We start from the raw sequence: 72,089 nt of genomic DNA, 5'->3' as shown, positions 1-72,089 counted from the left end.
AGACCTGGGGGAACGCTGGGTGGGAGGAAATTTGTGTGAGCCCAGTGATGCCACGCTTTCCCATGCAAAAAAGTGTGAAAAAACGGATTTTTTTTAGCTAACATTGAGGTTTGCAAGGGATTCTGGGTAAAGGAACGTTGGAGGATCCACGCAAGCCATGCCTCCTTGGAAGCCCCCGGGTGTCTACTTTTCAGAAATGTATGGGTTTGGTAGGTTTCCCTAGATGGCCGTCTAGCACGGGGCCAAAAACCCAGGTAACCCCTCTTGCAAAAGCTAGTTGTATTGAATGTCAATACCGCCAGCTTTTGCAAGAGGGGTTACCTGGGTTTTTGGTCCCGTGCTAGACGGCCATCTAGGAAAACCTACCAAACCCATACATTTCTATAAAGTAGACACCCGGGGGCTTCCAAGGAGGTATGGCTTGCGTGGATCCTCCAACGTTCCTTTACCCAGAATCCCTTGCAAACCTCAATTTTTGCTGGAAAAATCAGTTTTTTCACACTTTTTATGCGTGGGAAAGCGTGGCGTCACTGGGCTCACACAAATTTCCTCCCACCCAGCGTTCCCCCAGGTCTCCCGATAAAAATGGTACCTCACTTGCGTGGGTAGGCATAGTGGCTGCAAAAGGAAACGGTCCAAATCGTACGGTGGAGAAATTACAATAACCAATAGCAACATTACCTTCTTTTTTGGGGGGTAGGATTGAGTTTTTGGACCGGGGCTCGGCGGGCATCTTTGGAAACTACCAAACCCAAACAGTTCTGAAAACTAGACACCTGGGTGAGTCCAGGGAGGTATGGGATGCGTGGGTCCCCCAATGTTTTCCTACCCAGAAATCCCTGCAAACCATGAATTTAGGTTAAAAAAACAGTTATCCATACATTTTTGCGTGGGATCTCCGTGTCGGCACAAATGTCCTGCCACCCATCGTTCCCCTTGTTCTCCCGAGTAAAATGATACCTCACTTGTGTGGGTGGGCCAAAGGCCTGTGTCTAAGGCAGAGGGGCTTAATTTGTAAAACTCAAATACTACTTTTTCAAAATTCATTTTCGGACTGTTCTGCCTTGGGGCACCCACACAAGTGAGGTATCCTTTTACTCGGGAGAACAAGGGGAACGCTGGGTGGTAAGACATTTTTGCGGGCTCGGAGATCCCACGCAAAAAAGTTTGGAAAAGTGATATTTTTACCTAATTTTAAGGTTTGCAAGGAGTTCTGGGTAGGAAAACATTGGAGGACCTACGCATGCCATACCTCCCTGGACTCCCCCGGGTGTCTACTTTTCTTTCCACCACAGAAATGTTAGGGAAATGTGTTTTTTTTGTCAAAATCTTAGCTTTGCAAGGGATTCTGGGTAACAAAATCTGAGGGTAGGTAGAGGAGTCACCCCATCCTGAATTCCCCTGGGTGTCTACTTTTCAAAAATGTATAGGTTTGCTAGGTTTCCTTAGGTGCTGGCAGAGCTAGGGCGCAAAAACAAAAGGTAGTCTTTTTGTCCAAAAAGTGCAACATTTTACTGGGAAATTGAGGTGCGACCATGTTGCGTTTTGCGCTGTTTCATGTCGCAGCCACTATGCCTACCCACGCAAGTGAGGTACCATTTTTTTCGGGAGACCTGGGGGAACGCTGGGTGGGTGGAAATTTGTTGATCCACGCAGATTCCAGAACTTTACACCACAGAAATGTTAGGAAAATGTGTTTTTTTTGTCAAAATCTTAGCTTTGCAAGGGATTCTGGGTAACAAAACCTGGGGGTAGGCAGACGAGTCACCCCATACTGAATTCCCCTGTGTGTCTAGTTTTCAAAAATGTATAGGTTTGCTAGGTTTCCTTAGGTGCTGGCAGAGCTAGGGCGCAAAAACAAAAGGTAGTCTTTTTGTCCAAAAAGTGCAAAATTTTACTGGGAAATTGAGGTGCGACCATGTTGCGTTTTGGGCTGTTTCGTGTCGCAGCCACTATGCCTACCCACGCAAGTGAGGTACCATTGTTTTTGGGAGACCTGGGGAAACGCTGGGTGGGTGGAAATTTGTTGATCCACGCAGATTCCAGAACTTTCCACCACAGAAATGTTAGGAAAATGCATTTTGTTTGTCAAAATCTTAGCTTTGCAAGGGATTCTGGGTAACAAAACCTGGGGGTAGGCAGACGAGTCACCCCATCCTGACTTCCCCTGTGTGTCTAGTTTTCAAAAATGTATAGGTTTGCTAGGTTTCCCTAGGTGCTGGCAGAGCTAGGGCGCAAAAACAAAAGGTAGTCTCTTTGTCCAAAGAGCGCAAGATTTCACTGGGAAATTGAGGTGCAACCACGTTGCGTTTTGCGCTGTTTCGTGTCGCAACCACTATGCCTACCCAGGCAAGTGAGGTACCATTTTTTTCGGGAGACCTGGGGAAACGCTGGGTGGGTGGAAATTTGTTGATCCACGCAGATTCCAGAACTTTCCACCACAGAAATGTTAGGAAAATGCATTTTGTTTGTCAAAATCTTAGCTTTGCAAGGGATTCTGGGTAACAAAACCTGGGGGTAGGCAGACGAGTCACCCCATCCTGACTTCCCCTGTGTGTCTAGTTTTCAAAAATGTATAGGTTTGCTAGGTTTCCCTAGGTGCTGGCAGAGCTAGGGCGCAAAAACAAAAGGTAGTCTCTTTGTCCAAAGAGCGCAAGATTTCACTGGGAAATTGAGGTGCAACCACGTTGCGTTTTGCGCTGTTTCGTGTCGCAACCACTATGCCTACCCAGGCAAGTGAGGTACCATTTTTTTCGGGAGACCTGGGAAAACACTGGGTGGGTGGAAATTTGTTGATCCACGCTGATTCCAGAACTTTCCTCCACAGAAATGTGAGGAAAATGTGTTTTTTTTGTCAAATTCTTAGCTTTGCAAGGGATTCTGGGTAACAAGACCTGGTGGTAGGCAGTCAAGTCACCCCATCCTGAATTTCCCTGGGTGTCTACTTTTCAAAAATGTATAGGTTTGCTAGGTTTCCCTAGGTGCCGGCAGAGCTAGGGTGCAAAAACTACAGGTAGGCACTTTGCTAAAAAAGGGTCAATTTGTAACTGCAAAATTTAGGTGTCACCACATTGCATTTTGCGCCGTTTCCTGTCGCAGGCACAAGGCCGACCCACACAAGTGAGGTACCGTTTTTATCGGGAGACTTGGGGTAATTCAGATTTGTAAATCAACTGTTATTACCAATTGAGCTTTCGCGCATTTCTCCCTTTCAATGAAAGACATTGTGTAAAAAAAAAAAAATTTGAAAAATGACCAATAATTCTCATGCTAGTATGAGTATTCCCAATTTTGAAAATTAGCAATTATATACTGTTTCTGAACTCTATAATTTGTACCCAATTCAGAAATACATAGGTGTCTTTCATACAGATTTTTCCATGTATACATTTTCCAAGACAAAGTGCTCTATACCCAGTAAATGAAAAAATACCATTGCAAGTTGCTGCTCAGTTTTTGGATCTGGGTTCGTCGGGTTCTTGGTAAAACTACAAGTCCTATATATCCCCACAACCAGGAAGGTCTAACGGATGTAACGGTATATTTCTTTTCAAGAGCTGTCAAAATTAGAAAAAGTTATAGGTGAAAACGTTGAGACAAAAGGCTGTTTTTTTCAACATATTTTCAATTATTCCAATATTTAACTGTTAGTTTCTATAAAGAAACCTTCATAGATTTAGACAAATGACCCCTTTCTGAATTCAGAATTTTATCTACATTTCGAAAATGTACAGCTTTCTAGGATCCATTATTGCTTTCAAACTCATTTCTACCATTAACTGGAAGGAGGTGGAAAGCTCTAAAAATAGCAAAAATAGGCTATGTCCCAGAAAAATGCCAAAACTGTGTGAAAAATGTCGGTTCTCTGACAAAAGACTGTCATTTCCTAAAAGCTGAGAAAATGGAGATTTCAGCCCCACAAACCCTTTTTTGATAACATTTTCAGGGAAAAACCCAGAGGCTTTCATTTGCTGCCCGTTTTTCCCATTAATCTGAAAAAAACAAAAAAATCACTATATTTTGGTTAATTTCTGGGACCCCTCCAAGGGAATCCACAAACCCTGGGCGCTTTTAGAATCCACATGATGTTGGAAGAAAAGTACGCAAATTTGGCGTGGATACCTTATGTGGTCAAAAAGTTACAAGGGCCTAAGCGTGCACTACCCCAAATCGCCAAAAAAGGGTTTAGCACAGGAGGGGAAAAGGCCTAGCAGCGAAGGGGTTAAACTATTAAGATTAATAAAATACCCTGCCACCCGTCTTACCTGTACGCATTACGTCGGCCTCCCTGCTCCTCTTGGGTCTCTTGGTTTTTCCAGATATATTTAAGAACACTCGCACAGCTTGTTTTTATATGTAAAACTCCCTTCAGGTGAATCTTGTTCGGTCTAATTGACGCGTCATATCCTGTGCGTCCTGACTAAGAAATGAAATGTTTGATGTATGTCCACAGGATCTCTAGCAGAGTGAAGTTTAGGCATTATTGGGGAAATGTACAAGGAAGTGGAAGAGAGAGGCGTTAGCCTTCCTGGCTTAACGCCTCTCTCCTCCACTTCTGAAATGCAAGGCCTCACCACAAGAATGGTGAGTGGGGATCCAGGCACGGCAGTGTAGTGTGGCTCGGATTAATCGTCTGCTCCACTGTGTTGTGCCATGAGCCTGGGGGTGGGTGCACACAATCCAAGCTCCGTCTCTGCCTCGGTGATGTCCTTCCTTGGGGTTGCAGGGAGAGTGGGGTGAGAAGCATGGTTGTGGTGAAGGCCTGAATGGGGAAGCCTTGTATGTTGCCCAGTGGGGCAACAGGTGCCAGGCATTGGCAGGACTGTGCTTGATCTCACCATCAGCCCCTGCAGCAGTTTCATCTGGTGGAACATCCGCCCCTTACTTCAGGTCATTACATCCACTTTTTCCGTCCCAGGTCTTTGTGGATTAACCTAACCCATTCTGGGTGTTGTTGTCTTGTACTGATTCCATTGACCAAACTAGCCTAACGCACTCAAATACATGATTTGTGGATGAAAAGTTCAGGACCGGTGTATTGACGTGGAGAGGGGTCACTTTAGCTGCATCCGAAGTTTGCGGACCCAGGAATACTGGATCTGAAAATTGTGAGCCGATTAATTCTGGATGCTGGGACACCAGGCCACTTATAAAGGCGGAATTACACCCAGGTCTACAACTCTGAGTTGTAGAACACTGCTCATAACGAGGGCACTTGAGTTTTGTGTTAACAGTGCAAATCCCTAATTTTGAGACTAGACTTGGGATACGTTGTGTAAATATTCTATTCATATTCGTGGTACAACTTGGTCCTACTGATACAGAAACCTGGTCACGACAATTTCTTTCAACATATGCTTTCAACAGAAAGGTGTTGCCATTAGTATTGAAAGTAGTCCTTCAACCAGAATTAAAAATAATTCTAGAACAGTAACAGCATATTGGGAGATTTGCTACCCGTAAAGATCTTGCATATTCAGACTACAAAGATGTATGCAAAACATGAAATATGTTTCATCCTTTCAAAGGGATTAACAATAGCTGTCCTGTACAAGGTATTAGTCATTCTCTCATTCATGTTCCCTCAGTGCTGCAGTAGCATATTTAACAAAAGCAAATACATTTCTTCTCTCCATGTCCTCAAGTAAAAAATGATTCTATCCTTTATTTACAATATACATATGGTTTAAAATAGATTAAACTCAAGGCAATAGACCGAGGGCAGGGATTTAGGTTAATGGCCTGCAGCAATTGTCCTGTTCAGGATGTAGGTATACAGTTTGCACTTTAAATGTTCAGACACACTCTGTCTCTCATCAAAAACACTTTAACTCACAATAAATTGGTATATTTTGGAACACCACATACGATATTTTGGGGCATTGATAGAGTTGTGTTTATTCTGTCAGCATTTTGGTGCACAGTTTAACAAAAAAGAAGCACCAACGCAGTCGCTAAAATTGACTTCGTAATCAGACAACTACGTAATGAAGAAAACATTCTAATTTAGGTGGGCTTAAAAAGCAGATTATAAACATTAAGGGCCAGATGTATGACCGTTGTTAGTGGTAGCAAACGGAAAATCGGAGATTTTGCAACTGTTTTAAAGGGTTGTGCATGTACCAACTCTATTTTGTGAGTCAGTAATTTATTACTGACTCACAAAATAGGGGTTGTCAGTCGCCATTAGGAATGGGCATGCCAAGGGCATCCCTTCCTAATAGCGAGTCTCACAGGAATGTATGATCATTTTACAAATGTGGTCAAAAAACAATTGCAGTTACCAGTAATTTCAAATTGGTGGTAACCCAGTTGCAAAGGGTCCCCAGGGGACCCTTTCGCCTTTGTGTTGAGCAGCAAAAATATTTTTTAAGCGCAGGCAGTGGTCATACAAACCACTGCCTGCCTTTCAAAATGAAAAGAAAACTTTTCATTTTTTTCTATTAAATGGACCCACTTTTCCTTTTTGGACAACGGGCTGCATTTGAAAAAAAGTGCTTTATTTAAAAAGCAAAAGACACACAATTGATGGACGGAATGCAGAACAAATCAAAACATTCACCTCCAGTCAAGAGATCTGGGTTAAATTCATCATTCTTTTGCTCACCATACCACCCCAGTTTGGACCAGGCCATATGCAAATCAGTCTTGAACTTGTGCCTAATGGGAACAGTCCAGCCCGAATTGCCAAGCCAGGTCCTCCCTGGACCGGAAACAAGCATCCTAGGACCAATTTCGGGCTTTCACCCCTTATCGGCCAGGATAGCTTGAATCCAGTGGCACCGTGAGCCTGGGACCCAGGTCTTGGCATATCCGGTGCACTTAGGGCGAGGAAACAAAAGACACACAATTGACGGACGGAATGCAGAACAAATCAAAACATTCACCCCCAGGCAAGAGATTAGGGTTAAATCCATTATTCTTTTGCTCACCATGCCACCCCAGTTTTGACCCGGCCATATGCAAATCAGTCTTGACCCTGTGCCTCCTGGGAACAGTCCAGCCCTAACTGCCAAGCCAGGTTCCTCCCTGCACTGAAAACAAGCATCCTAGGACCAGTTTTGGGGTCTTACCCCTCATCAGCCAGGATAGGTTAAATCCAGTGGTACAGTGAGCCCGGGACCCATGTCTGGCAATACCCGGTGTACTTAGGGCAAGGAAGCAAAAGACACACAATTGATGGACAGAATTATTTAAAAAGCAAACATAGACATGGTGGTCAAGGGCGTTCCTTCCTAATAGTGAGTCGCAGGGGGATGTAATATTATTTAGAGTTATCACCGATTTCAAATTGGTGGTAAGCCAGTCGCAAATGGGAATGGGTCCCCAACAGACTCCTTCCCTTTATGATTGGCAGCAAAAATGTTTTCAACAAACTCCAAAGAGTGGCAAATAAGAATGTACAAAAGAGAAATAAATGTACAATACATCGTATCATAGTATTCTTTATAACAGAAGAAAGCGCGATTGATGACATGACAATTATGATTTTACTATACAAATGTGAGTTGAAAGCAAACGTGACTCCATATAATCACACAACCCAATATATAAAGTGCATGTGCACATATTCAAAAACCTTTATACAACCAATTTTAAAATTGTGCGAACACTCAATAAGAATTTGTCCATTTGAATATCCAAATATCCTCCTTTATACAGTTCAAATATCTTTAAAAACAATTTACAATAAAAATAGAATGTGCTACGAAACATGGCTTTTTTTCAGATATTAAACATGATGTGGAGGGTGCCCAAATAACACTTGATTTTACATCCTGCCCTAGATTCCAGTTTGTAATGTGCAAAGTAAGCTACCAATCGTAATCGTATTTGGCATACTGAATCTAAGCACAGCATTATACACCTATCTAAAAAATATAAAAACATTGTTTGAAAGAGCTATAAGTTTTAACACATACTAAGGGGGGGGGACAAATAGACAATTCAGGGCCTCCTCAGCGGTAGTATTATTATGTTATCAAATGCAGGTCTTAATAGGTGATGTTGTAGAGGTTCTAATGAGAGACAAACAAATAAAACATGGTTTAAATCTTGCACCCAATTTCCACATAAATCACAAAGTCTATTCTGCCTAGGTAAACCCTCTCTGCTCCTCTTAAAAATGAAACTGAAACATGTCATTTTTATTTTTGAAATACATCCCATTATTCTGTAAGGAAAATGAGCTGCATTAAAAAAATTGCTCTATTGAACAGCAAAAAAAGAAATGGGGGTCTGCTGTCCCCAACAGGTCACCATCCCTGTCTTATACTGACCGGGGAGCTTGACACTTACGACCGCCAACCCTCTAGTGGTAGATCCTTTTTACACTACGTGTGAAAAGGCTGAGCCCAAGTTTAGAAACCCTTTGGTCCTGACGAATGCTATGTACCCTACGGGGACACGTCAGCAGAAACATGTTGACCACATTTAATACGGTGGAGGGAACATAAAGTCCCATATCAACGTTCACTTCTTTTAATACCATGCACTTGTTCCCTGAATAAAAGTAGTTTCTTGACAAAATTAATGGTTTTCAGATCACCTCTCACAATTTCACGGGCCACCACTTAGATTTAGAAGTGCACCCCTGTCTCCAGGTGTATGTCCGCCCTGTATCAAATGAAGTTTTTAGAGGGCGAGGACAGCCTTAGATGAAGCATGACACCGGGCGGTGTGTGAGGCCAGTCCGTCACTTTTTATGAGATGCCTCCACTGATGCCGCATCTTGAGGAAACTCTGTAGGATACTGTAGGAACCTGAACCAGGAACAGCCCATTTTGTGTATACATATCGTATTGGAGGCTGGCTAGTCCCTAGGCCCCGTGCTTCTAGTTCCCATCCCAAGTAAGGTCTGGGGCTAGTGTGTGTGACGAAATGGGTAGGGTACACAGTCCCAAATAATTGGTGTACATTTTAAGAGGAGGATCTCAGCCATGTAGATTGTTGTACATTTCTCAGTTTGCCTCAGAGATGAAACTGGTGACCATTAAATGTTTAAAATGTGCTCCAAGCGTGGAAATAATTGTTTTGAAACAGACTTCAGAAATGTAAAATTAAGGCCTAGTCAATTAGGATCTTTACTTCCAGGCACAACAATGCTCATATATTAAATTGAGCGATAGTGTAAAGTATTGGTGTCTGTGAGGCGGTTGAGTGGCAATCCAAACAGCAACCATGATCCTTGTAGGGTGAGGCACCAAGAGACCCCAAATTACCCTGTGTTCAATCCTCTGGTAGCCTGACACAGAGACATCAGCCTTAACTTAGAGGCAATTTATGTAGCACTTAATTTCATTGGTCCTAGATTGAATCATCTGTCAATTCTAACAGCAACAGAACCTAAATCAGTGTTGCATGCGATAATTGAACAGTTATCTTTGTATTGTATTTGGTAAGAATGTTATCAAACTATGTGCAATAGGAGCGAAGACTAAAAGGAGAAAGATTTAAATTGTATATATGTCTTGTATTTTAGTCCCTCATAACTGATATATGTTTTAACATCTGCATTAGATTAATGAAATTTGCAATATGGACATAGATTGTTTTTGTATGCTTTGATGGTTCTTGGAATCAAATAAATATTTTTGACTGACTGATGTAGCACTTTTAACAGTGAGAAAGTAAAAACATTGCACAAGAAAAATCTTACACCAATTAAGAAAAATAGAACAAAATGTAATAAGTAAATCAAAACCAAAATGACAAACATTTAATCATAGGAACCTGAGATCTGCCGTTTTAAATATTCAACTGCAAACAGTACCAAAAATCCAAAAGCGCCACTTGTGGTTATCTGGTTGTGCAAGACTTGGAAAAAGTGACAAATTCAGGCTGACCATGATGGGGCATGGGTCGAATACAGGGAGGGGTTAGTCCTTCTGAAAACATAGCTTCTCAGTCCAGCCCAAAGAGTCCCATTCGTTGCAGAGGGGGCCTTGAGGGGATCCTTTTGTGGTGTGTTTTCACTGTGTCACTATTTGAATTGTTCCACAAATACTTTACACATGGCCTCTGAGTTAAGTCTGACTACTCTGTCCCAAGCTACCTGAGGGTTGAGCACGGGCTAATTTAGGGTGCACTTGTGACTTCACTCTAAGAAGAATTGGGATTAAGCCTTCAGAAGGCCCCCCCTCCCCACCCCACAAACACTGGTAAATCAATTTCTTACACTGGTGTTCATTGTTGAGGATTGTGCCTTGTATTTGTGCAGTACCACTCCACATAATTAATTCAAGACCAATTTTAGCTTTTAAAATTTTCTTTGATTGATTTATTTTTGTTTTTTCAAATCAACCCTCACTCCTACAATTGGATCGCCGGAAACCATGCCTGAAGTAATTGAGTTTAAGCCGGCCAACTTGGAAAGTTACATTGTGGCTGAGCTTAAACAATTCTGCAAGAAAGGGGACTACAAATGAATAAGGGGACCAAAATGGTAGAGCTGCAAAAAGCTCTGAGGTGTGGAATGAGGTCCACGAGTTGACGACAGCCATCAGAGGGGCAGGATGAGGAGGATGATATGGATGAGCAGGATCTGGACATGTGCACTGAAATGCAGCCTTCAGGGGTCAGGGAGGATCAATCTCCTGAATTCGAACTTCGTGTCAGAGCAGGAAGCAGTGAATCCTCGCATAGCCTGTCCACAGTGCCCTGGATGACGGAAAGGCAGAGAGAGAGAGAGAGAGATTCTGCTGTAGGAAGCTAGGGAAGAGCTTCCCCAGCTCCTGAGGCAATTTATTGTTTTCTCTGAAATGCTGATCAGTACATGTGATGTTCTGACGTCATTTCAGAGAAAGTGAAAAAGAAATGAGCTGCTTGTCCAGTAGGAGGTGTTTTTCTCCAATCTGCCCTAGTGTTGTAATTTGGCAGCAATTGGGTTAGCATTAGCAGAAGCCATCCTGTATTAAGATGCTATCTTGTCCATTTTGTGGAATCCATTTTGTATTTCTGGCAGCCATTTTGTTTGCCATGTGCTACCACGTGCATGCCATGTGCTCTGTCCTACCTTGCTGTTGTCTGCTCTTGAAATATGCCTAGAAATAGGTTATATTTAGCCTCTTCCACTTTGTACATGCTCAGTTGAGCTTGCAGCTGTCCATGCAGCTGCTGTTAGTCTGTAAATGTCAGGATGTGTTCACCAGAATTAGCAACTGTTAGCTCCTCCCACTTGTTGACTGTGCATTTTCTGTATGAGCTTACGTATCCCTAAAACCTACTTCTTGTACCGCCTTCTTTTGAGTCCCCGTGTGGGTATAAAAGGATCAAAGGTCCTTCCATTTATTGTGCTACTTCATACATTCCAGAAGGGTGTTGTGTGAATGTAGTTCCACCTCATGAGGTTTAATACATTTTGTATTTTCTATTACATATGGCTGAGATACCCGCCACCCCCTCTCAACACAATCCCCAAGGATGGGAAACCGGAAACAGTTCTGAAGTTTTTGGAAGACGGGAGGGAGTAACCCTCCCGGCCGTATTTATTAAAATATGAAACAAAATTAAAACATTAAATAAACAGTTTCATATTATGTACAATTTCATTACCACATTGCGATGTTTGGCTAACCTTAACAGATTCTCTAATACAAAGGTTCTCCTAGCCGAACTAACATCCTACAAAACATTTACTTGAAATTTTGAAATTGTACATCCTAACGTTTAAGGGCCAACGGCAAGGTCGTAACCGGTGTCAAGATCCCTAACCCAGAAATATCGCCCTCACTTGTGAGGGGCGGCCCAGAGGCGTACCTCAAGTGCAATTACCAATTTCCCTTGACTTGACGGGGGCCCCAATAAAACTCGACGCCACTTAGAGGTCGTACGAGGACTCGTGTGAGGTATCTAGAAGGTAGCGTAGACCCCCCCCAAACCCCACACAACTTACCACATCTGCCGTCGCAGACGTCCTGGCCCCGGGAAATTCCCCAGGAGGGGGCTGTAACCCCTCCTACCCAGGAAGGGGCCTTGACCGCCTTTCCTTTTCTTTCGGCGACCCATCCTTAGAAGGGACCGCCTCCCCGTTGAGGGGCCAATGGCCACCTCCCCCGAGCGCTCCCATCCGTGCTGGGTGACGCCCACTCATAGGGATCTTCCAATTAGTGCTCACCGATCATGACCTTACCGCCCGACCAAAATAAATACGACAATGCTAACTAAATGACTAAACTAAAAAGACAGTAGCAACTACAATTTTATTACAAGCATGCTTACCAATGAACACTAAAGCAGAATTTCTTTATTTGCGAAACGTAACACAAATCGACCATTCTTTATTACATACTCAAAATCATCACGATAATACCACAACCTGTAAACGAAAATCAGAGTTATCCATCAACTTTATTCAAAAACCACTTGCTGTCCTCAGGGGCTGGTGGGTGGGTCAAAATTGGCTCTTCGTTCCGTCTCGAGCTCACGTGCAGCGAGGAGGTGCAGCTTCAGAGCACAGGAACAAGAGGATGCCTTCTGATCTTGCTTCTCCTTTTATCCGTCTTCAGGGCGGGCGTAAACCCGCCCCTGCCTGCCCCAAGGGCGTGGCCAGCCGCGTCAGTGTCTAGGCCAACCCACTCTAGGGCGGGAAAAGGGCGCGCCCCGGCTACGCCGCTTCGGGCATACCAGCCGAGACTCGCCTCCCGCCCAAGATGGCTTCCCGGGGGGATCGTGGTACTCCGCCATACGTTCGGGGGGACCGAGTGGTCGCCACTTTCCATATGGCTGAGATACCCGCCACCCCCTCTCAACACAATCCCCAAGGATGGGAAACCGGAAACAGTTCTGAAGTTTTTGGAAGACGGGAGGGAGTAACCCTCCCGGCCGTATTTATTAAAATATGAAACAAAATTAAAACATTAAATAAACAGTTTCATATTATGTACAATTTCATTACCACATTGCGATGTTTGGCTAACCTTAACAGATTCTCTAATACAAAGGTTCTCCTAGCCGAACTAACATCCTACAAAACATTTACTTGAAATTTTGAAATTGTACATCCTAACGTTTAAGGGCCAACGGCAAGGTCGTAACCGGTGTCAAGATCCCTAACCCAGAAATATCGCCCTCACTTGTGAGGGGCGGCCCAGAGGCGTACCTCAAGTGCAATTACCAATTTCCCTTGACTTGACGGGGGCCCCAATAAAACTCGACGCCACTTAGAGGTCGTACGAGGACTCGTGTGAGGTATCTAGAAGGTAGCGTAGACCCCCTCCCAAACCCCACACAACTTACCACATCTGCCGTCGCAGACGTCCTGGCCCCGGGAAATTCCCCAGGAGGGGGCTGTAACCCCTCCTACCCAGGAAGGGGCCTTGACCGCCTTTCCTTTTCTTTCGGCGACCCATCCTTAGAAGGGACCGCCTCCCCGTTGAGGGGCCAATGGCCACCTCCCCCGAGCGCTCCCATCCGTGCTGGGTGACGCCCACTCATAGGGATCTTCCAATTAGTGCTCACCGATCATGACCTTACCGCCACAGGCCGGATAGTTGACCGGCTATCCGGACCCCCCACAACACTCCTACCTAAAGGTCATGGTGTAACGTTGTTAGCCATGCTAAGAAGTCTCCTATGAGTAATTCATTCCCCACCCGAGACAAATGCACTCCATCCCCCAAATACATACTGTCATCATTAATACACCCATGCGAAATAGAATGCAGTGTCTTGGAACGGAACAACCTACTCACTTTGTTATTAAGCTTTCTAACAGAATGATTTAAAGCAGGAACCGAAATAGCCCCCCGCCACACTTTTCGTGGGATCATATGGGACCACGCAATTGTGCACCCTGGAACTCTCCTCGCTAACCAACTTACAGTGGAAAGCATCGCCTCAAGAAGAAGTCGTCTACCAGTGGTGACCAAATCATTACCCCCAAGATGTACTATGACTACAGACGACGGTGACCTTGTCTGCCCTAGCAAACCCTCAAAAAATGATTGAAACTGGTCAATACAGAGACCGCCCCTTCCGTAGAAGGACACACTGTACCCGTATTCCCCAGCTACGTGAATCATATCACCTGCCCTGAATACGTCTGCGGCACGTCTCACGTATGAGTGGCCCACGACCCACACCTCCTTTTTCACAGCCGGTGATGTCTGACCGCTGGCCCGGTGTTGGGTCGACTGCAAAGTTCGCCCCGCCTCGTAGGCTTGCGCAACTGAAAACCAAACAAAAACAAGAAGCGTGAGTACATTGTTACAGCTTCACAACATGTGCAACCGCACATACCTTTTATAACAATTGGAGGACCAACGCCCCACCCGTTTAACTTGTTCAACATTCAGACCCCTGGCTGTAGCTTCTGTAGCAGCCCCTATCCGAAAGGAATGGGTCCCAAACTCGCCCGGGTTCAAGCCCGCAGCGGCAATCGACATCGCAAGCACCCGCTGAAACTGAAACTTTGTCAGTGGGGTGGCGTCAGCGTGTCTCAACAAGGTCCCCCCCCATGATGCCACCCTTCGTGCTAAATAATCTTCTAGACACTTTACCGGGCACATGGAGGACCCGGGAATCCTGCGTATGATTACGCAATCACCCATCCCACTTTGATCGGTCTTGGACCTGACGAATGAGACCGTCATTGTCTCCCCTCTGATCTGGACGTGCTCCTGGCACAATCCTCCTGTCACATCCTGCTTGTTCCTCGCCACTAGTTTGCTTACCCGCATAGCCCCATGGAATGCCAGCGTAAAAGCGGCTCGGAATAACACTGTCTCAAACTGAGATGAACACGTAGCAGGGAGTCTGGATAATAACTGGGCCAGCCTATCCAAACCTATCGGGCGCCTCTCGTCTACTCTGCGACCCTCAAGGCGTTGCCACCCCCGTAGCGCTTTCTGTACAACGAAAGACGCTGTCGGGTCATGGATCCCATGAGCCCTAGCAACAAAGGAAATGGCAGCCCGATGCCTCTGAGCCGTGGCCACCGATTTCCCGACCAGATGTAAGGACATCAGAAAATTTACCACCCACTCCTCCTGGCCCCAAAGCTCCTCTCTATCAGTCCCCAGAAAGGCTAAATAGGACCGGAACGCCCCTTCATATGCCTTCCTCGTCCTGGGTGCTAAACTCTCTCCCACGAGGTTACGAAGTTCGGGGCACCGAGAGACCAGAGAGCTTCGGGAAAGGGTGCCGGCTCCGGGTCCGCTGTGGGAAGAAAACCCCAGAAAGCCTGCATACGAAAACGAGACAGTGCATCAGCCGCCTGGTTCATTACCCCTGGGACATGTCTTGCTCTGAATAGCACATTCAATTGCATACACAGTAAAACAATTTCCTTGAGCAGTCTCAAAATCCATTTGCATCGTGCTGCCTGACTATTGATACACTCGACCACGGTCATATTGTCAGACCAAAATACCACTGAGTGATCTTTGAACCCTTCGGGCCAAGTTCTCAGGGCCACTAAAATGGGGAAAAGTTCCAGGAAAGCAATGTTACTTGTCAGTCCACTGTCATGCCACCATGTCGGCCACTTTTGTGCAGACCATCTTGCGCCGAAGATGGCACCGAAACCTATGCTCCCTGCCGAATCAGTCCACAGCCCCAGCTCCTCAGAGGACACGGCCGGTTTGTTCCAGACGACTCGACCATTGAAATCCGCCAGAAATGCCAACCAAATGCGCATGTCCTGGCGGACCTCTGCCGAGAGCCTCGTGCGATGATGGCCCTCCTTCAGGCCGACCATGGCTTGAGCAATCGAACGGGAAAAGGGGCGGGCCATTGGTATAACCCTCAGGGCAAAATTCAACTGGCCAACTAACTGCTGTAATTGATGCAGCTTAACCTTAGGTCCCCTTATACACATTTGCAGGGATGTCCTGAATTTTGACACTTTGTCAGCCGGTAAACGAAAACAACCTTCTCCGGAGTCTAACTCGATCCCCAGAAACTTGAGGCAAGTGGAAGGCCCCACAGTCTTACCTGGTGCCAATGGCACGCCAAACTCCAGCAGAAGTACGATCCGGGTATTCACCGAGCCAAGGAATCATTGCCAAGGTATCAATCGGGGTAGGTAAAGGCGCCCCTCGGACTATGTTAGACCTGTTTGGCGCCTCCTCTACCCCCGTTATCACCCGTTTTGGCTCTGCACGTGGACTCAGGATGGGATGATTGCCCACACCCACTACATTCGTGTCTAAATTTGCACGATCCCTGTGGCCTAGTACATTTACCCCTGTTGAAGTTCCAACAAACCCCCCTTTTTCCTGTATTGCCGGCAGGCCTCGAGTAGTTGTCGGTACCCGCACCTGACCGAAAGGGCGTCCCCGCATACTGGCGGGAGGATTCGCCAACGTTACTCCCTACTAATGGCAATTTTAACATACCAGTATCCTTCATTTTGGACCATGACACAGAATCATAACAATCCCACGTTAAGTTTTTATCATGTTCTTTAGCCTTTCTAAACAGGTTATCATAGCAGAACCAATGATTACCCTCGTGTGATACCGAGTACCCCATGATTCGTGACTGATAAATCGGCAATTCAGGTAACAGATCGGGCCTTCGTTCCCCCAAGATCGATGTAAAAAACCCCCACGCCCGGCCCCAATTGCCAATGTTTTCATTTACCTTAAAGGCGGCCATTTTTGCGCGCCAAACACTCGGATGCATGAGATCCTTCTGGCCCATAACATGCTCCATCTCATAGTGGTCAGTAAGCAACGAGAAGATGTTTACGTACTCCCCTGCCCATATCTTCTCTTTAATAGCCAAAGGAACATGCTGACCCAACTTTTCCCTACGAGAGGGTGCTGACTCATCCCTCGCAATCGGCAATGGCCGCTTACCTGAACCGGACGTTGCCTCTGCTACTGAACCCGTCCCCTGTGGCTTCTCTACTGCGGCAGCCGGCGTGGACACCTTCGCTGCTTCCCGTGACTCACGCAGTTGCTTCATCAGCTCCTGTGCGTCGACAGCCGTGGCGCCCTCGCTACCTTTTCCCAACCACGCTGCTAATTGTGCTGCCAGCTCGGGCGGCATATCTTCCCCGGACACGGGGGTGACCACAACGGGAATCGGATTCCCTTCCTCCGGCACGGGAGTGGGTGCCTCGAGCGGGGTACTGGGACCCGGGTTGTCTCCCCCAGCTGCTCCCCTCCTGGGCCTCTTGTTTTTCCCTCCCGGGGCTGCTCCCGCCAAAGGACGTTTCGGCCCCCCTTCCTCGTCTTTATCCATTCGCCTCTTTAGGTCGGTCACCTCCTTCATGCGAACGCGCAGCATCTGGTCAGTAGTCATGCGCTTTCCCGCCTTCTTCGGCATTCTCCAACAGAGTATCTGAAAAACAAACAAGAACGATTACAACGCTCAAAATTGGCTCTTCGTTCCGTCTCGAGCTCACGTGCAGCGAGGAGGTGCAGCTTCAGAGCACAGGAACAAGAGCATGCCTTCTGATCTTGCTTCTCCTTTTATCCGTCTTCAGGGCAGGCGTAAACCCGCCCCTGCCTGCCCCAAGGGCGTGGCCAGCCGCGTCAGTGTCTAGGCCAACCCACTCTAGGGCGGGAAAAGGGCGCGCCCCGGCTACGCCGCTTCGGGCATACCAGCCGAGACTCGCCTCCCGCCCAAGATGGCTTCCCGGGGGGATCGTGGTACTCCGCCATACGTTCGGGGGGACCGAGTGGTCGCCCCTTTCCAGTTTCTGTGCCAACTTTTTCCTATTGATCTGAGGACTTGTTCAGAGTAGGGCGAACCCCTTGCACTGGTAGGCCTTGCTGAGGCTCACCACCACACTGGGGGGAGGGGGAGGACAGAAAGCCCCATAGACCGCCATGCATTTTATTTGGAGCGGGGAGAGGCCCCCCTTGCATTGGGCTTGTGTCCCTGACCCCAAGCAAAAAAGTCTTTCTGCCCGCCCCTGGGAAGATTGGAGATTCCTATTTCTAATCTACCCTAGGGGCAGACAGTCCACTAGACAGGAGGGATTTTTTTACGGCAACATGGGTGGGACAGCCCTTCCAAGCATCAGGTCTAACCTTCACCCACCCAAAAAAAACAACAACAGTCTTTCTGCCCCCTACTCCTCGGGGTCATATTGGAGGTGTTTCCCTCAAGCAGGGGCAGAAAGCCCACTAGACCCCCAGGCATTGTATGTGGAGGTTGGACAGGTCCGCTCTGACAATGGTCTAATGCGCCACCCAGGCCCGAAAGTCGTTCTGCCCCCCGCAGTCAGTTTGGAGGTTTTTATCTCCAATCTTCCCCTAGGGGGCAGAAAGCATACTAGTCTTTTATATTAACCCATATTATTTATTATTATAAATATATATTATTTTATATCTAGTGTTTTTATTGCTAAAAGGTGTGGGGGTGGCCTCCACACCCACTCACTCATCAGGCCTAGCCACCTTGAATATGACCCCAACAGTTTTTCTGCCCTCCTGTGGACTAAAGCATCCCCATATTTTTGACAAGAAAATACATTTTGATTTTGAAAGCATTTAAAAAATGTTTTTTTACATATGGGTAGCAGAGTTGCGCTAAGTCCCAATCTCATCCTACTTCTATGCTGAATTGCTGCACTTTTCGGAATTGGGTCAGCTGCCACCTGGGGAAACCTACCACGTCCAGGTATTTGTGAGAAATAAACACCTGGGGCAGTCCAAGATGGTGTGCCTTGTGTGTATCCCATGCAAAATAAACAATTGATAAACGGAATGCTGGACAATGCAAACATTCACCCCCAGTCACAAATTTCTGGGTTTAATCCATTATTCTTTTGCTCACCACACAACCCCAGTTTGGATCCAGCCATATGCAAATCAGTCTTGACCCTGTTCCTGTTGGAACAGTCCAGCCCAAACTGCCAAGCCAGGTCTTCCTTGGACTGGAAACAAGCATCCTGGGACCGGTTTCAGGGCATCACCCTTCTTCAGCCAGGCTAGGTTGAATCCAGTGGTATAGTGAGCACGGGACCCATGTCTGGGCATACCCTTCCCACTTAGGGCGACATATGTAAAAGAAACAATTGATGGAGAGAATGCTGGACAATGCAAACATTCACCAGCAGTCACAAAGATCTGTGTTTAATCCATCATTCTTTTGCTCACCACACCACTCCAGTTTGGACCCAGCCATATGCAAGTCAGTCTTGACCCTGTTGTGTGGATCCCATGACATTTTCTTACCCACAATGCACTACAAATCTCAGAATTTGATTTGTCTAGAGTTTCACATTTTACTTGCATTTCTGTGATGTAAACTTCCAGAATCAGTAGGAATCTACAATATTCCTACCACCCAGCCTTCCCCCACTTGTCCTGATAAAAAAGGTGTCCCACTTGTGGGATTTTGCCTAGTGCTCCCAATAGGCACAAGTCAAAGCAGGGTCAATGAGAGGCGTTCCACTAGTATCTGATTGTCCTTGGTTTGATGATTGCCTGTCATATACACTAGGCCCAGCTGCAGAAGTAAGGTGGCATTTCCATTGGGACAAGGGGTAAAACGCTGCATGGTGGGAATTTGGCAGATTCCTGCTGATTTCAAAAGATCACATCACAGTAATTCAAGGAAAATGTGCCGTTTTAGATAAAGTTTGAGGTTTGCAGGGCATTGTGGCTGAGAAAACGTTTTGAGATCCAGGCGAAGCATACCACCCTGGACACAGTTGTAAGAAATCCCTGGGTTTGGTGGGTTTCCTTAGGTAGCTGCTGGTCCCAGGAAAAACACTTTGCTGCCCCCATTGCCAACTCAGATCATTTTTGTGCCAGGAAATGTTGGTGTCTCCAGAATGTATTTTTTGGCTTTTCTTGTTGTAGACCGATCCACACTAGTGAGATACCATTGTTATAACAACACTTGGGGGAATGGTAGGTAGTAGGAATACTGTAACTCCACGAAGATTTCAGAACTTCCCATCAGAAAAATGTGAGAAAATTAGTTTTTTAGTCAGAGTCTGTGATTTGCAAGTACCCCTGGGTAAGAAACTCTGCTGAGATCCACACAGGTCCTTCAACCTAGATTCCCCTTGGTGTCTAGTTTTTAAAAATGTACAGTTTTGCCATATTTACCTAAGTCCCAGCTGAGCTTGGGCCAAAAATCCACAGCTAGCCACATTGCATGAAAATGGGTCAGTTTTCAGGGGAATAATGTGAAGTGTGCATGGTGGGTTTGATGCCTTTCCTATTGCGGCCACTATCCCTATGCCCACAAGTGAGGCGCCATTTTTGTCAGGAGACTTGGAGGAATGGTAGGTGGTCAGAAAATTATTGTGCCCAACAGATTCTAGAACATTCCATGACAAACATGTGAGGAAAATGTGTTTCTTTAGTCAAAGTTTGAAGTTTGCAAGGTCTTCTGGGTAAGAAAACCCTAGTGAGATCCATGCAATGTCACCCCGATCTGGATTCCACCAGATATCTAGTTTTCTAAGATTCCCTAATGTGATATGTCCATATGTGTTTCGGGCCCTTTCTTATCACGGACACTAGGCATACCCACACAAATGCTGAGTGCTGAGAGCAGTGCCAGCCACAATGCTAACAATGCAGGATGCGCCCGCCACAGTGGCTAGCGTATTCTAATATTCCCCACGGGACCCCCGCCCTTATGGCGGGTGGTCCCAATACCCGATAGGATGGCGGGCAGACCAAGTCCGCCCCCATCCTAATGACCTCAAAAAAATTTGAAAAATGGAGTACCTCTTTCAAAAACTGCAAAACTGTGCTAAAAAAATAGTCACTTTTTTGAAGAGCATTTTTTCCTATTTTTCTTAAAAAAACTCTAAATAGAGCTATTTTTTGCCTATTTGCTCAGTCCCCTCCATGGAAATCCACAGACTTTTAGAATCTCCAGGATCTTGGAAAAACTGGACGCAAATGTGGCATGGATAGTGGATACCTTACGAAAAAAATTATATATGCCTAAGCGTGAACTACCACGAATTGCTAAAAAAGGACTTAGCATTCTAGGGGAAAAGGCCTAACAGCCAATATACTTATGGACCTGTGGATATTCTCCAAAATCAAGGTCTGCAGTGCTGCTAAAAGGACTGCTACTCTCCGGACTTTGTACTCTGAAATTCTGCTGCCCAGCTGTACTGTCCTGCTGCTTGTTGCCGACTTGCCTGCCTTTAGAAGGAAAGGACATGCACTGTTGATCCCAGGACCCCAAAGTTATTCCAAGGTTTATTTGGCTGCCATGCTGACTAGAGCCTTAGGCACAGAGGGCTCAAACAACCTTGAACTCAGCTGCTGGACTCTACCATCTGTGAGTCTACCCTGCCAAGTGGTACCACCCCAGTTGTAGACCCTTGGAAGTGGACCTTAGGTGCTCTGCGAGTCTCAGTGGATCCTGCGGACACCCCGAGCAGTATCAACGCATCACTGCTGCTGCCTGGATAAGAACCGTTGCAAAGACCTGCATTGTATTTTAGCCCATTGCCTCACTGGAACTGAAATGAAATGAAATGAAAAGGAGTTTTGTTAAGCGCGGCTGCTGCCCTCAGGCGTCCAAGCGCTGAGGAACAGGATAGTACCTCATGATACAGTCAGCTTAAGAGTTAGTCGTGTTTAGTGAAAAGAAAGGTTTTGAGCTGCTTGCGAAAGGAGGGCAGGTAAGGATTAGATCTTAGGTGGAGAGGGAGAGAGTTCCACAGCTTAGCTGCATTATAGGAGAATGACCTGCCTCCTGCTCTGGATGTCCTGACGCGAGGAACTATGGCAAGGAAGGCATGAGTGGAACGGAGTTGTTTATTAGGGCAGTAGGGGAGGAGCAGAGGGTAATTAATCTTGGGGACGGATTTCCAGAAAGCTTGGTGGGAGATGCACATGAATTTAGATGTAATTCTCTCCCTAACAGGGAGCCAGTGCAGAGTCCTCAGCTCAGCAGTGCATGCAGCACTGTTCTGGATCCGCTGAAGTTTTTGCAAAACATATTCAGGTGCCCCTAGATACATGGCATTGCTGAAGTCAAGGCATGATTGAATTAGGCCTTGTATAACAATTTGCTTGGCTTCGAAAGGTAAAAGCGGGAGGATTTTCTTCAACAGCCTGATGAGTCCAAAGCAGGTCACTGATAGCTTGGTTGCTTGGGTGTTAAGGGTCGGGGATTTATCTAGCCAGACCCCAAGACTTTTTATATTGTCTTTAGGAGTTGGCGGCGCACCCAAGCTAATGGGCCATAAGAGGTCAATGGTGGATAAAGCTGGGGGGCCGAGGAGCATAAGCTTGGTTTTGTCACCGTTAAGCTTGAGACATGACGAAGTCATCCAGCATTTGACCTCTTCCATGCAAGTCATCAGGTTAACCTGTGCTTGCTGGCAATTCTTTTGCGCGAGCGAGACCACCAGCTTAGTATCATCCGCATATGTAATGATCTTAATACCATATGGACAAACGATCTCAGCCAGCGGTCTCATGTACACGTTGAATAGCATAGGACTCAACGATGAGCCCTGCGGTACCCCACAGCCCAGGGGTTTACTTGAAGAGACGGAGTCTCCTTCAAAAACTTGGAAGGTTCTGTCGCTCAGAAAGGACTTAAGCCAAGCCAAAGCTTCTCCTGACACTCCTAAACTAAGGAGTCGGCACAGCAGAGTTTAATGGTTCACCGTGTCAAACGCGGCGCTCAGATCGAGGAGGATGACTGCCACTGATCCCCCCCCGTTCCAAGATCTGCCTAGTTTCCTCTGTTACAGCCAGCAAGGCCGTTTCTGTCCCATGTTTGGGGCGGAAACCCCTCTGGGTGTCATCAAGCAGATGGTTACTCTCGAGAAACATAGTTAGATGTGTATTAATATGTTTCTCAAGGATTTTGCTCACCCAGGGTAGCAGGGAAATGGGGCATTAGTTGTTAAGGTTGCTGGGATCAAGATTAGGCTTTTTCAGGAGTGCTCACACCATGGCTTGTTTCCAGGTCGGAGGGACAGTACCTGTCATTAGGGAGGTATTGAGTAGCTCCATAATTGTGGGGAGAATAACCTGGCGAACTGCAACCAGCGTGCACGGGGGGGCTGGGTCGCATGGGGAGCCTGATTTTACTTGATGTATCAAAGGTTCAACTGTCTCAAGGTATAACAGGGGAAAGTGATCTAAGATGTTTCGGTAGGGGTGATCAGCTTCTGTGGAGAGATGTGATCCTTTGATAGAGGGGTCTAAGTCCGTGTCTGCAAATGAAACATAGATTTTATTTATTTTTTGAATCCGCTAAATCGTTACAGAGGGGGAGTGGATTGTGATTAGGGACCAGGGGAGGGGAGAGCTTGGTGAGACTTTTTACTATTTGGTAAATCTCTTTTGGTTTGGATCTAGCCATCGATATTTTACCACTATAATAGGCCGATTGTGTTGCTTTTATTTCTAGTTTATAGGCTCTAATGGCCTCCCTGTAAATGACTTTATCTGCGGCAGCGTATCCCAGGCGCCACTTCCTTTCTAGCTTCTTGCATTGTCGCTTTTTCCCTCTAAGCTCCTCCGAATACCACAGAGCTGTTTTCCGCGGCCTTTTTAGGCTGGTTTTGCAAAGGGGGAGTATGGAGTCAAGAGACTTCGAGATCCAGTTGTCATATTCCTTGTTATCTAATGATGGGTTCCGAGAAAATAAACGTCTAGAGGCTGCAAGGGAGCTAGTGAACTGTTCTAGGGGGAGTCTGGACCAGTTTCTCATTTTTCGCGGAATGGGGGTGCAGGATACGGGTCTATTTATAGACCAGATGAGGGGATCAGAAAGTGGTCGGTCCAGGGGAGATGACTAATAGAGCCTACCTTGAGGTGTACACAATTACTAAATACAGGGTCCAAAAGGTGACCTTTAATGTGAGTGGGGGATAGAACTAGTTGCTCCAGCTGGACTGCCGCCAGACTCGCCATTAGCTCTCTAGCAACGTTATCTGAATTGTCATCGAAATGAATGTTGAGGTTGCCCAGTAATGTAAAATTGGAGGGGGACATGACCAATTCAGCAACAAAGGAGGGTAGAGCTGTGTGAAACTGTTTGACTGACCCAGGCGGGCGATAGATAAGAATGCCTGAGGAGCTGTCGTTAGGGGAGAATTCAATAGAGAAAGATAAACTTTCACAGTCATTTGTAGCATCAGGAGTGCAGTAGCACGTATATTGATCTTTATAAATGATTGCAAGCCCCCCAACTTTCCCATGAGCCCGACCCTTACGTAGAATCTGATCACCATGGGGGAGAACTTACACGGCCGGCGAGGAATGCTCATCATATGCTGGAAAAAGAGGGAGGGGCCGAACAGCTGTGCCGTCAACCCAGGTCTAAACCCAATATGGCGGCGGCGTTTTTCCTGGTCCCAGCGCCTATTCGGCTGATGGGGAAGTGTGTGGCAAAAGAAGTAAGTTTTGTGCAATTTGAGCAGTTTAAAATCACAGCAGCAAATACACAATATATACAATTTTTGAAAGTTTTCAACAGCAACTGATCTCCCGGCTTCCGCCTCAGGAGGTATTTACCCAATTCTGATGCCTCTGCATGATGCATCTTTGGAGCAGGTGCTCACATCCTTCATTTACAGCAGCCTCGACAACGCACTCCGCATTGCAGCCTCGCAGCTCCTCGCAACTGATGCATCTCTCCGTTTGTGCTATTCACCCTTACTATGGGGCTTCACATTGCAAATCCTCTTTAAAAGGATCCTCAACAAATATGCAGAACCTTGCACCACAGCCTTGCCACAACTCGGAACTGCCACATCACTTCAGCTGTGCAACGCATCTTTGTCTTAGATCCTCACAAAGCTCCACAAACTAGGATTTGAGGTACTTTGTTCAGTGGTCCTAACTGGGTTCCTGTAGCTTGTGCACACTCCATCATGGCTGGCCTGAACCTGTGACTTTGTCCCAGTCTAGATATCCACAGGTAGGCGCTTTGTGCTTTTTGGGGCTATTTTTAATAAAAGTATCAAATCTGCTCAAGTCTGGTCCATCTGTACAGCATTTTGTCATTTTGGTCTTGTTCTATTTATTAAAACTTGTTCTATGTTCTAGATCAGTTGTGGTATCCTTTCATGGTGTGTTTTCGCTGTGTCACTGTTTAAAATGCTACACAAATACTTTACTCATTGCCTCTGAGCTAAGCCTGACTGCTCTGTTCCAAGCTACCCAAGGGTTGGTATATATAAAAGGGTTGAACCAGACAAAGTCACAGGGACCTGGGTAATTGAGCGTTAAAGATAGAGGGGTCCCAGACTGGGAAAGAAGATAGATTCATAGAAAGTTATAGGCTTGAATAATCAACGAACAGGCATTAAATTTCAACAGGTAGGTTGTTTTAATTCACAACATACCAAAAAACCTACAATTGGTTTATGCATTACAAATCTAAACAGTCTAATGGTGTTGTAACACAGTTGTGCAGGAAACATTTTTTTATTAATCAAAAGTCACATAGAATTGCATTTCATTCTATAAGCATATACACATTATTTCACGTGGCTCCCCCTTCAGGGGCCACAATAAGCTGCTCTGGCAAGTCAGAGAAAATTAAAGGAAACCAGTCTTCTGTAATAGCTGAATTGATCCTGCTTGTGGGCAGGAGCTGGTGTCGTGGTAGATATGGTCTACGTTTCGACCCTAAAGAAAGTAGGGACAGTTCCCCTTATGAAATGGGTCTTCATCAGGACGAGGGTTAGGGTGGGCAAGGGTCCTAAGGGTAATTAAAAAACAGGATTAGGGACAGGGTCAGGTGGAAGATCCCCATGTGCACTTAACAGTGAATGCCCCACCGGGCGTGATTCTCGAATATTGGTACACAGAGTACATACTAAGACAAAAGTACCATTCTACTGTCAGAAATGTTGTATGGTCACTTGATAAGTACTAAACAAGTTAAAGTATATTGAAAAATATTGAGAGGTCAAATAGTTGTTCTACCGTTGGACACGTTATGCAAAAACAAGGGTTAAATCTGGTACTGAAACCCGACTGGGTGTATCAAGGGTCAACATTTTTTATCCATAGTGGAGGGGTCGATTTTACCTTAAATACGCTGCAAGGACCAGACCTCAAAGTGGTTGGACGACAGGTTCTGTAATATAAATGTTTCAATTCAAACCTTCGTATTAAATGTAAACCGCGTTGGTTTTGAGTCTTAAGCTTATGAGTGTCATACAGGACTCACCTCACGCTCAGTGGAGCCGGCACGGTCCGTAGGAGCGAAGCCTCTCAGGGCAGTTATTCTTAAAACGGCTGATGCTGTAAGATGAAATTGCATCGTGTTGGCGGCGTGTAAAAATGGAGGCGTCTGCTGGTGTTTAACTGACTGTTACGAGCTACGGTAGATTGCTCACCTTGGGATCGCTTATCGATGTTATCACTGGGGGGACCGTTGGTTACCCGCGTTAGTCTCTAGACAGCAGCAGAAAATGTCTGACTCGCGTGTGCACTACTGGTACCTAAGACGCGATGTAAAGGGGCATGTCTCGCTCCCACATAGGCATAGAAGATATACTCTCGTGTCCCACATATCAGCAGTATGCCGCTGTTGGTATGAGTTAAAAAATTATTATCAGCCCAGTCTATGTTCATTTAAAAACGTCCCAGGTTGGGAATAAATAGTCATAGTGAAAGCGAAAGGCATATATACAATTTGTAACCACATGTTTTGCGTCCGAATCATAACGCACTCACCTCACAGGGTAGTGTAGGTTATGAGACCCGGCAACAATTTGCACATTACTGAATTGAAATGGATATTCTGTGAAATCACATATTGCAGTACACGTACCAACATAGGGTCGTGGAGACTGCTAACCCGTCTAGAGACCAAATCAACCTTCATTCAATTACAAGGAAGAATCTTGACAGACAGTAGAATAGTTTGAAAAAGGAAAAGGATGTCTCAAAAGAATTTATAGGTTGGCTAATTGCGGCCGTTCTGGACAGAATCAAAAAGTGAAATCCATTTCAACTCCCTGACATTGAGAAATGGTGTTATGTCACCTCCTCTTGGTCCCAGTGTCACATGTTCTAGAATGATCCATTTTAAACTTTCAGGAGTGTGGTTATTGATCTCGCAATGTTCAACCAACGAATCCCCCACGACCTTACACCTCACACGACTGCACTTTGTAAGAAACATACTTTAGTCTTTGTTGCGTCTGTCCCACATAGGTCAAATTGCACGGGCAGGTAATGCAATAGATAGCGTTTGCAGTGTTGCAATTGATTTGGGACTTGAGTTTTATACGGTGATGTTTCCACACAAATTCTTTGGTCTGGATGGTGTAGGGTAAAGCTTTGCATTTCCCTCACTTTTAATAGCCCACAAAAGGTGCAAGATTCCAGATAGATGTTATAGTAGGTACTGGAGGGGTACCAAGGAAAGAGCAAACCACATGGTCCCGGATACTCCTGGCTTTTTTGAATGAATGCATGGGCAGAGTGTTGTTACCCAGTTCCTCAGCTACCAGAGGCCAATGTTTATTAATTGTCTTTTTTATAGCATTGCTCTTTGTAGTGTATGTTGTCACGCATATTATCCGTTCCTCTACATTTGAAGGGTGGACATTGGGTTCCAGAAGTGATTCTCGATGCTTGAACCACGCTCGTTTTCTCACCTTTTTGGTGAGCCTCTTCGGGTATCCTCGTTCAATCAGGCGTTCCATAAGATTAGCTGACTCCTCCATGTAGTCTTCTTCTCTGTGTACCAATATTCGAGAATCACACCCGGTGGGGCGTTCACTGTTAAGTGCACATGGGGATCTTCCACCTGACCCTCTCCATAATCCTGTTTTTTAATTACCCTTAGGACTCTTGCCCACCCTAACCCTCATCCTGACAAAGACCCGTTTCATAAGGGGAACTGTCCCTACTTTCTTTAGGGTCGAAACGTAGACCATACCTACCACGACAACAGCTTCTGCCCACAAGCAGGATCAATTCAGCTATTACAGAAGACTGGTTTCCTTTAACTTCTCTGACTTGCCAGAGCAGCTTATTGTGGCCCCTGAAGGGGGAGCCACGTGAAATAATGTGTATATGCTTATAGAATGAAATGCAATTCTATGTGACTTTTGATTAATAAAAAAAATCCCTGCACTGTTCACCGAATTCCTTCACCTCACCAGCACTCCCCCCCCCCCCCCCCCCTCCCCTTTTGTGTGCGTGGGCACAACTGTGTTACAACAACATTAGACTGTTTGGATTTGTAATGCATAAACCAGTTGTAGGTTTTTTGGTATGTTGTGAATTAAAACAACCTACCTGTTGAAATGTAATGCCTGTACGTTGATTATTCAAGACTATAACTTTCTATGAATCTATCTTCTCTCCCAGTCTGGGACCCCTCTATCTTTAAATACCCAAGGGTTGAGCACATGTTAATTCATGGTTTGCTTGTGACTTCACCCCGATAATAATTGTGACTGCTTCTTGAGAAGGGTTTCACTCCTTCAACCAGTATTCCAATTTCTCATACACTGCTTACCAGTGCTAAAGTGCTTGTGCTCTCTTTCCTAAACATGGTATAATTGGCTTACATCTGATGTGCGCATTTAATTTACTTGTAAAAACCTAGTAATGTGGTACAACGTACTCAGGGCCTGTAAATTAAATGCTACTTATGGACCAACAGCACTCATTGCGCTACCCCCTGGAGTAGCACTTTAAACCTTGTCTCAGTCCTGACTCTACAGCCTGTAGTGCAATCTTTACACTGCCATTTCACCTGGTAAAAAATACTTTTTCCCATGCCTAAACTTCCTTTTTTAATACGGATAAGGTAGGTACTAGAGGCCAATAGGGCAGGGTGTTTTGTATTTAAAAAGTAGGTCATGTGTTTGTACATTTTACATATCCTGGTAGTGAAAAACTCCTACATTCATTCACTGCTGCAAGACCTATCTATTCCATTGGATAACTTTGTGTTATCCTTTTGCATTTAATAAGTGCTAGCCTTTGATTGGGATCAGGTAGAAAAATCGTGTTGGAACTCAAATGAATTGTAATGTAAAATCCTCCAGAATGATAAAGAGGGAATTTAAGTCACAATTCTGAAGATGCCACTTTTAGAAAGTTGTCATTTTGTTACCCCAGCCATATAGTGCTTCCTGCCAGTGTCCTGTGTCACATGACTGTGTATGACTCTGCTGTTGGCGTTTGTGTATTCCTGTCCGACAGTGAGACAGAGGGGACTAGGTGTAGGCAAGATGGGCTACCGTGCCATGATTGCTGAGGGTGTAGCTGTTCTCTGCCCCAGTTACATTTCAAAAAGGCTTGCCTCCACCACACACAAAGGAACCTGACACTAGTCTATTGTAATGGTATACAATGTGCCACTCATCTCCAATCTGAATTCCTCAGTCAGGTGCACATGCCCTCTGAGCACACGCCAATGGCTCCATGGCATGACTCCTTGGCCGCTGCAAAGATGATGGGCATGACAATTTTAAAGGACCTCATAATCACTCTTCCCATGTGATCCTTTACCACTGGGTCCTTGTACAGCACTGTAGAAAGTTTAGGCCTCTGTCCAGTCATTGCAATACTCCTATTGAATAGGGCCATTTCCTTGTATTAAATGCTTGTTTGAAATCTAAAGAGGCTACCCAATAATCGGCTCCCTACTGTTTAGCCCAGTCCATGATCCTAAATAATCATTTGAGGTCCGGGAAGTGTCCCTTCCTGTTCATGAGACTTTCAATTCTTGTGCATTTGCCATCACTCCTCGTAGTCTCCTTGTTGCAGTGCACCAGGGCTCCCTTTTGATTCTAGCCATGTCTGGGCATCCACTGGTGTTTAAAAGACATGCACTCTGTCACCATTCATGACTCAGCACTTGGCTGGGAACATTAAAGAGTACTGACGCAAACACGCTGCAAAATCTCAATAAATATTCCACTCAATGCCACAGAAGAAGTTTTGTATGAATGCCCAGGTACCCACATTGTACAGCCTCAAGTTGTTATTAAGTCTCCAAGATTGATTCCATCTATTTCAATAGGTTGCTTACACCAGTGCATTTGGTGCATTTTTGGTTCCATTTAGGAGAACCTTGCGGTGTTGGACTCAAGTGTTAAACATTCTTCCAAATAGCGTAATGCAGCCAGCCACCTTGCAGCGCTATTTAGAAGGGAAAGTATGCTCCATATTCACCATTATACTGTGCATCCCTGTCCTTTCCTAACGCAGAGCTCTTTTGGCTGCCTAGCACCAACACAGGCAACCTTGCATCATGGTGCAAAGGTTCCTGCATTGTAGGCAGGATTGTTTTTGTTTAGCAAGGGACACCTTTCTAGGGGTCTAATTACTAGTCTGGCAGTCTGAAGACACTGCCCTTCAGCCGGTCCGGCCGCCCTATTAAAACTTGGGTAGTCGGACCATAAATGGACTGCCTGTTCCACCAGGGGCTCTGTAAAATGCTGGATGGTGTCGCTGCTGCACTGCCATGCAAATTACAAGTTCAGGCCCTCCAAAGGTTCCATGGATGTTTTTCCAGGCTGTTGGTGCTGAAACAAATGGCTTTCTGTGTCCCCTCAGCCTGGAGATGCTTGCAGGGAGGCACAACATGTGCCCATGTGTGCATGCACCCAAGGTCCTGGATTAGCATGGACTTTTGCATCCATGCCATGCAGGTATGCTGTGTGGCCTTTTTAAAGGCACTGCAACTTTGAAAGATGCACCGCAGTGGGGCTGCAATGCTGCACGCTACCCAGACCACAAAATGTGTCGTAATCTAGATGGTGGTCTGCAGTGTCCTTGCACCCCCTCACCACCACTCCTCCAAAAGGTGTAATTAGGCCCTATGTGTGCTGCAGAATGGGGAGACGTAGCATTTGATGCATTCAAAGGTCTACCACTAATGGTAAATCAGGGAATGTGCCAAAATTAATGGGTGGAGCATGGGTATTCCCACTCTCTCCCAATGGAACACATTTCCTGCAACAGTAACACAAGGCAGCAGTTTGTGCTCCCTTGCATTAGTCTAGATTAAGCAAGCTATGCAGGGCAACGCAAGGTGGCCTTGTGGGACTTGCTAAATCTCACTGCAGTTTTTGCATTGCTTTTTTTAGGTTTCGCCTGCACAGCGCGCATGCGCTGAATAGGATGACATTTTTTTAAATCAATTTGCTTTAGGCCCAAAACGTGCACGCGTTGCATTGCTTACAATGGCAACACATGCACGTTTGGCTATTCTCTTGCGGGAGCGAGCAGCGGCGCCAAATGTTATCAATTATCGTGCCTGGCTGCTCGCTCCCGCAAGGGAATTGCGCATGCCCCCCACCTCTCTCCCCTCCCACTGCTGCTTCATGAGGCACGCAGTTCTTTTGTCTCCTACACCACTGGACCCCCACCGCGCCAGTCACTGCTTAATTCAATTACATCCGCGCTCCAAGGACACAGCATGCCCTATAATAAATGACTTGTCATTGGTGAAACCCACCAGTGCTTCATCTGGATCTGCGCAAATGTCACTATTGCCCAATCAGGCCTCAGGATGTCTGAAGAAGGCAAAGGCTTCCGGGCTGCACCTGTGCTGCACCGGAGCCTTCCGTGCGATGGAAACTCCAGTGCCATGCACTGGTTAGGTCAAACAAGAATATAATTAATACCCTCAGATAGTTGAGAACACAACACCTTTTGAAGCCAGTAAGTCCTCGCCACAGCTCGTCCACTCTGTTTCCCCATCGGACTCCCTGTCAGAGCATCAACACCCTATCACTGTACCAGCAGCACGTGCATGTCCCTCTGACCACCATTGCTCCCCTCCTGCCCCATCTCTACCCAGTTGGCACTCTATGTCGATCTGCATCACATAACTTCCTTTCAGATCCCATAAGCTGATTTCAGTGACTCTGTGTCCTGTCCTTTTACTGAGTACCCCCTTCAGCCTCAAGCTATGGAGTGGTTCTGAACTCCACGGATGGCAAATAAATGTAGGATACCACATATAATACAGCACAGACAGCCGCACCAGCATATTTACCATGTTTGTGAACTATACTCCATGTTAGAGCACTATATGCCAATTAGTTCCTTTATCACATACATTTTCTGACACATATTGATCTCGGCACTGTATAAGGGGGCACTGATCCAGGCACCTTATGTTGGGACAGTGTCGAAGTGACGTCATGTAATTATTTCATAGTGTGTCGTATGCGTGGTTTGCACGAGATTTATGAATTATTCGATCACCTGAATTCAACAAAGGGTTTTGTTAGCTAAGTCCAGCTGCAGCACGCCCCTTCATGTGATATTACATTGTATGATACTACTCTGGTCAAAGTTGATGCATTGTCACGTGTGTAATGTTATTTTCCATGATGTCATGAAGCTGGGGTGAGGGGGCCACTGGGCCTGCAATCTGACTTCCACGGCGCAAATGTCTTTAGTTAACTTAACAGACCGTTCTCTTGGTTCCTCTAAAAAAGGCTGTTCAATATTTGGCAAATTGGACGTCATTTAGAGAATAGCTCCATCGTCTTCTGACACGTTTACAGTGGGCCTGTTTCGAATTTAGGACGCATCATCGACTTATATCTGCAGGAGTGTAGAGTATGTTGTTTACGCTAAAGTTAAAAAGGTGACTTGAGATGTTAGCCTTTGTCTGTTGTCATTTGATTCTGAAAGGACCCATGGCACTTTGCGGATACCAACCAGAGCTACAATTTGCTTTCTCTGTAAAATAATTATATCTGGAGCTTGGTTGGATGCATTAATTTCACCCTAGAACAGAGTAACTGATCGGACCAGCGAACAGAAATGACGTCATTTTGGGCCCCCCCTAAAGCTGCAGCAGTGGGTAGAAGGCTGTGTGTGAGGCAGTGGAGGGTCTCACAGGTAACGGGGAGCTGAAAACAGAGTCTGAGCTCCTCAGAAAGTTCATATGATAAAAGTGAACAACCTGCAGATGCGAAAAGGACATTTAAATAATTCAGAGCTACAATATTTAGGCATACATTTGAGCACTGGGACTGATTCACAAACATTTGTGCATGAGTAAGTGCAAGGAGATCTTAAGGATTTTTGGGACCCTAGGCCAAACGTAAATTGGGGCCCCTGTTCAGAAAAAGGTTTCATTTTATGATCCAGTTTGAAATTGCTCATGCCTGTTTGGCCAGGTCATTGACAGCGCACAGACACACTCATTCAAATTCTAAATTTGTTTACATCTAATATTAAGGGGTAGTGATGTGTGCTTTCAATACCGTAACAAATGCAAAAACAACAGTTGATGGACAGATGCAGAACAATGTCATACATTCACCCCAGTACAGAGATCTGGACCTAAATCTATCGTTTGCACTCCACACCACCCCAGTTCAGACATGCCCATATGCAAATCAGCCTTGGCCCTGTGCCTCATGGGAACAGTCCAGCCCGAACTGCCAAGCCATGTCTTTCCTGGACCAGAATCAAGCATCCTAGGACCAATTTCTGGCTATCAGCCGTCTTCAGCCAGGATCGCTTGACTCCAATGGTGTGGAGAGCATGGGACTCACGTCTGAGCATACCCATCCCACTCGGGGTGACAAATGCAAAAACAACAGTTGATGGACAGAATGCAGAACAATGTCATACATTCACCTCAGTACAGAGATCTGGGCCTAATTCTATCGTTTTTTTGCACTCCACACCACCCCAGTTCAGACATGGCCCTATGCAAATCAGCCTTGACCCTGTGCCTCATGGGAACAGTCCAGCCCGAACTGCCAAACCATGTCTTTCCTGGACTGGAATCAAGCATCCTAGGACCGCTTTCTCGCTCTTCAGCCAGGATAGCTTGACTCCAGTGGTGTGGAGAGCATGGGACTCACGTCTGAGCAAACCCATCCCACTCGGGGTGACAAATGCAAAAAAAACAGTTGATGGACAGAATGCAGAACAATGTCTTACATTCACCCCATCACAGAGATCTGGGCCTAAATCCATAGTTTTTTTGCACTCCACACCACCCCAGTTCAGACATGGTCAAATGCAAATCAGCCTTGACCCTGTGCCTCATGGGAAGAGTCCAGTACGAACTGCCAAGCAATGTCTTTCCTGGACGGGAATCAAGCTCCTAGGACCGGTTTCTGGCTATCAGCCGTCTTCAGCCAGGATAGCTTGACTCCAGAGGTGTGGAGAGCATGGGACTCACGTCTGAGCATACCCATCCTGCTCGGGTTGACAAATGAAGAAAACAACAGTTGATGGACAGAATGCAGAAAAATGTCATACCTTCACCCCAATATATGTGAATAAAAACCTAGGCCGTAAGACAATGAGATGAACAATAAACCAGCACCAGTCGTAAAGGGAACAGTCAAAGATATGCAAATTTATATAAAAACATGTTTTTAATTGACATATTAAAAATCATATAGAAACTGAACATAAATCAGACTATATGATGAAATGGTACATATATGTAAACATGAACCTATACAAAAATAAATACCAATATATATACATACACAAATTACATAATATAAAAATACATAAAATCAATGCCAGAATTGCTGGAAAAACACTAGAGAACTCGACGCGCGTTTCGGCAGAAAACGCCTTCTTCAGGAGTCACCGATGGTACTCTGGAATTATATTTACAAAAAAGAGGGGGAAACAGATGTCAGACATATAAGTTCTTACATTCTTAATTGACCAAATACCATACAAATTCATTGGAGAAAAGTTACAATTCATAGATAACAGTAAATAGAACATACCCAACCCTCCCTAAAGCTAACTGGTTTGGTTTACATATTTGTTCACTCTGTGTCGAGAGATCAACAAATTATATTTAGACAATTGTACAGTATTTGCCTAAAAATGTCCACATTGATAAACATATCCGTTCGGGGTATACTGACCACTATATTATATACCCATTAGATGAGACATGATACACAAAGGCAAAAAATATAGGGTACAACTCAAAGGTGTATGTAAGTAATGATGGAAACTTACAAATGAGACTGTGTTTCATAGTAGTACATCAGAGAAGGTAATATCTTCAAGTGGAGGTCAGCAAATCACCACTCAATCCGAATTTAGTTCCTAATTAATATGAGGGAAACCACATATAGAAAGGTGATTTGAGACACTGCACCTATTGGTTGTTCTTTACACACAATGGGAGACACAGATGAAATGACCTAACAATATAACCTCATTTCTCAGTAGATAGGTGGATATGTAAAACGGGCTATTTATGGAGGATAAATGCAGGGCATAAAGGTCTGGGTGAGTCAAGTTCAATCCTAAATCTGGCAAAATTGTTTGCGATCTCATTCCAAAAGATTAGGAACGACGAAAATACGATATAAATTATAATAGCTATGTTCTTTTGAGGATTAGGTCTAAGAAACATCCAAAGGACATATAGATAGTATTTACCTGATAAAAGATAAGTTTAGAGTCACACTGATGCCATACACTTGATAGAAGATATTGAACGCTAGGATGTCAACCTCAGAGACACAGGTAGTGGGTATTCGCTAAGGAAAGAGGGTGGAGAAAAAATGGTAAATCAAATGTAAGAAAATAAGCCACAATGAAACTCCTACCGAAAGACCATCAAAGGTTGGGTAGATTACAGGAGATGATAATACCTTAATTCTAGTCGACTACTTGTTCAAAAAGGCTTGAATGTGAGTCCATCGCAGACAATGTGAATATAGATTTATGGCGATGTTACGGAAACTGGAAAAATGAAGAATATGGATAAATTGTTCTTGCCAAACTAATATAAAATAAAATGGCAGTAATTGTCAAAGGTGCTAGTTAGCGCCTCTTACCTCTAAGGAAAAGTGCTTGCAGGAAATGATGTACTGCTATCAGTTGGGCGAAAATCTTCATTTATAGAATATCAATAGCCTGTACGAGGGGATGAGTGGTATATGTTGACAGGCAATGGTGATCTAATTCCACAAATGTCTATTCAGGCTGTAAAGGGTAGAGAGAAGCACAATTCCACGTCAAGTCAAACGTACTACCAGCATAGGTGTACATAGACTCACTGAAGTTTAAGATATAAATGCTGACTGTCCAGAGCGCCCTAGGTCGAGATAAGTTACGTACGTGAAGAGCGGTCGTTGACAGCAGTATAATGCTGCTCCGACATCCGTGGCGTGGCGAGCGTCCTCCGCCGAAGGCAATGAAATGAAAGATGCGGTTTCTACGCCCCGTTTAAATACATGAAAAAACGGTGCGAAAAACGGGGGAATGCCTGTTAATTTCAGATGATAGACATAGGCAAGGGACTATGCCTGGTAATGTCCGATGATAGACAGAGGCAAAGGACTACGAGGTAGTCGAGATGCAACTACTATACCGTTCCAAGATGTCTCTCGAAAATCCACGTCAAAGCGCAAATTACATATCTGAAAAAATACGCGGAAATCTAGTATTTACATGAGTATAAAAACCCAATTAAGAAGGCATATTATATTTCCGAGTATAAATGGTTGTTGAGATATTTTAAGAAAATAGTATAATGTTCAGAATGAACTCTATAGATAATTGATAAAAATCAGGGCATATCAGGGTATTATAGATATATATAGTTGACAAACAGCTACAAGGAGATAAATTGGGAATTCGTATACCATTCAAAGATGGGTTGACGAAAACTACCTTAGTTCGCAGATCTTCATGTATAGAAGATAAGCAGGATTTATCGTGTTGATACGTACTAGATGGCAAATAAAGAGATATATACTACTACATATATCACCAATAATGGGTGACCTAACTCTAGGTTACCTAAACAGACATATCCTTGGATAGAAGGGACCAATGTAGCAAAAACTGAGAAAGCATGTAAATGGGATAATGAATATATATGGCATTCTTATAAGGATCTAGATACAGATAATAAGATAAATGCTATATGATTGCATTCTCCCAGGGAATTTCAGCATTCAGGCCTCTCTTGAAGGTGCCCAAAGAAAAGATCCAGAAAACCTCTCTTTTTCTCCTAACTCTATCGCCACCTTTGCTGTCCGGTAGTCTAATTTTCTCTAGGATTCGCCATTTAAAATCATCAGGAGTATGATGATTATCTTGAAAATGTTTGACTAGTGGTGCCGCATTTTTGTTCGTTCGGATTGCTGAACGGTGTTCAGTCAGTCTCGTCTGAATGGGTCTCGATGTTTCGCCGACATAGCCAAGATGACAAGGGCATAAAATGAAATATACACAATTAGCTGTTTTACAATTCCACATGTCATTGGCATCTGCGCGGCAACCATTATGTTCAAAGGACTCACCTCCTATGATGCTGTTACAGGATTTACAGGACGAGCTTCGGACTGTACCTCTGATTGGAAAGTTGTCACTGATGGACCTTTGAACAAATTCAGAGTTAGTATTATTTGCAGTAAAACGTGAATGCACAATCAGATCTTTTAAATTCCTGTTTCTTCTATGTGCAAACATAGGTTTGTCTAACTTGATGTTCGTGGGATTCGAGTTCAAAATGTGCCAATTTGTGTTCACGATATGCTTGACAGTGTTGTCAAGGGTAGAATGTTTTGTGACACATACAAGTTGATTATTGACGGTAGGGATTTTTGTTCTTAACAGAGAATCACGATCATAGAACCTGGCTCGTTTGTTCGTTTGTACGTTTGTACGAGTCTCTGACTAATCTGTGAGGGTAGCCTCTGTTCAAAAATTTTTGTCGCATAGTTTTAGCTTGGGTGTCGTAATCTGCTAAATTAGAACAGTTCCTTCTAACTCGAAGGAACTGGGAGAACGGTATGCTTTCTCGTTGGCACCGAGGGTGAAAACTTTTGAAATGTAAGAGGGTGTTCCTCGCAGTAGATTTAACATAAAGGTCCACTATGAGCTTATTGTCCTGATGTTTAATATTTATGTCCAAAAACTCTACTTGTTTGTTATTATATTGGGCAGTGAATTTAAGGTTGGTATCCACCAAATTGATCCATTCTAGGAATTCACAAAGTGAATCTTTCCCATTGGTCCAGATAAAAAAGATGTCGTCTATATATCTGGACCAATGGGAAATTGATTCATAAAAGGGTGCTATCTCATTGTAAATAAACTTACTTTCAAAAGCTGCCATATAAATATTGGCAATCAATGGAGCAACTGATGCCCCCATACTGACAGCTTTTGTCTGACGGTACAGGGTATTGCCAAACTCTATAATATTGTCAGTCAGGACAATGTGTAAAAGGTCTAATAAGAAATTTTTGGGACATGTGATATCAAAGGTGTCAATAAACCAGCTAGTAGTACTCATCGCTTCCTTTTGAGGGATGTTACTATATAATGCTTCGATATCCATAGTGACTAGTAGGTCATTTCTGGGATCGAAGGGAAGATTTTCTACTTTAGATATCATAGAACCCATGTCTCTGATATAGGAAGTGATTTTTGGTATGTGTGGACGAAGAAAAGAATCAATACATTTTGAGAGAGGTTCTATATTGGTTCCTATCGTTGATACAATAGGCCTATAAGGGGGATCTGTTCAACTTTTATGAATTTTTGGCATGCCATAGATGCAAGCAGTTTTATGTTGATGGTAGTTTAAATAGTCAAATTCTTTTTGGTTAATATCTCCTGCTGAGGGTGCTATAGTGGTGCGGTTAAGGATCTTTTTAGATATTGAAGTCAGGGGATTAGTTTTAATCAAGGAGTAATTAGTAGTGTCAGCAAGCATAGTTCTCATTTTATATTCATATGTGTCAGTATCTATCAATACAATACCTCCTCCCTTGTCGCAGCTCTTGATAGTTAGTGTATTATCTTTCCTCAAGGTTTTAAGGGAATCTGATTCTTCTCTGCTGAGATTGTATAAGGGGTTTGGTATGTATCGAAGGGCTCCTTCAAGTTGTTGGAGTACAACTAGTTCAAAAGTAGCGACCTCTGGTCCAAGTTGGTCTAAACCAGGGTTGAAATTAGATGGCAAAGATAGCTGTGTTGTTTCCTGAACTGCTTCATTGTTATCTGTATGTAGAGCAAAAAACTTTTTTAATCTAATTTTACGGAAGAATGTGATGATATCTTTTTGGAGTTCGAAAACATTTACTTGAGAGTGGAGGACATAGGATAGACCTTTAGATAATAATGATTCAATATGGGGATCTATGTCTTTAGATGATAGATTAAAAATGGGGATTACATCCCCTGACCCCAATATTGCCGGTTGCGAGTCTCGCGAATGAATTGTGGCTCCTGTGATTGATGTTGTTGATGCTGGAGCTGATGTTGATGGTGGGCTTGTTGGAAGTTGCCCCTGGTTTGATTCTGAAAGTAAACTCTGGGTCTGCCTCGTCTCGGGCCCCTGTTGACAAAAAAGGCTGCTTAGGACGGGGTCCATTGTATTGGTTAGAGTTACCTTCTGACTCATAGTAATTGTTCGGGCCCTCATTTTCTGAGTCCGAAGAGTCTGTAAAGTTGTTGACTCTGAGAGGTGTAGTTCTCGTGTCATCAACATAGTGATTTTGTTTGTAGAAGTCTTGTCTGAGATATGGGTAGGTCCCTTCTAAGGTTATCAAAGACTATACATTCACCCCAATACAGAGATCTGGGCCTAAATCCATCGTTTTTTTGCACTCCACACCACCACAGTTCAGACATGGCCATATGCAAATCAGCCTTGACCCTGTGCCTCATGGGAACAGTCCAGCCCGAACTGCCAAGCCATGTCTTTCCTGGACCGGAATCAAGCATCCTAGGACCGGTTTCTGGCTATCAGCGGTCTTCAGCCAGGATAGCTTGACTCCAGTGGTGTGTAGAGCATGGGACTCACGTCTGAGCATACCCATCCCACTCGGGGTGACAAATGCAAAAACAACAGTTGATGGACAGAATGCAGAACAATGCCATGCATTCACCCTAGTACAGAAATCTGGGCCTAAATCCATCGTTTTTTTGCACTCCACACCACCCCAGTTCAGACATGGCCATATGCAAATCAGCCTTGACCCTGTGCCCCATGGGAACAGTCCTGCCCGAACTGCCAAGCCATGTCTTTCCTGGATCGGAATCAAGCATCCTAGGACCGGTTTCTTGCTAACTCAGCAGCAGCTCTTTATTAATATTACTACAAATAATCTCCGTGACACCTTCATATATGCGAGGTACTGTTTTGATCTGAAAGAAACTTTTAAATGTATTTTGTGTTAAACAAATACAACATTTCTCAGTGAAATGACCGTAATAGACTCTCACATATCATCGGTATTACAAATAAATTAAAGAAGTATTCAAGGTTACAAGGGCAAGAGTCTCTGCAGAAAAGTGCTGCCCTGCTATCAAGGAGCCCCCTGAAAGGCTGTGGCCCTGGGCCATAGCCCACATTGCCCATGCCTTCAAACATCTCTGCAGACTCACTTCCAGAAGATGTCCTGGCTTACTCCTGGATTTCAGGAGTAAGGCTGGGTTACTCCTAGCTTACTTCTAGAATTCAGACTTGATACTGGAGTATTTTACAACAAAATATTTGTGTCCACAAACATGAACACGGAGCAGCGATAAGGTAGAACAGAAAATTGAATTAAAATCTCCTGCCGATGTTGAGTGACGTTCCTTCCATGTGCTGGTAATCTCTGGTCCTCCCTGTCCAGTTCTCACATTTTCTGAAAACATCAAATGCACCACCACCACCACAGGGGGTTGTAGAACTGTTTAGTTTTCTTTGGAATTAGGCTAGCTAGCATATTTTTAAGCATCATAGGGAATGATATCACATGACGTTTGGCTACGATGACATCACATGTAGTGAAAATGTGAATGAAAAATATTCCCCAATACATTTACAAGGGAGTAAATAACATCACATTGTGTTGACGTGATAAGGTAAGCAGCATTCCAGATAAAATGTGGAAAATATATAGTCTCCATATCTCAGGAGCAGAGTCAATCTTTAGACTTCTGCTCTCGCATGAAAGGGGATTCATTAGCCTTCCCACCCTTGTAGCAAAAGAGATTTGTATGCATCACTGCCTGTCAGCAGCTGCACTACATACAGATAGATAATAATATCTACATACAGTTATATCTGGGTGTCAGGTTGGCACACTCTTCACTATGTGTGAGAATCAGCTTTCTGTGAAAGTTCAACACAACACCGGATTTGTGCGATTCTCACACTAGCAGATGCAGATTTATGACTTTCTTTATGTGTGCGGCCAACACTGCCTTCTCAATATGGATAGTTCTGGAAAGACTACTTTCACCATGTCTGATAAATTCTATTTTGATCAATCCTTACCTGCTGGAGCTTCACTTCTCGGCTGATGGAAAGGACGTTGCAGACTCAAAGGTTACAGTATAGTTGCACAGGTCCTTCCTGCCGATGTGCAAACTCCTCAAGTTTTTGTTTTCTTCACTTCAAATGTTGACCTTTTCTGAGGATGCGGGCATGTGTTCTTGGTGCTCACCATGTTGAAACTCCATTTAATTTTCCTGATCTGCCACAAATGATGTGCGAAACAGGGATGTTTGACGGAAGAATTGGAATAGTTGCAAGGCATTGATAAGATGAGAATTAAGGAAGCAATGAGAGCAATTTAAACAAGCATTCGCATAGCATTCACATAGCCATAGCCAATAGGTCGCGCCTTTGGGACCTTATAAGTATTTAGATATGCAGCACAATATCCTTGGTGCAACAACATTAACTGTTTCATGTTGAACACTTATAAGGTCCCAAGGCGAGACCTATTGGCTATGCCAATGCTTTTTGCTGTTGCCTCATGTGTTTTTGCTGGTGTTAGATGCTTTGGGCACTGTGCCACTGCTGTCCAGTGCCACAGTGAAGTGCTACCTATTGTAAATTGATGTATGAATTTGTGATTCCATGATTAGTTGATTTGGTTTACTGGTCAGACCCTAGTACAGTGCACTGAGTGTTGCATGGGCTTGTAAACCAAATACTGCTAGTGGGCTTACAGCACTGGTTGTGCCACCCACAGAAGCAGCCTGTAAAAGTGTATTTAAGACCTGCCATTGCAGAGCCTGTGTGCAGTCGGGTACTGCCATGCTGTCTGGGCAAGTGCACCCACTTGCCAGTCCCTAAACCTTCCCTTTTCTTCATATCAGACACTCCTATGGTAGGCCCAAGGGCAGGGTGCATTGTACGTATAAGGTAGGACATGCCCTGGTGTGTGTGGTATGTCCTAATAGTGAATTACAGCCATTTTTGTTTTTCACTATTGCAAGGCTACCTGTTCTCCATAAGCAAGATTGGGCAGTTAGATTATTACATCTTATAATCGTAACTGACTATGGGAACATGGTGGAAATTCGAGTTTAGTATCCCTGAACTTGATTTTAACATTCTGTGTTTGAAAATACCACTTTTAGAAAGTAGGTATTTTCTTGTCTAACTATCCAAGCCTGCCTCTGCTAGGTTGTGTACTCCTTGTCTGGAGTTTGAGTGACAGAGCTGGGGGATTCCAGTAGACAGGGTGAGTCAGCACAGGGCTGAATAGAGAGATCTGGATGTAGATGGGTGGGAGGAGTTGCACCTGGGACCTGAATATGGCTGTTCCTGCCTTCCACAATGCCGGCTCCTCCCCCTGTGGTGTGTCTCATGTCTCTGCCCTGCACTGTGAAAGGAGAGAAGGAGTCATGTCAACAAATTGCTCCAGGGCTGTGCCTCTTCTCCGCAATGCTGGCTCCACCTCCTGTGGTGCGTCTGATGTCTCTGCCCTGCACTGTGAAAGGAGAGAAGGAGTCATGTCAACAGAGTGCTCCAGAGCTGTGCCTTCCTTCCACAATGCTGGCTCCCCCTCCTGTGGGGTGTCTGATGTTTCTGCCCTGCACTGTGAAAGGAAAGAAGGAGTCATGTAAACAGAGTGCTACAGAACTGGTTTGGACTAGGCAAAGGCCCCTCTGCCCTCAGAGGACAAAAGATGTTGGGGTATAAGTATTGGGACCTTGATCCCAAGAATTTAGATCACTTTTGGACAACAAGAAGAAACCTTTGCTGAGGAGTGGAACCAGAGAGACTGTGGAGAGACTATCCCTAAGCTGAAGTGCTGCTTGGGGGATTGGCCTGCAGTGGTTGCCTGCCTGCCAAATGAAGGAGAAAGGAAATGTGTGTACTTTATTTCCACTTGTAAGGATTTCCAAGGGTTTAGAACAGAGCTTGCCTTCTGCTGAAGTCTCAGGGACAACAGACTTCACCCACCAGCTCCCCAAGAGTCTTCCTGAAGTGCCTGCAGTTGTGCTGGACTTTTGAGGACTTGCGTGTCGAGAGGAGATGGAAGCGCGCGCAAGAGCAAGAAGCGTGTCGCCGAACTGCCACTGCCGCTTCACAACACGAAGTGCCTCGCATCGCCGGAGAAGAGGATCACCGACACAGCAGATGCCGCCGCATCACCGGGAAGCATGTCGCAGGAGAAGAGGATCAGCGTCGCATCAGATGCTGCCGCATCTCCGAGAAGGATGTTGCAGGGCCTGTCGCGGCTCATCGCCCAAGAAGAGGATCGACGTTGCCGCAGACGCCACCGCATCACCGGGAAGAGTGTCGCAGGGCCTGTTGCGGCTCGTATCATTGTGGAAGCAACTCGCATCGCCATGAGAGAGAATCGACGTTGCAGCAGACGCCCCTGCATCGCTCGGAAGCGTGTCGTAAGGCTTGTCTTGACCAACATTGTGTAAAGCATCTCGCATTGCCGGAGAAGAGGATCGACGTAGCAGCAGACGCCGCCGCATCACCGGGTAGAGTGTTGCATCCAGGCGAAAGCACCATCTTTATTTCTTTGCACCAGATCTTCAACGCATCACAGTCCTTGCGTGTAAGGGACTACCGCATCACCTTCCCTGCAACACTTTCATTGCCCTGCGTGTCGCATCTTAACGTACATTGACTCAAAGTGTTGTATTTTAAGCTCTAAGAGAACTTAGCTAATTCTACCAGTTTAAGTACAGTATTGTAGATTTTTGTTGTTTGTGGTCTTGTGATAAGTCTATACAAAGAATACTTATTTTTCATATAAAAACTGTGTGGTGTCCATCTGTACTGTTGTCACTTGACTACTCAATGTGTTCGCAAATGCTTTCCACACTGCCTCTGAGATAAGCCTGTCTGCTAGTGCCAAGCTACCAAGGGAGTGTATCCCCTTACCCTGACTAGAGGCAAGGGTCCCTATTTGTCACAAGTACCTACCTGTGCCAACTAGAGACCCCCAAATCTAACATGGTCCCATTAGGAAACTCCATCCCTTACTCCTGATCAGACATTGATGCCCATTAATCCATCTTTTCTCTTCCTTTTCTCCTGCCTATGCGACAAGTGCTTTATAATGTTCTGATCTACATCTAAGACATTAACCAGAAGAGGCCCATGGTTACACAGCACACATACTTACTGCACTGTGTATATCTTAAGAAACCAGGGGCCTGATTTAGTTCTTGACAGGGCTTCCATCATCCCTCCATCGCAGTAGTTACAAGTACTCCGGCGAGCTGATGGATTCCCACCTGCTGCATTCAGATGCAGGCTGGATGAACTGCTGTGCGCGCTTGTTTTCCATTGCGTAGGCGGCTCAGCTCCTTCGACGCTGCAGACTCCTCTGCTGGCTAACAGTACTCTGTCACCCTCAGGGTGGTGGGGTTGTGCCTAGCCTATTTAGATTTCACAGCTGTATTGACGTGATCCTAGCATCAGAATCTTGATGGAGTGAGTCTGTCGCTGGACTCGTTCAACATTGTACTATTCCTGTGGCTTTTGGATGGAAGCTAGCATCACACACCTAATGAGTTTGTGATAATTGTTGTTAGTGGCATACCTCCAGGTTTCACCTGGGGCCCAGAGTACTGGCGGTGGTTCTCACAGGCCCCCCTTACCACTATATTTCTGGGAGTGGTAAGTCTTGCAGATCCTACATCCTGAAGGCCTGACAACAACCCCTGGTGGGGTAATACTTTCTAATGTGTCATACATGTAGTATGTGCTTTTAAATTAGCTGTTGCAAATGTGTGTTGCCCTTTTGTTAACATATACCATAGCAGCCTCCTCAGTCACCCCAGCCGCCCAACCAGCCCAACCTTCCGCCCCATTTCAGGTCTCTTCCTCAACCCAATTCCAAACGACGACTCCAATCCCAAGCACACTCACTTCTCTGCAGGCACCCACTCCAACAAACACCAGCAGAACCATCACACACACACATAAACACAAACGCACAAACAAACACAGAAAGAACACACACACTATTGAAACTGCAACCACAAGCACCACAACCACACCAACCACCACAACAACACACTCATCAAAACCAACACACTTACAGAACAGCACACCTTCACACAAAACAACACAAACCAAAAGCAAACACACACACTCATCAGATTATGAAACACCAGCCAAAAAATATACATCTAGACTTACACAACAAATACCAGACCGATACGCAACTGCTAAACATACAGACCATCTCCAGTTCCCTCTGCCTCCAAAAGCCACTTATTGCCTCCTACCCTTATTTCTTTTTTAATTAAATAATTTTATTTTTGTAACTGTAAAAAAGTACATGAGACAATTATCTCAATTATTTTTACATATTTTTTATTTTACAGTGTTAATGCAGGTTTGTTTATTTTAAGTGAAAAAAGAAACCGATATGCAATACACATATGAAACAAATTGCATGTAAAAGCAATTTTAAAAATGCACGAGTCCAGAGCAAATCTAAACAGACAATTCTAAGAAAACAAGTAAAAAAGTAGCTTACCTTTGATTCTGACAACAATGGAGTTGTTTTGCTTCGTGGTCAAGTAGCAGCAGTAAAGGAAGGACTTGGACAATTGGGTTCATGACAGAAACGGAATTGGAAAACAGAAAAAAGGTAAGTCGCTACCTCACAATCCTTCAATTAGGCAAACTCAGATTTGGAGGTTTACCTGCCACAGCTTTCTCGATGGAAATGCACATCAGGATTGGTCCGGCAGAAATATTTTCTGTCCCCCTCTGACAGATGCTTTTGCCTGTGATGCTTTTGAAGAGGGAGGAAAATTCTGGCGGAGACGACAGCACTTGGACAGACAATCACCCATAGACCCACTGGCATCTAAATAGAACGGGCGGACCGCCTATTAGGTGGGAGGAGAAACAGTCGGAAAAGTGACGGCAGAACCACATCGGCCAAGATCTAAATCAGGGCCATGTACCCTAGACAGAAGACCTCAATCTTCAAGACATAACATTTATGCAAAATGTAAATGTAAATGTATTTGAGCTTATATAGCGCACAGCTACCCGCAGTGGGTTTCCCGGCGCTTGCTTAGGGAACCCGTCCTGGCATTCCCCTGTGAGATAACCCCGGCAGGGTATCCACAAGGTGAAAGCCAGGCATCCTGCCGCGAGGGGCCGTTGTGGAGATTAAGCAAGCTATTGCCCAGAGTCGCAGAGTGTGAACCCGTGAGTCGAGAAGACACCGGAGCGAGAATTATCGAGTCCGTGGAATTTTTAGCCCAAGACCCGCCGAGGCGGGGAATTGAACCCTGGTCCAGGGCCGATCTCAGCTTCCGGGTCTGTCGCCTCTAACCCCTGAGCCACACTTCTCCACATAACCTATAACCTTAGGACCACAGTGGGGCTCGTCCGATGCAGTGGCCAGGGACAATAAACTTACCTCTAAACAAAATTTGACCAAAAAGCCATGCCCTCTTCAGCTGGCACACACCCATGGTAATATCAAAGACTTAGTGAATAGTAAAAAAAAGGGAACCGGAGATTATCTGGCATTACAGAGTCGGGCTGAGGTTTAATGTGAACAAGCCTTTCAGACTGGCTGGAATGGGATTTTATGAGGGAAATGTAATGATCTCATACAATCTTGTCATGAGCATACCAGCACAATACTTATTCTGATTTGTTCTTCCAATTCTATTTATTGAAAAAATTAATTTTGCAGACTTAAAACTCACAATGTTAATTGTGATAGCTGCCATGTCCCTCTATCTTGACAGATGTGGATCAGGAAACAACTGAGTTGCAGTTGAAGTTTGTGACCATCTGGTCCTTCTTCAAGAGCCAGTCAGGCTAATGATTTTTCATGGTATACACCTGTTACAACGCAACTTTTACAACTACCTACTATTACAACGCAACTTTTACAACGCATACCATTACAACGCATTGCGCTGGGGGGCGCTCTAGGATAGGGAATAAGTATAATTTACTATCCAACACCTTCCCTAGTGTCCACGGAGACTGGAGTTAGAATAATAAATTATACTTACCACTATCCAGCACCTCAAAGCGCTATGCGTTGTAATGGTATGCGTTGTAATGGTCGCGTTGTAATAGTAGGTAGTTGTAATGGTATGCGTTGTAACATGGTACATCCATTTTTCATAACTTTCACCTCTTTGGTCTTCCTTCAGGAGTCAGCACAGCTAAGGTTTTTTCATCATTCAGCTTCTTTGGTTTTAATTCAGAAGCCAGTTCAGCTAACGATTTTTCAAAATGGACCGACATGGTTCTATCTGTGGAAGAGGGTCAAAGTTCCACCGGGCAAGGAGCACTCTACCCAAAATGGTCGCATTGAATTGTCAGATCAATGTTGCTGGGAGAAAATGCTGAGATGTTCGAATGGAACAGGGCCAACTGGCAGTAATAAATGTTAATTATATTTCTTTCTTTCTCATTAAATGTTTTGTTACAGATTAATATCTCTCTTGAAGCCTCTCATGATCCCTTATTTCTGCTGTACTTTTAGTTAAGGTGGGCGAAGCCTTTGTGTGACCGCCGGCAGATCAGGAGTTAAATCCTGGTCTGGTCGCTGGTCCTGTGATGGTCTGATGGTGACTGCTATTAGGCTCATGGGAGAGCCAACATGCAGACTGATGCCATCAGACTGCCGACTGCACCTTCCTGCATGGTGTGGCATATATGCCACACTGTGCAGGACCTGGGGGAGAAAATCCAATGTGGCACTGCATGTGCCCATCCAGCATGCCACCCCCAGGAGCTGCAGCTAACCCCTTAGTTGCCTCTCAGCCACCCTTTTCATGGCTAGCTCATCGCCTTGAAATGGGCAGTCAACTTGTGATTTGCTTCGCGATCCGAAGAGGTACAGCCTGTATATTGCTGCCCCTGTCATGATCACCTCCATTGCTCATAATACTTGATCCTAGCAGAGACGCTGATTTAGTGGTGGTTGGACCACCACACTCAAAATACTGAAGGAGGCCCGCTATGTGGTGGTGGTCAAACCAGCCAGACATGCACACTTTAAACCTCTCAAGACAGCTGAATTGGGAGCAAGAGCAGGCCGCCAGTGTCCTCGGGAGCTCTGACAGAGGATGTTCCCTTCAATCCCGGTGCTTCTCTAATGCTGGCTAACAGCATGAAAGAAAAATGACAGGATTGGTTGAGGGAGTTGGTTGGGGTCCTGACATCACAGAGAAGAAGATGACAGGAGTGAGGAGGATGGCTGCTGCATGGTAAGTAACTTTCTATTTAATTTATTTATTTAATGAAATTTCCCTGTCCCCGCACTTGCAGTAGTTACCAGCCGCTATTGGCAGCAGAAAGCATGCCTAACAGTTTAATGCCAACTGTACCAATGCTCATATTCAGCTACTGGTAGCCCTCAAAGAAGCTCGTAGAGATCAGGAGATGACACGCAGTTGCAGGGTAGTTCACCAAAATTTCATAAGGGTCCAAAAGAATATCATTAGGGAGGAAATGTATTGCTCTCTAGTGCAGGCCAGTAAGTAAAAGGCAGTGAACTGTACTTATTTTGAGAATATCCAGGAACTTGGCCTAGACACATTGCCCCCCCTGAAGTTTTGGCTTTCATAATTTTATGCATCTCGATTCTGACTCTCACCCGAGGGAACCTCTTTTCCCAGGTGATACTGTTGGTATCTCACCCCAACTGTTTGCAGACTCCTTTGTGCCTGCCCGGCCCTAGGTTATGCCCATCTGTTGGTCTGGACATCGACCAGAGTGAGGTCATATCAGCAGTAGCTAGTTGCCCAGTTGGGAAAGCTCCAAGCCCAGATGGGATCCCATCCGAGCTTTTTAAGGCCAATTTAACACTGTGGGCTCCATTTTTGACCAATGTCCTGAATACCATATTAGGGACAGGCCCCCCAAAGGCTTAGCCCCATGCAGCTATTATTCTTATATTAAAAAAATTCCCCAAAGGAGATCCAAAAAGCTATCGCCCCATCTAGTTGATTAATTCTACCACTAAGGTAATGGGGAGAATACTGATGGAGAGTCTACAAACTTGGTACCGGGAGCACAACATGCTCTCAGACCTCAAATCTCGTTTCCATCCTGGCATGGGCACAGTTGAGCAGTCCCTTAATTTATATCTCCTAATAAGCAAATACACTGTGGCTAAGAAAGACAAGCTGTATATGGCATATATGGACCTGAGCTCCACTTTCGATTCTTCATCTAGAACCAAGCTGCGGAGCATTATGTCAGGCATGGGGGTAGCCCGGAATATCATTTGGTTTCTAAGAGAGCTTTATAATGAAGTAACTGCCAATGTGAGGTATGGCTCTGGGGGGAGACAACTGCAGACATTAATCTGGACAGAGCTGTATGCTAGGGCTTTGTCCTGCCCTTTCCTTTTCTCACTATATGTTAATGATTTGGAAGAACAACTGCTGTAGCTCAGTGTGGACTGTTCACGTATAGGCAATCGCAGCATCCCTTCCCTGATTTACGCCAATGACACAGTCCTAATAGCCCGGACAGCAATCAGTTTGCAGGGTTTGCTGAAACACTTTCACAGTTTCAGAATGAGTGTGGGCCTGGGGGTTAATCAGTCCAAATCCCATTTCTTGTTTTTTTTTGCCAGAAAGAAGGAAGGTACTGTTCACAATAAAGTTAGCACTGTCCACACATTTTCTTTTCTTCGGATTCCATTTGACACAATCCTCACCTGGGGCACATTGAAAAGCTCTACAGCTACAGCCTTTTCTAAATCCTTGGAGGCTGTCTTCTATTTCGCTAGCAGGTTAGGAAATAGGCCCTTTAGGGAACTCGCAGCCATTTAGAAAGCCAAATGCTGCACAATTACTAGCTATGGGGCAGAGGTCTAGGGCTCAGTGACCAAGCGGGGCTGGAAAGAATTGAGAATGGCTTTATCAAGAGATTGTTGGCTGTCCCCAAATCTACTAGCTCCTTCATCTACTATACTGAGGTTGGGGTTGGGTTTATCAGCAGTATTATAAAGATGCAATGTCTCTTTTTGTTGTTTAAGATCTGGAGAAGGAGTCAAACCTATTTTAACTGGGCAATTGTCACTGATCGTCTGAAGCTGGATCAATGTTTAAAAATCCCCTGCATGAGGTACATTTGTAACACCTGTTTTAGCCTGGACCTGGAAGATCATTTCACTTCTCCAGGCAGCCTGAAGGCTAGTTTCCTAAGTACTTTAAAAAACATGTTTGAACTAAATGCACAGATGAGAGGGTATGAGGGAAGCAGATAGGCCAACTGTCCTGGCATTTCTGGGGGATTTGCACAAGCAATGGTATTGGGCCATACTTAACATGGGTTGACATTCAGCACCATAGGTTCCTGCTAGTGATTGGGCATAGTGCATTTTTTAGTCTCGTTCCCTCAGCAGGGTTCCTATTTTACCAACTAAACTCCACGTCTCTGTGATGCCTCTTCCGCACAATAAATGTTGCAATATTTATTCTTCTGTATAAACTATGTTTTTTTGAGAAAACAGTACCTTTTAGCTTTTCTAAAACAGGCTACAATGTCAGACATAGTAGAGCCGCTCTAACGTTTCTGCAGGCACTGCCAAATTTTAAGATTTGCTTCACATCTATTATTTATAGTCAAGGTGTTATGAGACTCAGGGCAGCGGTTGCATTGTAACGAGTTTCAATTCTTTAAGTTGTATTTTACTCTGAATGTTTATGTGTTTTTATTGGTTTTTGACTCTTTTAGGATCGCATACTGATCGAATAAAGATTGTTGATTGATTGATTGATTGATTGAGTCAATGAGGTCTTCATAGCCAAAAAGGTTAGGTGGAGTATGGATTTTTTTAGTTCCATGCATTTGTTGCAAGTCAACTGCAGCCTCTTTTCCTGATTCTCCTACCTGCTTCTATTCAATCTAAAATCCTTTCTGTTTCATAATAAGAGGGGCCTCTTAACTGAGTCAAATGTGAACTTCAGATCCATGGGACCTCATTTATGAGAAGTGACGCATTGCTGCGTTAAAGCAGCGATGCGTCACTTCTCAGTGCGCCCTCCTTGCGACATGATTGATGCATTATATTAACTGTATGACGCATCATGTCTCAAGGAGTTACAGATACGTCAATATTTCTGACGTATCTGTATGGCACAAAAGGGACGTATTGCTGGAGTGTGCCACAAAAGTGACGCAACTCCAGCAGTGTGTCCTTTCACATGGGGCAAGGCCCATGTGAAAGGGTTTGCGTCAGTCTAACGCCTGCTGTGAGGCAGGCGTAAGATTTTGAAGCATTTGAGTCCTAGAAGTGGTGCAGTGAAATCTGGTGGATTTCACTGCGTCACTTCTACGACCCTTTCTTGCATGGGAACACCCCCCCTGCATACATTATACGTGGCTCAGGTATAATGTAGCGCAGGGGTTTACAAAGTGACGCATCTACCTAGATGCGTCACTTGTAAATATGGCGCATCAAGGTGCATGTTTTACACTGCTGGTGCGTCACAAAAAGTGAGCCCCATAGAGTTTAGACATTGTGTGAATGCATCTCAGATACGCCCTCGTGGCTGACTGACTGTGCCCACACCTTTCCTAAAGTCTGCCTGTCTGCCGGATAGAATCTTTTCCCTTTCAACCCAGTCTCGTCTTCTATTAAAAAATAACTTCTCATATATTTCTCCTGCTTCATCCATTAGTGAGCAGTATTGATAGTAGGCAGTAATTGCTGGAGTCTGCCTGGGAGGTAGTCTTTTGAAGATCTGTGCATGTATTGCTGTGACTCAAACTAAAATGCCCCATTAAAGACTGTTTAAGGATCAGAAGCACATAACGGAGTCTGGGTTTGGAAGATGTCCAACGGTACTCTATGCAGACCTTTTGGTTTGTCCGGTTTTTAAATATAGATCACGTTGATGAATTATGCTGCAAGTAAGGTTATTTCTTGCCCTTTTACTCTCTCAGGTTCCATACTATCTAAGTTATCATTTAATGCACAAAAATTATTGGAGCCATACATAGGTCCGTAGGGGGCCTTTTGCAGCCCCAGCTGACTCGTTCCCTAAAGTTTCTGAGGCCTCTTTTACTTTTTGCGATTTTCACCAGTTTCCAAACTGAAGATTATCTCCCCTTGTTGTCAGTAGTTTGAATTGCTTTCTTTGACTTAGATACTTTTTTTTTTATTGCTTGTAAGAATTTTGACTAGACAATGGGCTTTAGAGTCATAGGTGACTGGTCACCACCTGATTGAATTTCATGGCTAAGTTTATTAATGCTACTTGATGCTCCAGTTTAGGGAGACACTGACTTAGGGCCTGATGTATCAAAGGGTTTTACCCATTCTGTGTCTATGGGAAAATGTGTTCATACATATAGCCTTTAGGACGTAAAGTGGAAGCTTTGCGACTAGTGAGTCGTGTTTACTTTCTGTTCCTAAATGAACACTCATGTTAATGACTAGGGGGCAGGTCTCGAAGTTGATTATAATTCATGGCATTCTGCAATACCTTTATAAAAGCCCATCTGTACTTTCTTTATCATCGACTACTTGTGACACACCCAGTCGCTATTATGTCAGAAATCCTCTATTATAGCTTATTAAAGTTGGGTTCTAATGTCACAATGCCTGCAATCTGAGCCATATGCCGAGGGGAATGGCAGATCAGGGGGAACAAAACAGAATATTGATTTTCTTTCTTCTGCTCCATTTTTTCTTGCATACATTGTACAACAGAAAGGAGATATAAGTGGAAGTGTGTATCATTTTTTGCATTCCTTAGGTAAATATAGAAAATATCCCTGCATGTTTCTACAGGTTCTTTGCTATTGTAGATTGTTTTTCTTTAAACTGACTTGTATTACGTTGATTCTAATATATTTTTGCAATAAATATCTAATGGATTGTTGATGTGTTTCATTTTGCACTAGAGAGTCTATTTTTATTTTGCAAATATAATCTCTTTCATATGAACAAACTATGCACACAGGATTTAAGTGGTTTGTAGGAAAGGTGATGGTGTGACCATGTATTATATGGGCTAAAGTATCCCTTGATATACATCATAAGAATATTGCAAATCACTTCAGAGTTCCATAACCTTATAAAGTAACTTTGCCTTTGGCCTTGTTCCTCTACATAATTATGGAACACCTCATTGACTTTGCAATAGCCTTGTATTTTATTCCATACATAATCTATAGGACAACTTATATTACTGACTCCAATTGTATTTTTTCCTGCTGTATAAGATTTTGTGAGCTTGTCGAGGGCATGCTGCCAGCATTGTAGCAAATACAAATGCCATTATTGTACTCCAACTCAGATTAAGCTCTTGTACACCTCAAATATTCTCTTTGAAAGCTAGTTCTTTCTTAATCATGGTTTGTGTATGACCTTCACTGCATACTAGAATTATTCTAGTTGAAGCCTCCTTTCCATTTGCTCTTATTGTGGAATGCAACAGATTCTTACGTTTGTAATGTGGAAACCTTTCTATTGTAAAGGCCAAAGAAAAAGTAGATATTGAATATATCCATTGACGGGCAACCTCTAACTAAGGTGATGTGTTGCAGGTTGTTGTCAAAAATGCAACTTTCTTGTACACTGCTGCGAGAAACCATACACTAAGGACACCTCTCAGCTTTTCCTTTGAACATTTAAAGGTTGGAATGCAGTACAACCTTGGCCATCTATGTTAATTTCTCCTGTGACTCTACTTCCCTGAAAGCAGCTTCAGTTAAAAGGCTTTATTTAGGAGACTAGTTCTTGTCTTCAGTTTTCTATTTCATCCCACAGATATTTCACCTTACTAAGTACTATAACTTGACTAGTTCCTTTGGAATGAGATTTCCTAGCTTTCTGTGTGTGATATCTTGGAATTTACAGGCAATTTGTGTTCCAGTGCTTGTTTAATCTATGGGCTTGATAGGACTGCCGCTAACCAACCCCATTCTTTGGCTGAGCCTCTGATGACGTTCAGCAATCCTACTGTGGGGGACTTCATTTCTGCAAAAATAGGTGTTGTTGGATCCCAACTACCCTTAGCAGCCAAGGGGACTACATTCCCCAAAGACAAGTGTGCCAGGGGGCCCCTTTGAAAAGTGATTGAGAAAGGGGCACAGCCTCAGACCACCTCTCACCAACCCCACTGTGGGGAACCTACTTGTGGCAACAATAGTAGTTTTTGGCAACCAATGACATTCAGCAGCCAAAGGGACTTCATCCCCCAACCAGTAGTGTGCCAGGAGGCCCCTTTATAGAGTGGCTGAGGCTCAGGTGGTCCCTCCGATGGCATCTCAGCAACCCCACTGTGGGGGACTTACTTGTGGCAAGAATATTGGTACTTGGCCTCAAATGACCCTCAGCAACCAAGGGGACTCCATCCCCCAACCAGTTGTGCACCTGGAGGCCCTTTGCACAGTAGTTCAGAAAGGGGCGGGACCTCAGATGGCTTTCCATCAGTCCCGCTGTGGGGGACTTACTTGTGGCAATAATAGGTCGGTCTTGGCCCCCAACGGCTTCATCAGCCTAGGGAACTTCATTTGCCAACCAGTTGTTTGCCAGGAGGACTCTCTGCAGAGTGGTTGATAAAGGGGGCTGGCCTTCAACGAAATCTCAACAATCTCGCTCCTGGTCACTTAATTGTGGCAACAATAGGAGTTCTTGGCCTAACACTACCCACAACAGCCAACAGGACGTCATACCCCAACCAGTAGTACGCCAGGAGGCCCCTTTGCAGAGTGGTTGTGAAAGGGGGCGGGCCTTCTATGATGTCCCAGTAATCCCACTGCAGGGGAATTACATGTGGCAACAATAGGGATTTGTGGCCCCCAACAACCCACAGCAGCCAAAGGGGCGTTATCCCACAACCAGTATTGCTCCAGGAGGACCTTTTGCAATGTAGTTGAGAAAGGCGGAGGGGCCTCTGACAATCTCTCAGCAATCCCACTATATGGACTTACTTGTGACATCAATGGAGATTCTTTGCCACCCAGGAACCCCCAGCAGCCAAAGGGATCTCATCCCCCTGCCAGCAGTGTGCGAGGAGTGCCCTTTGCAGAGTGATTGTGAACGGTGCGGGCCTCTGATGATTTCTCAGCAATTCCACTGTGGGGGACATACTTGAAGCAACAATAGGGGTACTTGGACCCCCAATTACCCTGAGGAGCCCATGGGACTTCATTAGGGGCGGCCAAGTAATACGCAGCTCTCTCACAGAATTCTGTTAAATTTGGCAGAATTTTTCAGCAACTCTGCGGAATTCCACAGAGTAAAACTCAATGAGCTGTGCCCATGCCTAGTGCTTGTGACAGTGCATGTAGGACATATCTAGCAGTAGAGTTCAGAATTCTTTGTAATCTTCATTGTCAATGAAGTTGAGTCATGATACAGACCATTAGCGCAGTACAATTTTGAAAGGAAATTAGAGGTTTTAGCTTGAAACTTAAGTGGCGATCCTAGGTGTGGGAAAATGCATTCCAGTGTTTTTACATTATGATAAAAGCTTGATTCGGATACGTAAACTACTTGTGGATTTATTGGCAGTTGCTAATTCCAAGTTTTTTTTAGCTCCTTTGATATTTGTGCAGGTGGTACTAGATCATTAGGCCAGCTGCAGAGAGGGCTGTATGATTTCCAGTGGCCACAGGTATCATGGTTGGAACACATTCAATTTAAAGTGGTTCCCTGTCATTCATTGGTCGATGACCCAGAGGCAATTGAAGATTGTTAATGTTTTAATGCCCTTTCTGCTTCCCAGTTTTAGAAGAATGTACGTGTGATCAGCATAGTTATAGCCGGTAATATCAAAACCATTGTTCGGATCTAGTAGTGATTTTATGTAGATGTTGAAAAGCATGGGTGAGACGATTGCGCCTAGAGGGACTCCTACTTTAATGTTGTATGGTTTAGAATTGAAGTGGGTGAATAATATTTGGTCTGTTGCATAGGTAGATGTGTTCCAAATGAGAGCTGTGCCTTCTATTCCTTAAAACAACAGTGGTCCCATGCATATTCCAGTAAAAAACCAATAAATATAGACGGAATCAATTCTCATCCTCATCCTCCTAGACCTCTCTGCGGCATTCGACACGGTCTGCCACCGCACCCTAGTACGGCGCCTCAGCAACATCGGAATCCAGGACAAGGCGCTGGAATGGATCATCTCCTTCCCCGACGGAAGAACACAGAGAGTCCGCCTACCACCGTACAAGTCAGAGGCCTCCAAAGTCATCTGCGGCGTCCCCCAAGGATCATCTCTGACCCCCACCCTCTTCAACGTCTACATGAGCCCCCTCGCGGCCATCGTACGCAAACACAACCTCAGCATAATCTCCTACGCCGACGACACCCAACTGATCCTCTCCCTGACCAACGACCCCGCCGCCGCCAGAGCCAACCTGCACGAAGGGATGAAAGAGGTAGCCGAGTGGATGACGACCAGCCGCCTGAAACTGAACTCGAACAAGACAGAGGTCCTCATCCTGGGCTCCTCACCCTCTGCCTGGGACGACTCCTGGTGGCCTCCCGCCCTGGGCACCGCACCCAAACCGACAGACCATGCACGCAACCTGGGCTTCATCCTGGACTCCTCCCTCTCCATGACCAGGCAAGTCAACAACGTCTCCTCGGCGTGCTTCAACATCCTACGCATGCTACGGAAGATCTTCTGGTGGATCCCCACCGAGACCAGGAAGACCGTCACCCAGGCCCTCATCACCAGCCGACTGGACTACGGCAACGCCCTCTACGCCGGTACCACCGCCAAGCTCCAGAAGAGACTCCAGCGGATCCAGAACGCCTCAGCCAGACTCATCCTCGACATCCCACGAACCAGCCACATCTCCGGACATCTGAGAGACCTTCACTGGCTCCCCGTCAACAAAAGAATCACCTTCCGCCTCCTCACCCACACACACAAAGCCCTACACGACCAAGGCCCGAGCTACCTCAACAGCCGAGTCAACTTCTACGCTCCCAAACGCCACCTCCGATCAGCCAACCACGCCCTCGCCGCCGTCCCCCGCATCCGAAGAGCGACTACAGGAGGAAGGTCCTTCTCCTACCTGGCCGCCAAGACCAGGAACTCCCTCCCGACCGACCTGCGCCTGACCCAAGACCACCTCTCCTTCAGGAAGAAGCTGAAGACCTGGCTGTTCGAGCAGTAGCGGCACCCGCACCCCCCCCCCCCCCCCCAGCGCCTTGAGACCCTACGGGTATGTAGCGCGCTTTATAAGTGTCACTGATTGATTGATTGATATATATTTAGAATGACATGTCCAGCCGGACAGAGGTCCTTCAAGTTTACTTAATAAACAATGTTTTTTCAGGATATTTTTTTTTTTTTACTGAAATATGCATGGGACCACTGTTGTTTGAAAGAATTGTTCCCCGAGGTCCCCTGTTGACTAAATTGGGGCCCCTTGTTGCTATCAATATAATTGTGCCTTCTATTCCAGCTTCCTCAAGTCTTTGGATGAATGCAAGATGATCCACTGCGTCAAAGGCAGCTGAAAGGTGCAAGGTAGGAAGGGCAGCAGCTCCATTCTGTTCTACAATGGTTAAGGCTGATTCAGTGCCTCTTCTTGGACAAAATCCCATTTGGAAGTCAGAAAGTATTGAATCGTCTTCAATGAAGTGGGATATCTGGGTGAAAGCCGCTCCTTCTGTAAGTTTGCCCAGAAATTGTCCGTTTGCTATAGATCTGTGGTTGTCAGGTTCTTGATTGTTCAGGAGGTTTTTTAAAAGGAGGCATGTGTTTTCCTTTTTTTGTTTAAAGCTACATATGGCAGGACAGGCAGAAATGTAATTTGTTTTTCTATATTACCCTACAGAGGATGTTATAATTCTCTGGAGAGGTAAACGGGTGTGAAGATAATGGAATTATTTCGCTCTTTCTTTATTTCATTGTGATTTGTTGCAGTTTTGTGTTTTACTTGAAAACAGTTTTTGGTTTGATGGCGTGGCTTTTTTCGGGCCAATTGTAACTACACAGCATCTCTTTAGATGAGTCACATTATATTTTAGGCAAAGTAGTTAATTTGTATCGCTGCTCACTATTTAGCTAAAAAGAAAACCTTTATATGGTCAGTTTCTTTCAGTCATAACACAAGCAGCATCCTGATGAGACTTGGGGGCATATTTACAACGAAGTGGCGGAGTGTGGCATTAGCCTCCTTGGCTTAACGCCATGCTCTGCCACTTCTGAAACGCTGGGGTGCAGCATATTCACAACAGTATCGTTCAGCACTGCATTTTCCCCTGCGCTTGCGCTAAGCTTAGCAGCCACCATAGTGCAAGGGTATCTGCTTTGAGGGGAAGAACGTTTATGTGCAGGAAGGTGTCCCTTCCTGCACATAAACAATCTTTTTTATTTTTTATTTTAAAAAAGACTCTCTAGTGTAAAAGAAAAACAATACAATATGAGAAGAAAAAAAAAAGCATCATACATCACAATAACACAAGGAACTGAAATCAAAATAGCATCCAAAAAAGCTTACAATCGAATGTCCAATCTGGTTCATGAATTACAACAATCATAAATAAATGAAGGGCCTTTGGATAACCATACGAGGGGAAAAGTAGGGAGGCGGGGGGATTTCATTATGCTAGACACAAAGCTCTGCGGTTGTGAGGGTCACCAGATTGCGTGTTACTTGCAAAGAACATTACTCCAACCTGTGTGGAAATGCAAATCAGCGTGGGAGGCGCGGGGTAGGGGTGGCATAGCACAGGTAGGTTAATCAGTGCGGGGGGCTGAAGCGGCTTCAGTGGCTGTGGGAGTTGGTCAAGCACTAGTTGAGATGGCCTGAGAGGCATGAAATGTCTGCTGTAGGTGCGTGTGATAAATGCACCATATATCACGAGGTCTGGAGGATGGGGGTTAGAGGAGCACATACATGATCTTTAAATGGCATTTTGTCACTTCTATGTGTGCTGCTTAATGCAGCACACATAGAAGTTACAAAATTTCATGTTTTTCAAAAGATTGTTTATGTGCAGGAAGGGTCACTTTCCTGCACATAAACAATCAATAGCCTTTTGCTGTTTGTATGAGTGCTGCACAACGCAGCACACATGGAAACAGCAAAAACGAGGAGAAACAAAGCATTTCTCCTCATTTCGCCTGTTTAAAACCAGGATTTCCTTGGTCATAATTTTAGTGCTGCCTCCTATTTACGCTGCCCTTGTAAATAGGAGGCAGCATCAAAATCAATGAGTGTTGCGGTAAAACGCCCACCCAACACCCATTGCCCTCCCCCTGCATGCTAAGGACAGCATGAAAGGGTGCCTTATTTACAAGGCAGCGTTAAGCCACGTTAAGTCGCTCAACGCTGCTTCGTAAATAAGGCGAAGCACATATCGCCATAGGAACGTCACTAAAAGTGATGTTCCCGTAGCAATAGTGGCTAATAAATATGCCCATTGGTGCCCTAAATATCTTGTTTAACCAATTGTTGCCTAGTATAGGCTGGGTGAAAGACACCGCCTACTGGCCTTAAAGATATTATAGCTTTTTGTCTCTGTACTCCTGGCTCCTGAATTTCAGATGGTCCCCTTGTAGGTGACTTAACATGATGAGCGTTTTCTGTACGTTCCAGATCACCCGAGATATTAGGAGCCTTACTTGTTTCCCTTTCTAAAACTGTTTTGTGGGTTCTCATGGGTTCTCCCAGGGTTTGAAGAGGTAGCCAGAGATTTTTCTGAGGTCTGAAATAAGTTCTTATTCTTTCCATGCTCAAGAAAATCTGCTGTGAGGCCGTTCGCGATTCTTTAGATGTGTGTTTGCGGTTTGCAGAACTTAAGACATGTTAGACTGGGAACGTTATTCACAAAAAAGTCCTGTTCAACTGTCCCCCCAGTAGGTTGCGATATCTTGCCCTTGTCTATTCAGCATCCATCTTCAGGTACTGGTATGGCATCCAGAGTTTGGTACATCGACTTCATAAATGAGAAAACGAACAGGGCTGATATTTTTTTTTATTTTTTTTGTGTTGTCCTGATAAAGGTCATTTTCTGCTCCTCATTAATGTTGTGTTGAAAGAGGCAGTGGGGTGGTTAGAGAGGCACGTATCCAACAGTGCCATACTTCCTCATCTAGGAGGACTGTATCTTTAGTTTTATTAAGTCACTGGAGTTCATCTGGATTCAGAGACAAGGGAGCATAGTGAGGGTGTAACTCAAACTCTTTTTTTACACTTTACACTTTGCAGGGGAAAGTTACGGGATTGATGCTGGCCTTTCTGTTTTAAAATCATTTGTGACTTTGTTACTTACGGGCTAGCGTCTTTGAATGGGATAGTGATAAAGGAGTCCAGGAAGGTAAGCCTAATGGGTGCTGAGCTCCACTTAATAAATAAGGGGCCTAGGATTGCCGTGGGCTTCGTAAAGTGATATAGAGATGCTGCACTTCCTCATTCGGAATTGCTAATCTCCCTGTTGATTCTGCTTGTTCTGTCACCTTGGGTGAGCCAATGGCATCAACCCAGTTCTAGGAGATTTTGAGCTTGTCAATCTCAGGGTGTCCTTCTTGCTGTTGGGGAATGTAAACGAGGAGTGCAAGTTGATGAAACTTAAATGGGTTTATGTGACAAACGTGGGTTGCCTGCCTCCCCCAAGGCTGTGCATTCTCTTCAGGGAACCTTTCTCTCTAGGCAGTGTGCAGGTTAGGGGCATGTCGTTGGCCTTCGTTCCCTTGAGCTGTTAGTTAGCTTTTTTTATGATCTCAAGGCGAAGGTGCTCATGCTGTAAATATCTGTTAGTAGATATTTTGGCATATGTACTGGTGGTTCAGGGAGCAGTTATGAATGACTGACAGGTGTCAGTTTGGGAGTGACAGTGCAGAAGTGGCAGGAAATTAGGTAAGTAATTTGTCGTAGTAGTTATGGAAATAATAATTGGGGAGGAGGTCAGCTTGAGGTCCATGACTCGACTCAACTGGACTCACGAGTCACTGCAAGCCACATCCAACGCCACTATCCCCCCCTCTTCTGGCTATTGTTTTGGATTGTTGTCGTTGCCTGCATGCCTCCATATCTCTGCAGGTCCGCAACTCTGTTCCAGGGTATCTTCGTCAATGAAGAACGTTATTATTGTAGCCCTTTTAGGAGTCCAGCACTGTATGCAATCTTGTTTCCAGTATTGTATGCGGCACTTACTGATTTATATTTAATTTGGACAGAGTTGGAATGGTTAAAATAAGAGACTATGTCCCTCTTTCTCTCTTTTGCATCTTCTGCTCCCAAATCCCAGTGCTCCATATCATCGTGCTGCCGCTCTGTCTCCAAGACGCTGGCTGGGTGTTTAAGCGGCAGAGAAAAAAGGTGCCCTTATTGGGCAAATGAGATTGAAACCTGCCACTCTTAAGTATAATACCAGCAGGCGAAGCAGTCTGCACCGGGTACTGCATTGAGACCTGTGGCCCCAAGAAGCTACTTTCGCCATCAGCCCTGTTATGTCAGGAGCAATGGCTGGAAGAGACAGATTTGAAGAGTTAGTGCAAGCTGTACCGGAACAAAGTAAACAAGAATAGAGAAAGACTTCGGGGTCCCAGTTCATGCAGCCACCACGGCATCTGCAATGGCTGCTTTGGTGAGTGAGGATAGCAGACAGAAAGGAGTGTGGGAGGTGGGCACATAAGCCAGTATGGTGCAGCTGATGCTGAGCTTCAAAGAAGAGCAGGGAGGGCATGAGAACGTATGGTCGCTTCCAAGATTGTGAAGCTAGCCACTAAATACCACAGCACCTTAGCTACTTCTAGTCTTAGAGGAGGAGCAAGAGTAGGGCAGACCACAGAGAAATATCAGGCACAGGAAATTTACTTTAGCTCCTAAAGGCCATAGCATAGTGGCTATGGCAGGGCATTGTGTGATTTCCCTTATGGTAAAGAGAGAGCAAAGAAGAAGTGAGCTCCTTACATAAGCTGGGTAGTGGGACATGCTATTAAAAAATGCTAATTTAGAGCAAGAACTCACTTACCAAATGTATACAGAACTTAAGCTAAAGATAGTGTATTGGAATATGGCAATCAGTTAGGGTGCACCTTAGCGAGTGCATACCGCCATGGTCCCTGGTCCTGAGGAAAGCCTTGTAACTGGCACACAGAGGCTGAAACATGTTGACCTTTTGTTTTCATTCTGGATGTGGCTGATCAATTTATTCAGTCACAACGTGCACCACACATTGTTTAATCTAGTCTTACTACCCTAACATTACACTTTTTTTAGGAGTAGTAAAGACTATTTTAACACCACTTACTGCACCATCACCTGCACTCAACACACAAAAATCCTGCTCCGCTGTAGTCAAGTGTTGAAGCACACCGGAGAGGCAATCGGCCTCTCTGGTGGGGGTTCTATGATGAAGCATGTCACCAACTAGATTGGTGAGTGAGGACCCTTTATAGAGACATGAGTGATCCCTGTTCATAGCCCTTGACATTCTGGCTTCACTCTTTTGTTGTTTATTGTGTAAAGTCAAACCTAGCCACTATGTTATTATCTGAATCCCGAGAGTGCTTCTCAGACCAAGCAATCTGAAAAAATGCCTACCAGTATGGATAATGTGTAAATCCTACAATTTACTGTGTCTTTGCCTTACATAAAATTTTATATACGCTGATTTATACATGTATGATTGATTGTCTATGTATGTGTGTGTGATGTTAAGTGCTCCAACACCCTTCACTGGTATGAGAGGTGCTATAAAACAAATGAAATACACATGAGAGAGTGGCTATGGACAGATGAGAAGCACTGTTGGAGGGTGATAGTGAGGGAATCATTAAAGAGCCCCAACAAAAGTTGTCCTATCCTGGTGCACAGTAAGGTCATCATTTACTATGCTTTAAAAGCTAACACAACTGAATATAAAATGACATATGTGTTTTCGTGGGGAGAAAACTGCCTAAAGCACCCACTTTGTAGTGGTCAGGCTCACTCCCTGCACTGGTTACGCACTTTAATGGGGCTGGTCTGACAAAATTTGCCAGGAGTGCTTTGGGTTCCGAGTCCAGCCCTTATGAAACTACCATTGTTTTACATTACTTTAAGTCTATGGTACAAATTTCATTACATCCTTCAATATTTTTTGACCTGCTTCAAAGGTTTGCTGAGAAGATGATGCTCTTCAAATGTTAATTTTCCCTGCAGTGGCTACAAATAGTAAAGTGAAAGTCAGAATGTTTCCAATTAGTTAAGTTATTAAATATTTGATTGATGCTCTATGCTTGACACAAGTAAATGTGACAGAGTGAAGTGTATATTTATTCTCATCCTAATCATAAGCATACCCAAATTGATTACTTCCTTTCAATGCACTCCATATGTGCAATTATGGGCCTGAGTACAAGTTAGGCAGTCCAACCGCCTGAATGCTGCATCTGCATCATCTACAACACCGATGCGCCAGTGGTCTACCACCCACCGAATTATGAGTTGTGCTGTCTTAAACACCAACCTCAGTTGTGGTGCTCTTCCTGCCTGGACCACGACAGTCTGCAATGTTGGTGTTGCGTCCACCAATGCTGTCAGGTCTGCAGTCTACCTGCAGAGCGTATTACGACTACACAGTGGTACGTGTAGTCTAACAGTAGCAGTTAGCAAACAGCGGTTACCAAACAGCAATAGATCGCCGCGATACACACTCAAACAAACACCACAACAGTGGCCATTAAATGGATTTAAAAACAACACAGTTGATGTGCTTTGGCCATTTGGAAACACTTGCAAAGTCCACTATAAAACACACCCTGGTTCTCACCTGCATCCTTTGCTTCCCAACTGCATCCCACAACAAAGTCATCATCATTTTGTGCATTTTGCGATAAGGCAACCTGTTTTTCATCTTCCCATTTAGCACTCACCGCCACCTGTAATTTTTGTCTTGCATCTTATTACCTGCATCGCTTGTTTGGTTTTCATTTCGAATAAACACTCCCATTTTATTTTTCATCATGCCCACAAACAAAAATACCCATGCTTCACTGAGCTCGAGTTGACAGTCATGCTGGATAAAATCATTAGAGTAGTGCCGCACATATTTTTCCCAAGTCCAGCATACTTCTCTCAGTAGCAAAACTGAAATGTGGGATAGAATAGTTAAAAAAAGGTAATGAATGCAGTTGGTACCATGTTGCAAACACAGGCCGACATTAGGAAGAGGTGGAATGAACTCTGGTTGAGGGTGTTTACCCTGTACAACAACCACCACCTGGAGGTTCAGAGGACTGAGGCCGGCCCTCCCACTGCACCATTACAATTCTGTCACTGGGAGGAGAAGGTCTTGGCCATCCTGGGGCCATGAAAGGAATACCTGGGGGACTGGACTCTGCTAAGTCACACTTCAATAACTGTCACAATGCCCTTTTTTTCTCTCAACTCTGCTTTTGTGTTCTCTATCTACTTTCCTAACATTCAACACACAAATTATCTGAGATGTTGGTTTGTATGTGTCAACGTGTATTCCTGCATATAGAAGCACATGTATCCCATTCCCTGACATGCCACATGTTGCAATTCTGTCAGTCAGTGGGTTACCATAAAAATATCAATCCAGGACCCATGATATGTGTGAATATTATAAAAGAATGGTCCATCACAAATGCATGTTGCCAACAGGTATGGCACACTAACCGTTTGTCAGGTGTTAGTAAAATGAGATTGAAGTGACTATAACTACTAGGAGACCCTGTCACTGTAACTCAAACTAAGATGCTAAATTTCTTTTGCCCCTTCTCACTTGTCTGCCATGTTACAACTGATGTTTACTCATCATGCAGGTTACTAGTTGTCAAGTGTTAGTAAAGTGAGATTGAAAAGCTACCACTACTACCATGAGGTCTTGTTACTGTAATTCTAACCAAGGTGCTATGCTCCTTTTGCCCCTTCTCATGTGTCTGCCATTTTACAATTGATCGTCACTCCTCATGCAGGTCACAATTTGTCAAATATTGGTAAGTTGACATAGAAAACCTACCACTACTAGAATGAGGCCCTGTGGCTGGGACTCAAACCATGATGCTGGACTACTTTTGCCCCTTCTCACTTGTCTGCCATGTTACAACTGATCTTCATGCATCATGGACTGTGCAATGTGCAGGCAAACTCCATTTAGACATACGTCTGAATACTTTTCTTGATGGTGTCTTCGTCTCGTTCACTGAAAATATTGATGGCATGAGTGACACCCTCACAATGGTGTACCCCTAATATGTAATCCAATCAGGAAACTCAGCTGATTAGCAGTGTCAGGTGACCCCTTTTTTTGTGGAGTTTTATATAGCGCAAACTAGACCGGAAGGTGTCAGAGTGCTTCACATGAGCACCAGTTACGTTACAGATGGACACATTCTTTTTTGTTAGGCATGGGGAGATCAAGAGATTTGCCCAGAATCACAGAATGTTGAGCGTCCCTGCCGAGACACAAACCCGAATAGGACAGTTTACCCTGTACTCCTTTACTCCGTGTGCCATTACTATGCAGTTTTTACACCATAAAATATTTTACAATGCAGTGATTTACAACGCAATCCATTACCGTGCAATCCCCATTACAACACAATTTACTATTCTAACTCCACCTTGACGTTACTTTGGGGAATGCGTTGTAATAGTTTGCCGTGTAAAGCCCTGTATTGTAAAAGATTTTGCAGTGTAAAAAATGCAGGGTTATGGCACGTGAAGTAACGCATGTGGGATAAAGGATGTTTCCCCTCAAAACTGGTTCCCCAGCTCCAAGGTTGACCGCCCTAGTCGTTCGGCCACATTCTCTCCCCTTGATTCAGCACTCCTCACATGATGAACAATACTAAATTATAACCAGCGTGTGTGATGGAATTGACAAATACACATTATGACTACACTGTGTTTGTTAGCAGAGTTATGAAGATGTCATGTCTATCCCTAAAGCTAAAATGCCTCAAATCTGCACATCTAATCAGCTGATGAAATTTACTACATCTATTGAATGTCTTCAAATGTCTAGTAACTAACTTTAGCTCCACGCAAATAGATGGCAAGAATAATCTCTTTCTATTTTGTTTCATTCTTGTTCCCTATTGACTTTGACACAAATAAGGTGTATATAGGCACCTCACTTCCACCAATAACAATGTTCTCCATTTCTCAACAAGTCGATCCGCCACTCTACCTGCACAGAGGTTGGAAACTGAACAGAATTCCTCTCCACACTAGGATGAAGCCCTCAGTGATGACAACTCTCCTGAAGAGGTGAACATGAATGATGGTAAGGTGCCTTTTGGTGCATTGTTGCTGCTGGTACTACAGCGCGCTGCGCTTGTCTCATTTTAAATAATATCCCGTTTTTGTATTTCTGTTGAAATTATTTGTATTGCCCTGCTTTTAACCTGCATCTTGTTCTGGCCCTATTCTTGCACTATAATTGTGCCCCCACCGCGTTTTGGACGGAGTTATTCACCTTTTTGTTGCCTGCTCGTGGCGCCGGTCGCCATCTTGGGGGTTGACTTTAGAATCACGCGCCACTTGCCTGAGCGTTCTAGCGCTTTGCAGGAGTTCAGGTGAGCTCCTATTTAAGGCAAGCACTTCTGTTGCTCTGCCTTTGGTAAGGTGCCTTTTGGTGCATTGTTGCTGCTGGTACTACAGCGCGCTGCGCTTGTCTCATTTTAAATAATATCCCGTTTTTGTATTTCTGTTGAAATTATTTGTATTGCCCTGCTTTTAACCTGCATCTTGTTCTGGCCCTATACTTGCACTATAATTGTGCCCCCACCGCGTTTTGGACGGAGTTATTCACCTTTTAGTTGCCTGCTCGTGGCGCCGGTCGCCATCTTGGGGGTTGACTTTAGAATCACGCGCCACTTGCCTGAGCGTTCTAACGCTTTGCAGGAGTTCAGGTGAGCTCCTATTTAAGGCGAGCACTTCTGTTGCTCTGCCTTTGGTAAAGTGCCTTTTGGTGCATTGTTGCTGCTGGTACTACAGCGCGCTGCGCTTGTCTCATTTTAAATAATATCCCGTTTTTGTATTTCTGTTGAAATTATTTGTATTGCCCTGCTTTTAACCTGCATCTTGTTCTGGCCCTATACTTGCACTATAATTGTGCCCCCACCGCGTTTTGGACGGAGTTATTCACCTTTTTGTTGCCTGCTCGTGGCGCCGGTCGCCATCTTGGGGGTTGACTTTAGAATCACGCGCCACTTGCCTGAGCGTTCTAGCGCTTTGCAGGAGTTCAGGTGAGCTCCTATTTAAGGCGAGCACTTCTGTTGCTCTGCCTTTGGTAAGGTGCCTTTTGGTGCATTGTTGCTGCTGGTACTACAGCGCGCTGCGCTTGTCTCATTTTAAATAATATCCCGTTTTTGTATTTCTGTTGAAATTATTTGTATTGCCCTGCTTTTAACCTGCATCTTGTTCTGGCCCTATACTTGCACTATAATTGTGCCCCCACCGCGTTTTGGACGGAGTTATTCACCTTTTTGTTGCCTGCTCGTGGCGCCGGTCGCCATCTTGGGGGTTGACTTTAGAATCACGCGCCACTTGCCTGAGCGTTCTAGTGCTTTGCAGGAGTTCAGGTGAGCTCCTATGTAAAGCTCACACAACTCGCGCAGCGGTGACGCGCAGCGGTAGCGCCGGACTCGCGCCGGAGTCAAGCCAGAGTCCTGCCCGTCTGCGTTCCGGAGGCGTTTCGGCGGCAGGTGGGGCTCTGTTCACCGCGAATGAGTACTCTGGGCGCTCATTTGGTGCGGTACTCCTCTACGGAGTTGCGCTCCTTGAATGTTAGGGAGAGCTGCTGTTGCACTGTCTTTCCGGGCCGCCATAGGGGTAAGTCGCGATGTCCGGGTTGTGGCTGGCATCCTACCCGGCTTCTATCTTCAGCCCAGCCTATTGACATCGCTGGTGCTGAGTATGCTTGCATGCTGTTAAACACCAGATCTGCTCGCTGCCATGCGCAACACATCTTTGAGCTCCTCGAGACCGAGAAGCCACTCTGTCTTATGTTGACGGAGACTTGGTGGGGTGAAGCGTCTAATCCCGATGTGGCTATGGCCATTCCCCCTGATTTTGACATCTTCAGGAAGGACAGAGCAAAGGGCAGGGGTGGCGGGGTCGCATTGGTGGTAAAGAAGGGCACGCCCTGCACCATCTTGCCTAGTGAGGACATCCGCGGCTCGGAATCGCTGGCTTTTTCAATCGTGCTAGCGCCGCATCAATCAGTGAAGGGACTGTTAGTTTACTGCCCCCCTGGTCCGCTTGGGACATTTTTTGCTGACCTTGATTTGGTGCTGGTGGGTCTAGCCCTGAGAGCAGAACACTGCTTAGTGGCGGGGGACTTTAACATCCGGATGGATGATCCGTCGGACCCCGCCGCTATTAAGCTCTTGGAGACCATGACGCCGCTGGGTCTGACCCCGCATTTGCAGGGCCCGACCCACGATAAGGGGCATACCCTAGACCAGGTCTTCTCGACTTCTCCTTTGGTAGTGAAAGAGATTCTCCCGGTCCTGTGGTCGGATCACTGGCTTGCCAAATTTGCAATCAGCGGCAATGTCAGGGCGCCTAACCCTGTCTCACAGCAGCGGGGACGAGCCTTTAGAGCATTTAGCAGGGTGACCCCTGAGATGCTGGCTCAGGCTGCTGCGACTCACCCTTGCCCTCTGTCTGGCGAGCTAGAGAGAGACTTGGAGTCCCTGCAAAATTGGCTGACGGAGAGGCTGAATGACCTGGCCCCTGTTCTGCCCCCCCCGCCCGACACCTAAGCGGGTCTCGGCCCCATGGTTTACCACTGCTCTGTGGGCTACGCGGCAGCAGTGCAAGGTAGCTGAAAGGGCCTGGCGGGCACATTATGACAGTAAGGACAGGTCTGCCTACAAGGCTGTGGTTAAAGCTTACCACCGAGACATTCGCCTCGAAAAGAAAGCCTATCTTGCGGGGAGAATCGAAGCAGCTTCGAACTCCAGTAAGGAGATTTTTACCATCGTTCGAGAATTCATCTCACCTCGGACTATCGCCTCGGAAGAGGGCCCCGTAGAATCCTGGGTGGCGGATCTTGCGTGTTTTTTCACAGGCAAGATCAAACTCATCCAGGACTCCTTTCTATCGAGTGGACCACTCACTCTGCCGATGCCCGAGGTGGGTACGCCTCTCCCAGTTAGGCAGGGCGCCATATTGGCTGAGTTTCCATCTTTGCCAGCCTCCGCCTCCCTAGCGCTCATGGGCAATTTAAAATCTGGGTCTCCGCTCGACCCATGCCCAGCTAAGCTCCTGGGTAAATTGGCGGAGGTGGTTAATCCGCTGGCGCACCCTCTTCTCAACCTTTCGTTGAGTTTGGGAGAGGTGCCGCCAGCATGGAAGCAGGCAATGGTCATCCCGTTGCTTAAAAAGCCGGGACTTGACCCGAAAGCCCCAGCCAATTACAGGCCAATTTCGCTGCTGCCGGCTCTTGTAAAAATTTTGGAGAAGCACGTTCAGTCGGTGCTCTCCAATTTTCTGGAGTCCCATGAGATCTTACATGACTCCCAGTCGGGCTTCCATTCAAATCGCAGCACCGAGACCGCGCTCCTGGAGGTTTCAGAAACCATTAAAGGGGTGCTGGATACCGGGGGCAAAGTCATGCTGGTGTTGTTGGACTTGTCGGCGGCTTTTGACACCGTCCCCCATGAGGGCCTGCTCGCAAGACTCTTTGAGATTGGCCTGCGGGGGACGGTGCTCAAATGGTTTTCTTCCTTCTTGGCCGGCCGCCGGCAAACGATCTGGACATCATCTGACACCGCTGTAATGCCGCCTTTGGGAGTCGGGGTCCCTCAGGGCTCTATATTGAGCCCGACCCTTTTTAATATCTATATGACCCCTTTGGCGGCGGTGGCGGAGTCATTTGGTGCCCGGATCGTGTCGTATGCCGACGACACCCAGCTCCTCTTCTCATGTGAGAGGGGGGCTGACTTTGACGGGGAGAGTATCCAGAATTGCCTTGGGGCTGTGTTCGCATGGTTCCAACTGCACAGCCTCAAGTGCAATTCCGATAAATCGGAGGTGCTCTTCTTCGGGTGCGATACGGAGCCCAGCTGGCAGGCCTGGTGGCCCATCGACATGTTCCCTCCGTCCGGCTCTTCTCCCATGGCTAAAAACTTGGGGGTTAAGATGGACAAGGGGCTGACGATGAAAGTCCAGATCCTGGGGGTAACCGGCACCTGCTTCGGCCTTTTAAAAATGTTGCGGAAGTTTCTGCCTCTCTTGTACGAGGAGCACAAGAGGATGACGGTGCAGGCCCTGATAGGCTCCAGGTTGGATTATGCCAACATTCTTTACCTGGGCCTGCCAGAGTATCTGCTGCAGAGGCTTCAAGTTGCACAGAAAGCGGCGGCCAGGGCCATTTTCGGCCTAAGTAGACGCACCAGCGTCTCTGGGTTGTTGGTGACGCTACACTGGCTACCCATCCACAAACGGATTGCCTTTAAGGCTCTGACCTTGGCCTATAAAGCGCTCCATGCTGTGGGAGCTAAACATCTTCAAAAGAGACTGACCTTTTACCACCCTACTCGCTCGTTGAGGTCGGAATCTCTACTTCTTGCGGCTGTTCCGCGCGTGAAGAGGGCTCGCCTAGGGGGCCGCTCCTTCAGTTTGCTGGCTCCACAGATGTGGAATTCATTACCGCTCCCTTTGCGGGGGGCGACTACTCTTCTTGATTTTAGAAGAGGTCTCAAAACCTGGCTGTTTTCTCAATAGGTCTGCCAGTAGTTCCGTTTTTTTCTGTGGACTTCCTAATTGTTTTTATCTGTGTTGTGTTATTCTGAAATCTGTGCGCCTTACCTAAAGCGCCGGGACACTCTTTTTGAGTAACCGTTGCGCTATACAAAAAAATAAATAACATAACATAACATAACATGGTACTGGCCCATCTGCTCAGTCTGGGCAGACAGAAACAGTGTGGATCACTGTGCCCACAACACCTCCCACCACAGCTGCAACAACACATCCAAAGTCTGCACCCCCAGCAGATGCAGCTAGCACAGTCAGTACATCCTGTGCACTTCAGTCCTGGATTCTGAGCAGGCTACCTGTGGGTCCGCAGAGTGAGCCCACTGGGGACACTGACACCTAGGCTGCCATCTCCCAAGTCCTGGCATCTACCAGGACTACCAAGGTGTCATTGACCCATTACTGATCGAAATCTGGGAAACGAAAGAGTTGCAAAGGGACACGTACCAGGTGGTTGCCACCATACACACAGAGGTGGTGGGCATCAACACCAACATGACCTCCTTTGTTGGGGTGCTTCGGGACATCAACACCAAACTCTGCAGTGCTTTTTCACCTGCACCCACCCCTCCCTGTGGTCAAAGAACAATCAGGCCGTCAACATCTGCCACAGAAAGGGAGGCCCTGTCAGAGTATGGCATGTCTGCACTCCCCCATCTGCCAACAAGAGGGGACATCCAGCCAAAAATCCATGAGGTAGGGGTGACAAGACACCCATCACCAGCAGGAAGAATCCTTGACCATAATGTCCTCCTGTGTGTGGTACATATACAGTTTGTGGACTATTCCTGACCATGTTTCCATATCTGATGGAAGGTGTATGTTGGACTATGGACTCCTGACAATTTGGACTCTACTACAATGGTTTCACTTTTTGTTTGCACTGTTTAAGTTTTTGTTAATTTCTCGATCTCATCCTTGTTCACTTCATTAAAACGCATATCACCACATCATTGTCTCCTGTTGTAATTCTCACATATAACAATGTGATGTACTCCCATGTGAATTTTACAATGTCAAAACTTGGGACTTCTGGAAGCATGGATGTATGTTGTATAGGAACAATTTCCAACTCAGGAACACTAGCATATCACAAGAACACACACATACAAGTATCTGGTTTGATAACATATTTATTCAATTTTTCAAATAATAGGCTCACATGATGTCAGAAACATAGCAAATAAGATGACTCAGTTATTCTGTGTATGCGATCACATAATCAGTTGCAGACTTTCACAACATTGAAGAAGGGAATACATCTGACAGTAACCTACACAATAGGCAACAACAAATTTGGTCTACATAATCAG

The sequence above is a fragment of the Lissotriton vulgaris genome, chromosome 6 (assembly GCF_964263255.1).
Source record: "Lissotriton vulgaris chromosome 6, aLisVul1.2, whole genome shotgun sequence".
Taxonomy (NCBI): domain Eukaryota; kingdom Metazoa; phylum Chordata; class Amphibia; order Caudata; family Salamandridae; genus Lissotriton; species Lissotriton vulgaris.
This window is presented reverse-complemented; position numbering follows the sequence as displayed.